A 71578-nucleotide genomic window follows, 5' to 3' on the forward strand; every position below is an offset into this window, starting at 1 on the left:
TTAGATGGCACCAGTTTAAATGAAATGTAGATTAATTAGAAATGAATAGGTACGTCTATGCAGTTGGGAGGGGATATTTTAAAACGTCTGATGTAAAACATGCACAACGTGTATTAATAAATGAAGGCAGTAACTTTTAAAAGACTAAATTCATTACACAGCTTAGGTGCCAAATAATATTACTGCTTAGTCTATTATGTTTGGGAAGAATCCCGGTGGCCTTGTTTTTTATGCGCGCAGGTGGATCGACCATTCAGCGCGTTGTTCAAACGCTGTCTGCCGATCTGTAGGACAATAAACACTATACGATCTTATGAAATAACCGATTCGTCAACGAATACCACGATCAATCTTATTGATATTATACAGACATGGCCACCGGGATTCTTCCCATACATAATAGACTAAGCAGTAATATTATTTGGCACCTAAGCTGTGTAATGAATTTAGTCTTTTAAAAGTTACTGCCTTCATTTATTAATACACGTTGTGCATGTTTTACATCAGACGTTTTAAAATATCCCCTCCCAACTGCATAGACGTACCTATTCATTTCTAATTTTGGCATGTTTGGCAACCTATAGTTCTGCAAGCGTGTAAATAAAAAAGACACGTGGATCCTGAAAACGGTTAGGCAGTGTTGCCAAGTTTTATCATCGCGCTGTGAAGCAAAACGTGTTGGAGCGCATCTGCTGCGCATTCTTTATTTGTTCGCAAAAAACACAGGAGGTTCGTTCAAGAGAGCAACTTGTTTGAGGTATGTATTTATATTAATATGATGGTCTATGAATTTGTGTGTGTTTGGGTTATTCATGCACAGTTAACAATATGTTGCAGTGTAGAAGCCTATAATTGTAGTTTCAAAAATGTCCAAAAACAAAATATCTTGGTAAAACGTTTTTGGAAAAACTAACCGACCTATAATTTTAATTTTGTCCAAGTGGCCACTGTCCTTTATTTATTAAGAAATAAGAGGATGCATGATTTAAGTCTTTTTTAAGTCTTAAGTGAGTTTACAATAAGCTCTTTTTGGAAAATTGCCTTTTTAAAACACTTTACTTTTTACTGTTTGTTGCTAGAAGCCCAAAAAGCATTTAGCAATTTTGGCAAAGCTGCCTCATTTATCTGGCAATTAAATGTTCCTTTAAGTGTAAATGATCAATGTTGACTGTCTATTGCAAAATCTTATTTGGAATCATCAGACTTATAAGAAATAGCAAAGAGAATGAATACATTAATGGTTAAACATTGGCTTTTTAGTGGTTTGTCTATATATCAGAACCTGGTTTTGTCCCAGCCTCTCATAATATCGACCCGTTAACACATGGATATTTGATTTCTGGCTGCTGATATTCATTTTACGTCAATATAAACCTGATACTCCAGAACTTCAACCTTCTGTGTTTATACAGCATATACAGTTTTCAAAATTCAGTACAACTTATCAAATTACTGATAGTAATAATTTTTTATAGAAGTTATATAAAAATCAAAAGTTTCATAAAAAAGTATATAAAAGTTACATAAATGCATTCACAATCTTTTTATGTAACTTATTTTCTAGTCCTTTTGTGTCATTTACATACTATCGCCCATATATACAGTATATGTGGCCACTTTGTAATTATAAGGTTATGTCTGCATTGAGCAGTTTTGAGATATTATGCAGCGTTGGCATTTTTCCAAATTACCAAAATGTAACAATACATTACTTTACTGGTGTCAGAAGGGTGGGGCACCACTGCCTCAAAAGGTTTTGAATCCTTTTTAAAACTTGTTTGACGACCTATATTCTGCAAGAGTGTAAACAAAAAGTCACGTGTGTCCTGAAAACGGTTGGGCAGTGTTGGTAAGTTTTATTGTTGCACTGTAAAAAAAAGTTTTGGCGCTTCTCAAGTTTCACCTGTTTCGCATCCTTTATTAGTTCACAAAAACACAGGCGGTTCGATCAGGAGAGCAACAAGTTTGGGGTATGAATTTATATAAATGTGACAGTCTATGTATTTCTCTTTGTTTGAGTTATTAATGTATAGTTTACAATACATTGTAGAGTAGAAGCCTATAATTGGAGTTTCAAGAATGTCCAAAACTAAATATTTTAGTTCAGCTTTTTTGGAAAAACTAACCAACCTATACTGTAATTTTGTCCAACTGGCCACTCTGCTTTATTTATTAAGGAATAACAGGATGCATGATTTAAGTATTTTGGAAGTCTTAAGAGAGTCATATTAAGCTCTTTGTGGAAAATTGCCATTTTAAAGCACTTGACTTTTTACTGTTTGTCGCTAGAAGCCCAAAAGCATTTTGCAACTTTGGCAATTTAGCTCCCATGTTTATCTGGCAATTAAATCTTGCTTTAAGTAGTGTTGGGTAAGCTACTTCAAAACTGTAGTTATAAGCTACAAGCTACTCATCAATGCAAGTAGTTAAGTTACCCATCTGAAAAAGTAGTTAGCTACCCTACAAGTTTCTATAAAAAAGTAGCTAGCTAAATTGAAACTACTTTTATTTTAGAGTGTCAGTGTATATTAAGAAAAATGTTTTAAGAATAACAATGTTTAAAACAATGTTATAGAATAGAGTGATTTCAGTGTCATTTTATCTTGTAAACTACACAGTACTCAAGTTAAAGTTATACAGTCAAGTTGAATACACAAATTTATCTCAAGTTAACAGTTTGCAAAATTTAGACAATGTGAATTATTAAAACAACAAAAAGAACAAATGCATGCAACTTATATATTTTGCAAAGGGCCCAAGGGCAAGTCGAAACTGTGTTTTTTATTGTGTCTGCATTTTCAATTATCTTTGTTTAACATTAATATTTAATCAACTATCAAATGGCATTCATCATTTAAAGGCTTGAACACTAGACTTAATACAATAGTCAAAATTAGGCCCACCTGTTAAGAAGTTAAATAATTAATGGCCTTTACTTTTTGATCAACACACAGTTATATTGTGATTATGTTTGTCTGTTCTGCTGTATGGCAGACGTTTTGCCAAAGTATTGGGCCTGGCACAATGTTAGGTTCATTAGAAAACTGTTGCGGGACAGATTTGAAATGGGTGGGTTGTTGTAAGGGTTGTGTGTAAAGGAAACTAAAAATTCATCATTGCAATTAAACAGACATGAAATGATCAGCACTGGTCCTTGTTTCTGATAGGCTGAGCCGTTGTAAAATACCCTGATTTATAACGGTTGACCGCATTACATATCCTAAATATCACTTAATTAACTTAACTTTATGAAACCTTGCTACACATGGAATAGCCATTTAATAAGAGCAACAAGCGGCTTCACATCAAGCCACAATGCCCTTACACCTGGGCCCCACATAATCCGTATGCGGTGCGTATAGCAACATGTATACAGTACAGATCCGTCATGCGCCATAGTGTTTCCACACATACTACGTTATGTTTGCGTGCAAGCTGTCCGCGACTTCGGAAAATGGAAAGCCAAGAAGGTCAAAAACGGGCAAATCTAACACGTCAACAACACGTTAAGTCCGTGTATTCTAGGTGTACTTTACGTGTGAAAAATGAATCTGTACTTGATTCATACGCCCAGTTTCCAGTTTAAACGGGTCAATATCATTGGCTGCCTAAGAATTGGGTCAAACCAGTTCTGCACACCTGGGGGGTCTTATAGACTCTGTGCTACCAACATTAATCATGCTATGGATACTTCTATTTATTTGACTTTTCTTGTTTTTTTATTATTGTTATGTAGATAAACTAATATGATTGCTGTTTAATGAAAAACTGTACAAAAATAAAATGACTTACTTTTACTCCACTCATGTTTTTTTTCTTAAATAAACACAGTAGTAGTCATACTAGCTTTACCATTTATCAAATTTTGGTTAGCATCAAAAAAAAAAAAATGTTTGGGAAAACGGTTACAGCAGAGGTTCTTAATTAAGACAGGTAAAGGATAAACAGCATTGTACATTTAGGAAACTAAATTGTAAAAAATTGTACTTTGTAAAACAATGTGAGCTTTTTGTGCTAACAATTATAACCTGCAGGTGGTGCTGTCTTTCTTCAGAGATTTTGCACTTAAACACATGTAAAATCATTTAAAATGAATTAAAAGACTTTCAGGATAACCATGACGCCACGTTAAAAATAAAAAATCCAAGATTTTGAGAATAAAATCGAAATGTTACGAGAATAAAGTCGAAATGTTTCGAGAATAAATTCGTAGTAATACGAGCATAAACTGATAATATTTTGAGAAAAATCACAGAATTGCTAGAAACAATGGATGTTGGAGGATTTGCTTAAATCTTACTTTAGATTAGGATTCAGCAATAAGGAAATTCTTTTGGCGCATCATTACGGATTTATAATTAGTAAAAGGACACTACAGCGGTTACGTAGGAAACTGAATTTATTCAGAAAAAAATCAGACATGAACTAAGAACCAACTTGCTGGTTCAGACGACGTGCTTAAACATAACAAACTCTTAAACTACAAATTTTACGTGAACAAAATACGTATTACGACGCGTTTATTCTAGTAACATTTCGACTTTTTTTCTCGAAAAAGGAACAACAGGAACAGAGCACTGTAGTAGAACGCTGGGACACAGCGTAGGGACAAATCCTCAATCGAGTAGTTCCAAAGAGCATGCAGGTATACAAGGAACAAGAACAAACGAGCACAGGACAGAGAATACAAGGGCATTAAATAGGGAGACGAACAAAGGATGATTAACAATAGGCAGGTGTGGGTAAGAAAACATTGAAGGGAAGCTAACGAGGAACGAGAGGGGCGGCGGGGCCATAGACGAGACACGAGAAAGCGCATTACAGCCAATATTTAAGCCATGCCATGTCCTTCTCACACAAAACCCTAGGCTATGCCATGACTCCACTGCAGGAACAAGAATAAACATGACATGATAGCGGAATCATGACATGATGGCTTTGGCACATTAAAGTGTTTTTTGATTGTTTTTATGCTTATGTGACATGAACAGTAAAAACTTAAGAAAAAAACTCATTATTTTACTTGACTCATTTTATTATCTTCAAGCAAAAACAACTTGTACTAATTTATGGTGTATTTAATAAATGTAAAGATTTACACAGGCAGCTCACAGCAGTTTTTGGTTTACTGTTCTTCAACATGCCAGTAAAATAAGCTTCTTGAACAGGTTTTGTGTATTGGAGTAATTAAATGACGTAACACAAAACTTGGGATTGCTGTAATCGAAGTAAACGTGCGCTCAATGGGAAAGGCCAAAGATAATATATTAACAAGGTGCATCACTGCCATTGCAATAAATAAGAAGAAATTCAATGCTAAATAGCTGCTCTGAGGCTAAAGAGTAAGTAGCATTAGATCATGAAAATCACATTTTATCCAGTGTGTTATGTTGCATTTATTGAAAGTAAGCAGTCGGCCAAGTTGTAATCCCGAAGGTGAATAAATAACAAAGTTATTGGCTTGTAAAAAAGGGAGTCGACTCTGAATCACGCAAACGAGACGTGAGCTAGTATTCAATTCAAGTTTATTTGTATAGTGCTGTTCACAATGTGCAGTGTTCCAAAGCAGCTTTACAGGGGAAAACAGGAAAAACAGAAAAGGTAAAACACAGCAGTGTATGGTGTTTATAGAACGAGCAAGATCATTCTAATAAATAATATCTAATTAATAAATAAATAAATGCAGTCTTCTGGTGAGCAAGCCAACACTGCCCTGCTGTGGCGAGGAACCCAAACTCCAATGATTGATTAATGGAGAAAAAAAAACTTGGGAGAAACCAGGTTCAGCCGGGAGGGCCAGATCCCCTCTGAAGTGTCATAGCAGTACTCAGTGACCCCAACCAAAAGCCACCAAGCAAATATCCACAAGGAGGAGGAAGAGCCCACCATCCACAACCCAGAAAGTCCCACTCGCCGAAAACCGTGCAGGTTCAACCCGGTCCCACTCCACGATCGTCACCAGAAAACAGAGGAACAACCAGGGAAAATGGTAATGACATGTTGTAACTTTTTTCGTCTGTTGTCCGACATCGACCACAAAACAAGACCAAACCGGACCCACACAGCCCCAGCAAGTGAATCCCCCCAACCACAACCAACGAGCCCCCAATCCCCACAAACACCCACCCAGGAACCTCTTACAGGGCCACTGAATGCAGCTATAACTTCAAACTGCTGACATGTGATGTAAGTTTAGCATTAAATACCAAGTATTGTAACTTCAGCATTAATGTGACAAGTAGTCTTTCTTTCTTTGCTCTTGGTTGAGGATGTAGTGGTCTGAGCTGGGATGGTCCGATGGTCGTAATTCTATTAAGGCCTGTTTATAGTCGAGCCTGGCTCCGCTTCGCGAGCCTCCGCTGTCCGCTCACGCAACTCCCCCAACGGATGAGACGTTTATACTTGACGTGTTCGCCGTTGAGATATTCTTTGAAACGACAGGGGGCGCACAAGCGAAATCGTTACTGAATCAGCAGGATGTAGAAGAGAAGTAGGAATTTTACCGGAAATACGTCAGATAATTCAAGATGGCGTCTCGCAAGCAGCTGCTTTATTGTTCATTATATTTTATTATGTTGCAGCTTTGATAGTTGCTGGACTATTGTTTCTTGATTTAATAAAGTTTACATCAATTTTGTTCCCTCTTTCATTTCTGTGCATAATGCAGTCACATTTCTACATATTGTTGATAAGGGACTGCTAAATGTTCTTTGCAATAGATTAACCCATTGGATGTCTTTGTTATATATATACATATATATATATATATATATATATATATATATATATATATATATAAAGAACACTTCGAAAGAGCAATGTTGATAAATATTTTTTTTAATGCTGAATACAGTATAACAGACACATTGTGAATAATAATTTAAAAACAATAAAAATTACACAAGAAAAGTTAAGTACACAATAAAACAATGTGTCCACAAAAAAAATAATGGTGTCAACAATTAAATTAGTCTAGCAGTCTTGCAGTCTTGTTTTGCTGCTGCTTATCCAGAACCTCAAAAAGAAATTGATGAAGCTTGAACTTTACACGTGCCTTCTCTTCAGGATCAACTTGAGACCTCATATCTGCAAGCAGTTTCCCGGTGTTTCACAAATTGTAACAACCAGCAAAGCTCCAACAGTATAGGTGGTACATGTTTAATAACTCCACCTGGGTCTCCACTTTTACCCTTGTCATCTCTTTTTTGCCTTCACAAACTTGTCCCGCAGATTCTTCCATACCTTCCTGCAACCACTTTCTTCCTTCCCCACTTTGCTTGCAATTTCACGCCAGGAGTTTTTTGCCATCTGGCTGTCCTTATGATCACGCATAGATGGATCATAAAGATGTCTGTACAAGCAAACCTGTTCCGCTAAAATCCCCTCGAACTTGTTCATCTTCGGTGCGGCGCCGCCAAACTAGGGGTGGGCGATCTAGAAAAAAAATTCAAATCACGATTTTTTCCAGATAGATCACGATTCACGATTTTACCGCGGTTCTTCTTCAAGTTGGTTATAAGACTATTTTGCAAATTAAAGGGGCTTCAATACAGCCAAACTAAGTCCCCATATAAAAATATACTCTTTACCATTTATATTATGAAGAATATTTTAATCAAGTTAATATTTAATGCAAGTGCAAGACCATTAATCAGCTGTTAGCAAAAAACTTTACATTTTGAATTTTGTTTTTCATCTTGTTGCGGCACTCGGAGTAAAGCTGTGGAATGGATGTGGAGGATAAATATTTTTGGCTGGGTATTTCGTAACGTGGATCTACGACTTTGAGCAGTTTTTTAAAGCCCTCATTTTCCACAGTCTTTATGGGAATCATGTCTTTGGCCAGGTTAAATGCGACCGCGTCAGTGACATCTTTCCAGCGCTTGCTCGTTCTGTCATACGGATACGTGTTTTTTTTCTCAAATGGTTCTTTCAGTAAAGTCGTTGTTTAGGCCTTTTAGTTTCTGTATGCTTGGTTGTAGCCTACCTGATTTACTCGCGTGGGATCCCTTTATAATTTGAATGTCGGCATACTCTTTCAGTCCCTTTATTTTGAGGTGGTTAAAAAGGTTCGTTGTGTTGCCTTACGACGCTCGAATCTTATCATTGCCACATTTGCAAATAACTGTTGTTTGGGCCGTGTCAGTTGGGGAAAACCCAAACCATTTCATTATTACTGATGGAGAACTTTTTTTAGGGACCAAGTCCTCCGTTTTTCCCTCCATCTTCACTGACCGCGTCACTTAATCTTACTGAATTCACAAGCAACGTATACGAGCTTGTTTACATGGCGCAATCTATCGCAAGTATGTTGACGAATTCTATAGAACAGCACTATATAGGACGATTTAACGATTTTCCCGAAAAAGTGGATCGTGCAGTCATTTTAATCGTTCGCGATCTAATATCGTCATATCGCACACCCCTACGCCAAACTGTTCGCCCGAGTCACAAAAAATGTCGTGCACGCCACTACGCAAACTCCGCGATGACGTCATATTTGGCGCGCGCACCCAGGCGAACTAGCGACTGCGTCGAGTATAACCAGCCCTTTAGGTGGTGGTGGAATTGCCTTAGACGGAGCTGGGATGGTCAGTTAGTCTGCAGCTGTAGCTGCCGTATTTCAGAGTTTAGGTGCGACGTATGAGAAAGCGCGACCCCCTTTGATGGATTTAGTTATTCTAGGTGTTATCAAAAGTCCTGAGTTTTGAGATCTTAGAGAGCGTGATGGGTTGAAATGTGATAAAAGCTCAGTTAAGTAAGAAGGGGCTAAACCGTTTAAGGCTTTGTAAGTAATTAAAATAATTTTAAAATCAATACGATACTTAATGGGTAGCCAGTGAAGTGATGATAAAACTGGGGTTATGTGATCGTATTTTCTTGACCTGGTAAGAACTCTGGCAGCTGCATTCTGAACTAACTGTAGTTTGTTTATTGATGATACAGGACAACCACTAAGTAGAGCATTACAATAGTCAAGTCTTGGTCACAAATGCATGAATAAGCTTTTCTGCGTCAGCAACACTTAAAATATTTCGTAATTTTGCCAAATTTCTAAGGTGGAATAAGGCTGTTTTTGTGATATTTGAGATGTGATCTTTATATGACAGGTTGCAGTCTTATATTACGCCTAGGTCTTTAACTGTATTTGTTGGCGTAACAGTGCAGCCTTCAATTTGCAGGTTGTAATCAGAGATATTCTTTACGTGTTTTTGGTGCTATAAGTAATATTTCTGTTTTGCTAGAGTTTTAAAGAAGGAAATTTCTAGTCATCCAATGTTTTATATCTTCGATGCACTCTGCATCATCTGTATAACAGTAGAAGCTAAATCCATGTTTTCTAATAATGTTGCCAAGGGGATAAGCGTATTTGGAGAAAAGCAGGGGTCCTTAAACCGATCCTTGAGGTAATCCATAATTTACTTGCATGAGATTTGACGATTGCTCATTTAAATGGACAGATTGATATCTGTCTGATAAGTAAGATGTGAACCATTGTTGTGCCCGTCCCTGAATACCGGTATAATGGTGTAAAAGATTCTACAGAATTGAAAGCAGCACTTAGGTCAAGCTGTCACGAAACGTGTGGTGAGAGAACCCAAATGCAAGCCGACGATGGTGAGGTAAAACAAAATACTTTTATATTTAAACAGGAAACAAAGCAAAACACAAAACAAAAACCCACAATGGGGTAAAACACAGGGATTCAGAAAGACAGCCAAACAGGAACGAAAAAGTCACGGACGGTAACAAGTTGAGACAAAAATCTTAAATCAAAACTCAGGAACAGAGTGCTGGAGCGAAACGCTGGGACAGAGCGTAGCAACAAATCCTCAAAAGAGCAAGCAGGTATAACCAGGAACTAGAACAGGTACGAGAACAAACAAGCACATGACAGAGAATACAAGAGCATTAAATAGGGAGATGAACAAAGGATAATTTACAATAGGCAGGTGTGGGTAATAAAACACTGAAGGGAAGCTAACGAGGAGACGAGAGGGGCGGGGCCATAAACGAGACACGAGAAAGCGCATGACAGCCAATGTCTAAGCCATGCCATGTCTTCCTCACACAAAACTCTAGGCTATGCCATGACTCCGCTGGAAGAACAAGAATAAACATGTCATGATAGCGGAATCATGAGACAAGCAGGACTAGAGTGAGATGTTACCTTTATCTGATGTAATAAGAAGGTCATTTGTAATTCCAACGAGCGCAGTTTCAGTGCTATGATGCGGTCTAAAGCCAGACTTTTCGTGTATGTCATTATTTTGTAAACAAACATAATAAACCGTAGCATAAAATCTAGGCCTGGTCCTCTCTCGTCGTACACTCCGGTCGCTCGTCCTTTTATGCTTCCGATCACCTCCAAAGAGATAGGATACCTGTGCAACACAGCTGACACTCATTATCATCACTCACGTCATTCCCTCAGTGCTAAAATGTCTGCCTCCTTCGTTCCGCGGATCACCTGTTGACTCCACAGGAGGAGGCGTCGGGCAAGTCGTATTAGCTGTCTTGAGCATACGCCACCCTGACGATTGATGTACGCCACGGCTGTAGTGCTGTCTAGGCGGACAAGCATGTGCTGGTCCTGCACGAGAGGCAGTAGCCTCCTCAGTGCAAGTAGCACAGCCCACAACTCTAGCCAATTGATATGCCAGCGCAGGCGGGGGCCCGTCCATCGCCCCGCTACTGCTTGCCCGTTGCACACTGCACCCCACCCCTGCAGGGAGGCGTCCGTCGTCACCACAACGTCCGGATGTGCCTCGACGGTGTCACCAAACAGCCCACCCTGCGAGATGGGTGCCTTGAGCGCAAGGTTCAGCCAGAGGTGTGTCTCTGTGTCTTCTCCTTAGCATTTATGAATTTTTATTTATAAAAATGTTATCCTTAGGTCGACAAAATATGTTGTCCTGAAGAAATCAACCACTAGGGAAAATCGGGTCGAGCCATCCAAGTCTAATTATAGCCCAGCGCAGAATCAGACGGTTACCGGAATTTTCCCAACCCTGATCTCATTAGTATAACAGTGTCAATCAAATGGATAGGTGCTAATCCAATCAGCCTGACAGTATTGCCCATACCTTCACATAATCATAGAGACAAATGCACAGCTGTGCCTTGAGCTTAGCATTCACCTTTAACTTGGGACCCTGCCCAATGGTCAGGAAGTGCATAAAGACAAAAGGGTAATGAATTGTTTCCTGAGCTGCCTGACTTGAACTTCTTAGAATGTTGTCATCTTTACCTCATAATTTGAAACACAATGTACATAACTTTCTTAGTTTATATACTGGAGACCAGAAGAAGTTAGTCATGTTGCGCTCCCTTTATACTGATTTGTCTAACATATATCAGACCTTGATAATAAATAAATCTGCAAAAAAAATATGTTTTTGTAATGTTTGTTTTCACTATTTTTACATCTCCTAGTAAACAATGAATAAATCGGAAGAGATATGCTACTTTTGTTTTTGGTAAATAAAAAGTGTGCCTGTGAGAAAACAAGCTCAATGAATGACTGACTGAATAAATGAATGGCTATGGCAGCAGTGTGGCTGGAAGAAGTTTTGTTCTACTTCCGGTCTCTGTCGCCATTTTGTGAAATAGGCATATGGCCAACCGTGCGTTTAGCTCCACCTGCAGATCGGTAGTGTTGATCGAGTTTCCGTTGCATAAATTACGTAATGTGCGATCTCTCATATGAACACATGCTCAGTTGGTTAACAATAGAGAGATGACGTGTGTATTGTGGAGAAAAGAAAAAAAGTCGATCAACACTCCTGATTTGCAGGTGGCACTAAATGAACCTTCCCCCCCATTTTCTTGCATTGGTTAAAATAGAAGTGAATGGGGGGCTTTGCTGTTCTTTTACCAATTTCTTTCAAATGATCTTCTTTTGTGTTCTGCAGAAGAAAGTCAAACAGGTTTGAAATGACCAGATGGTGTGTACATGATGACAGTATTTTCATTTTGAAGGTGAACTACTCCTTTAAGATTGAGTATTTTTTTCACCCCTAAAGATGGATCAATACCAAAGACTCTCAGACGTCAGCTCTGACAGCAGTGCCTCAGATCACAGCATTAACGTTTCTGCTGGTGTGATCAGTGAGTATACATTTCACATTGACTTTGAACAACATGAGTTTTATGCTTGCAGCGTTGAGCATCAAGTCTCTCTTACACAATCTTAATGTTAGACCAGAGTGGACTGCAGTCAGGGGTGGACTGGAATACCGCATCCAATTTTTTAAGTATTAAACTCATCAGTATATTTCAACAAATGGCTGATTCTGCCTCATTCGACTAATAGTCCATTGTGGTGTTTACATAGTCCACATTTGTATTGTTACAGAGAATCTTAATTGCATACCCTGCAGCGTCATCGCATAAGAAACTTACTAATGCAGATATTCCAGATATTAAAAAAGTGCCACGTCATTTAGATCAAATTCTAACGGGATAATTGGAGTGTGAATGAATGGTTAACTGTCGCTTATTAGCCTATTAAACTTTGCCCCTTAAACCCCACAATTTAATGAAATTTATTCTCACTCTTAATTACAGATGCGCTAAAAGAGCATGGATACACCATAAAAAAAGAACTTGGACGTGGAGGTTCAGGAATAGCGTTTCTGGTGGAAGACACAGAGGGCGACCCTTATGTGGTCAAAGAGATGAATTCCAGAGATGTAAGCATTTAGTAAATCTTATTTAAGTAGTTGAACATAGAAGTGACATCTTTTCTTTCCAATAAGAGTGTCACTAAATGTTTTCTTCCTTTAAGGTTGAGGAGCTGGATACTGTCAAAAAGGAAGTCGAGATCTTGAAAACTCTTAACTTTGGATATGTTGTTACTTATGTCGATTCATTTGAAGGTTTCTTCTTTGTACACTAATGTTTTCTTTTTTATTTCTAATGAAAAATGTGTTTTATGTTTGTTGTCATTCTGAAGTATGTAATAGAAATACTTATCACTAGGGGTGTGCGATATGACGATATTAGATCGCGAACGATTAAAATGACTGCACGATCCACTTTTTCGGGAAAATCTTTAAATCGTCCTATATAGTAGTGTTCTATAGAATTCGTCAACATACTTGCGATAGATTGCGCCATGTTAACAAGCTTGTATACGTTGCTTGTGAATTCAGTAAGATTAAGTGACGCGGTCAGTGAAGATGGAGGGAAACACGGAGGACTTGGTCCCTAAAAAAAATTCTACATCAGTAATATTGAAATGGTTTGGGTTTTCCCCAACTGACACGGCCCAAACAACAGTTATTTGCAAATGTGGCAATGATAAGATTCGAGCGTCGTAAGGCAACACAACGAACCTTTTTAACCACCTCAAAATAAAAGGGACTGAAAGAGTATGCCGACAGTCAAATTATAAAGGGATCCCACGCGAGTAAATCAGGTACAACCAAGCATACGGAAACTAAAGGGCTTAAACAACGACTTTAGCGAAAGAACCATTTGAGAAAGGAACTCCGTATCCGTATGACAGAATGAACAAGCGCTGGAAAGATGTCACTGACGCGGTCGCATTTTACCTGGCCAAAGACATGATTCCCATAAAAACTGTGGAAAATGAGGGCTTTAAAAAACTGCTCAAAGTCGTAGATCCACGTTACGAAATACCCAGCCAAAAATATTTATCCTCCACGCCCATTCCACAGCTTTACTCAGAGTTCCCCAACAAGATGAAAAACAAAATTCAAAATGTAAAGTTTTTTGCTAACAGCTGATTTATGGTCTTGCACTTGCATTAAATATTAACTTGATTAAAATATTCTTCAAAATATAAATGGTAAAGAATATGTTTTTATATGGGGACTTAGTTTGGCTGTATTGAAGCCCCTTTAATTTGCAAAATAGTCTTAAAACCAACTTGAAGAAGAACCGCGATAAAATCGTGAATCGTGATCTATCTGGAAAAAATCGTGATTTGAATTTTTTTTTAGATGGCCCACCCCTACTTATCACAAAAATAAATTATCAATTAACTAAACAAAAACATCTCTACACTCTTAAAAAGTATGTGTTAATAATGCATTGTTTGTGTTATGTTATTTAACACATTATGATGCGGTTTCTTAAATCAGGACTAGGCCAATTTAGGTTATGAAAGTTGCTTTTATGAAAGAGGCCATAACTCTTTGATAATAACTCCATTATAATAAGCACGGACGACAACGGAAGTGTTTCCGGGGACCCCAAAAACTGATGCACCTGATTGGGACGTGCTTTTAATCATTTTTTTAAACCTTTAAACGTTTTTATAGTGACACTTGTTTAAGTAAGTCAAGCAGCTACTACGTCTCATAGTTTTTTGTTAAACTGTTCAAATCGACAGGCTAATAATATCCTGGGGACATACGTTAAGAATGTTTAAATGAAGTTATAAAGCGTGGCTGACAACTCCACTAACGAATTTGAACAGTCAAAATGAAGCGCGTCCCAATCAGGTGCATCAGTTTTTGCGGTCCCCCGGAAACACTTCCGTTGTCGTCTGTGCAGCTTGCAGCGCGTTTCTGTGTTTGTTTGTGTTGGGAGAATTTGCAGCGCGTTTCTGTGTTTGTTTGTGTTGCGAGAACTTGCAGCTCGTTTCTGTGTTTGTTTGTGTTGCGAGTATATGCAGCGCGTTTCTGTGTTTGTTTGTGTTTCGAGTAATTGCAGGGCATGTGTTGCCAAACTAATGAAGATGCTTTCTGCATTTGCTTGTGTTTGCATGTGTTTTCTTCTGTTGCAGTGCATTGATACATAGCGGCCACCGTATTACACCCTTCAAATATCTGTCTTTAGTTTGATCACATTTATAAAAGCCAGATACAGCAATATGATTATTTCCGAAAACACACGACGTGTGCTGGTGGGGGGGGGGGGGGTCGTTAGGGGAAGGGCAGAACTATCTGAACTAAAGCATGTTCCCGACAAAACACAGACATATGACTCCGTTTAACTTACTTTGTACGGTTCATGTTCAGCATCTTTTAGCGCTAGGATCGACAGTTTCAAACGATCTGAAAATCCAGCGTTATATCCATCATTTATATACCGAAATGCATTGAACAAACGAACACAAACGAACACAAACGAACACACGCGAACACATCGCTCGCTCTCTTGCTCCAGATGGTTGACTTGTGCGCATTAAAGGTGGATCGACCTCAGATTTTTCTTTCACTTCATTAATACCGTGCAAATGCGCCACATTAAAATACAGATGTGGGATAGTAATTTCTAAGTCACACGAGCAGGGGTGGTAAAAGTACTCAAAAGTTATACTCGAGTAAAAGTATATAGGCCTATCCCTAAATAAAAAATGACACCAGTAAAAGTAGAAAGTCCTCCATTCAAACATCATTTGAGTAAAAGTACAAAAGTATCCGATTTAAAACGTACTTAAGTACCTAAAGTAAAAAGTGATTAATGGCTGAAATTGAAGGTTTACCATTTCTTTGAATCACGTTTTCATGTCATTATTTAAAAAAAAATTCATACATAGAATAGCAACATTCAAGCTGCATCCAAAAGCAAATATAAAAATATATAAAGTATGGTTATCTGCTGTTATTTGTGCAGTGAGATTTTTTCATAGTAGTGTGCCACGAAAGAAAAAAGTTTGGGAAACACTGAGCTAACGTTAGTGTGGCTAGCCTGACTAATCAGATTCAAGTCTACTCCCGACTGGATCAATCATGACCGATCGGCAGCATGCAGGGAGAACCAGTTGAGTTTACTAGCTTGTCTCTCTCCTGCATTCAGTTTAATCCCACACAACCCCTGACACCGTTAGCTATCAATATGCGTTACCGTTAGCTAACTTGACTAACGTTAGCTAACCGTTTACAACGCACGTTTCAATGTGAAATCACTTGGCTACAAAATTAGTAACAACATTAACGTCAACTCACCTCAATGTGTTTTCTCAGATTTGAAGGTGAAGTTTTGAATGCTGAAATTTGATTCACCCGTGGCAGGCAAAGAAGACATTTCAGCCGATAGGAATCTCCCTTGAGTTCAATGAATTCAAACATATCCTTAAGATATGGCCAAGGGTGATCCCTGTCGGCAATTTCGGGTTCATTGCTGGCAGCGCGCACTTCACCGGTTTCTGCTGCGGTCATCATCTTCCACTTCGCAATGGCGAACTGACTGCTTAGCGTATGCTGGCAATATCAAACAGCTTGCGCGCATTCTTTTTTTTTTTTTCAAAAGATAACCCAGTTTTTCATTGGTTTGGAAAGCCAGTGTAATAAATACTTGGAGCGGGCATGGGGAAATGTATCGGAGTAAAAAGTAAACTTTGTCTTTAATATTGTAGTGGAGTAAGAGTGAAAGTAGAAAGTAAAGTACAGATCCCCGAAAAAAATACTTAAGTAAAGTAACGAAGTATTTTTACTTCGTTACTTACCACCACTGCACACGAGGCCCCCAGATCATACTAATCCTGTACGAATAGGGCAAATGTGTTACCTAACGTTAAGTCTCTAACCAAATTAACTGAAGGGTCCAACTAAGTTTACTATGCAAAATGCTAGCCAATCATAGCAGTGGGCATTTACTTCCAAGTCTTCAAAGCGCCACGCCCATTAAAACCGAGCGGTTGTAGAGCCAGCCTCAAAACCTGGGTAGAAAATCGCCTTATACTTATTGGTTGTGATGTTTTTGAATGTAAAAACCATGCGAACGTCATAAGTAGACCTAATGCAACAGTATAAAACGATAAACAAGCCTAGTTCATGACACCTTTAACACATTTTGTGTGAAATAATTGTGGCCTTAACTAAATACAAAATATGTTGTTTAAACACAACCTTTTTTTAGAGTGTATAGTTTTTGGAAAACAAAGCTATTTTCATTCATTATAAAGTAAATTATGTTCTGACTGGGTGTTAATTTATTTAGATGAAGCGGGACACATTTACATTGTGATGGAGTTTTGTGAAGGAGGTGATCTTTCAAATATCATGGAAACACAGAAAAACGAATGTTTTTTTGAAGAAAAACAGGTAAGGTTCTTAAGATGACAATTAGACTGTACATTTTAATATCTATCCTTTAAACAATCTTTACATGAAACTTAAAAAAATGTTGACCTAGAAATATTTAATTTAGTATGATATGACACCTAAAATACTATCCTTGTGGGGGCATTACACGCACGCACACAGTCTCTAATATTGGGATTTATCTATGTGTAGATCCTTGACTGGCTGGTTCAGATTTGTCTGGCTCTACAGTATCTACATAAGAGGAAAGTTCTTCACAGAGATATTAAACCTCAGGTATGCACTGATAAAGCTCAATAAGTCATATCATTGAGTCACACCTGTAAGATTTTCATTATGAGTTTCTGTTGTCATTGTAGAATGTCTTTCTGACTGAAGATGGTTACATCACTCTAGGAGATTTCGGATGCTCAAAAGTTTTGGAAAGGTAAACAGAAACATTGATGGTAACAAATGGTAGATTTAAATAAATAAATAAGTCCAGGGGCCTCATTTTTCAACAGTGCTTTCGGTAATGAGTGCGTATTTCTGAAATCTGATTGGTTGATTTAAAATGTTGTCCCAGGGTCAACATGATGTTGTCCTAAGGATATCAACCACTTGGCAAAAACAGGAGAGCTGATTTGGACGTTATAAATTGCACATTATAAATTGTATGCACAGTTGATAAATGAGGCCCCTGGACTTTTATAGATTTGAGTTCACATTGAGTGTTTTTACTTTACAGAGATGCTGAATATGCTTCTTCAGTAGTGGGTGCAAAGCTCTATGTCAGCCCGGAAGTTTACGAGAAGAAACATAATTCCAAGAGGTATGCTTTTGGACAACTGAATGTATATAAAATATTGATATGTCCAGGATTATAAAATGCCTGTTAAAATGCCAAAGTTATAATTTCTTTGATAATGCATTTCATGAAGGTTGATTATTATAGGACAGTGCAATATAAAAACTGAATCATGGATCGTGTAATTTTCATTAAAAACATTAGGGTGACAAATAAAAGTAATGTGTATATTTTATTAAGGAAATTGTGGTTCAGTCTTGTATAGTAAATATTGATTTATTTTTGGAGAATTAGTTTAAAAAATGCAGTTTTGTTTAGGGATACCATTTGGGTGTGATTTTTAGATCCTTATAAGGGTTCCTTTCCTGAACCCTTATTGAATCACGCCGGTGTTATTCAACCTGCACTGGCCAATGCCGTAAATGATGGGGCGGGCCCTACTGCCACTATATAATGCCCCTTCATAGCTGAATTACCTCAGAATCTTTTCCTGAAGTAGTTGATTAGTCTCTACCGTACGGGACAAGCGCTTCCCTCGTCCCATATATACAATCTGGTAGATGAGTAACAAGAAGAGCTTAGTTAATTATGGAATTATAGGTACGCAAAGAGGAGCTACAGGTTGCAGGCAGAGCGTGCTGCTGGTGGGCCGGCTACAGAGCAAGATTTGAAGAGAATTATCTGATAGCTAGGATGCGCCCTGCATCGAGCCTCCGTAGGCGAAACAACTTGTTGGGAATACAGAAGTCTACGGGAGTGTTAAAGCAAGTGTTTTGATTATTCTTTCATATGAATGCCAATCAAATGACGACCTGCCATGTGAGGTACGTGCTCTGTCCTCCTTGTAGGTCAGTGGTTAGAGCCACACGCAAATGGGTGGAAGGCCCGGCTTTGATTCCCATCTCAGCTCTTATAGCTTGCATGTGCGCTATAGCCTGAGAATGTCATTTAAAGAGATGGGAGGGTCTGTTGTACATTTGGGCTAAAGGTTGCAAACTTCCCTTCAAGTGGCTTGCTATAAATCACTAATTGCATAGCCTCACATTTGCAGAAGGTTGTGACCGCAACGCTCTCCCTCTGTGTGTGTTTTTGTGTGTGACTTTAAACCCAGAGCTTGTTGTTATTTATGTGCGCCGCTGTATCTCATGGGTCCCAGCGTCATAATCGACTCTAGGAGACAACGCTGGGCGGTGTGCGGCCACTTGGCACACCTATTGAGGTTGACAGCGTATATTGGTGCTGTTCATTTTGTGCTTCAGACATTATGCATTATTTAAATTACCTGGTGTTCTTTGCTTCAGCTCCCGGCACGGGTGTGACCAATTACATACTTGACACACCTTGGGTTCCCCTTCAGTCGGACTCTCGACGTTGTGTTGAGAGACAGACTGGGGTTTGATCTCAGAACCTGTCATCATAAATTTAAAACGGCAATGGGCTTTGGCGAATGGCCCGCCCACGCCAGTGTCCGCCACGTACATACGGGTATAAAAGGAAGATGGCGGCGGTCATTCACTCATCCTTTGTTCTTTGGAACCTTTTCTGCATATTGTGTCGAGTTTATCTCTTCGAGATTCTCTCCTGCTGGATTTACGATGCAGAGCATCGGACTTCTCAATTCGGACCGTGGATTCCCTTTCGGCGGTGGACTTCCCCTCCAGAGTGCGGACTTCCTCTCCGGAGTGCGGACTTCACCTCCGGAGTGTGGACTTCCCCCGGGGCGTTCGGCAGCGAGCTACAAATCTAAAAGAGCAGGCGCTTTTCAGGGCCAATAATTTCTCACAGTTTCTGCTCTCATCGAGGAGGGGGGACGGACACAATGGCTGCCCCAGGTGTTGGGCTTCCAGCACGCTGGGACAGCTGTTGTGGATCAGTTCTGCCCGCACTTGGGGCGGTGTATGATTCAGACGTTGCGTCATGGGCGGCTGTGTTCCCACAGGACCCAGGGTGATGTGAGGATTAATGTGAGCGTTAATCCGTCAGTCACTGGCTCGCGGAACGTTTTCACCTCGCCTTGTCAGACCGTTCCCTAAGAGACACGGTCCGACCGTCTTGTTCCTACACCACAATTCGGAAACGATGCGTGATGATGATGAGATGTTGCAGCTGTGTTCTTGGCTATGAGTCTGACAGACCCATCCTCAAGTCTGATGGGCACGACACCTGTACTACACGTTGGGGTTCCAGCATGCAGTGGCACGGTTTGTCGTTAGGGTCTGTCACTGTTCTGCCTGGCCTCACCTCTTACTGATTTATATGCTTGTGGCTGTTTTATTCTTCTGTGTTTATATGCTACCCTGCTTAGTTAATCGAAATATCGTTCATGTGAAACTGTGATGGTATGTTTTTATTGGATCCTATAGCAGAATTTTGGTATGCAATCATCTTAGAGCCTTTGTAAGGCGAACGCCAATTGGTGGGAGTTATGCTTTGTGCTATTCCCTAGAGATATTGAGCTGAGTTGAGCTGTTCTCCGCTGTTCTCATTGCGTAATTGAACACAACTGGAACTAGCACAATGTCAGGAGACTGCTCTCGAAAAGGGAACCTCTCTGGTTACTATCATAACCTCGGTTCCCTGAGAGGTAGTAATGAGTCCTTTGCTGTGTTCACTGATCAAATCACCTGAGTATCTCAGTCAAAGATTCTGAGGTAATGCCGCTCTGACTGCACATTATAGTGCTGCGCATTTGAAGTCATACAGACTTTTAATTGAACAACATCACATTTTTCCTTTTGTACATATACTTCTTGATTTCATTGTCATGTATCGGCTGTTTTAGTGACATATGGTCATTGGGATGGTTGCTTCATGATCTCTGCATGCTCGATGTGTGGGTAAGTATTTACTTTCTTTTTCAAAAAGCACTGTATTACTGTATTACTGTATTACTGCATTACTGGATTACAGTCTAATGTTGATGATGAAATACCAAAAGTTTCAAATTAGTGTTATTAAATAACTCAAAACAGGAAATAAAAAAATCAAGCAAACGCAACGGAACAGTGTGCACAAAAACAGATCAAACTGAGTGTCACATCCCAGTAATTGTCTAGGGAAAAAACTGTAAATTCTAAACTGTATCTGTCACGGTTTACACAAGGACAGACCCAGATACTATTTGTAAGAGAAGCTTCTCTGGTTAGCCTCAGATGTTAAGTTAGAGATGATACAGAGAGACTTCTCCCCTCTGCTTTGAAGCTTAGGAGTCGTAAATATCCCACAGAGACACCAAAGGGTTATCCAAACTCTCAGTGAGATAGCATACCTAATACCAGCGCCCTGGAGCCAGATTTGGCTATGGTCTTTTGATGATGGTATCAAGAAACCAGGACAAAAGGGAGTGGAGCGGTTTTATAGCGCTTCTTTCAATGATTCCGACCATTTGGCTTATGCAAAATTCTCTACACTGGAGTAAGCAAGGGAGAGAATGAATAACAAGGTTTTTTTAAAGACACAAGACTGTGTGACGGGCAGAGTGATGACACTGACACAAAAAAAGTATGCAAGTCGGCACCGGAGGGTGATTTTATAACCTCCTATGGGTGAACATTAAAAATTGCCAGAGCAATAACTTATAAAGGGTAACCCTCTCCCCCTAACAATATTTTCTTTTATGAATCGATTAATTCAACACAAAACACAAACTGTGTCTTTATATTGCATATGAAACTGTATTTATAAAAAAACTCCAATAGACCCAATATTTACATAAAACACCCAATAAAGAAATCAAAGCAATACACTAAAAATTTAATGTCCATAAATGCATAAGCAAGATAAATGCATAAGCAAGAGAGTAGTGGCTTAGCTGATGTCCATGTGCTGTTCAACCATGAGTATGATGAAATGAAAGTCTTTGTAGCTTAAAGGAACTACTAAGGTCAATTCACAAATTCACACAGTAAGCCAAAAGTAAACGATGTAAGCCTAGTAAAATTTGTGTTTTCGAACCTTACCATAGTAAATATTGGTATTCATCTGCAGATTATCAATTTACTCTAGTTAATAATAAGAGCTGTGGCAGTTCTCTCAGTATAGCGTGTTATAAGATATTCGTCTCCATTTTCTTATAATTATGTATACACTCACCTAAAGGATTATTAGGAACACCATACTAATACTTTGCCTTCAGAACTTCCTTAATTCTACGTGGCATTGATTCAACAAGCTGCTGAAAGCATTCTTTAGAAATGTTGGCCCATATTGATAGGATAGCATCTTGCAGTTGATGGAGATTTGTGGGATACACGAAGCTTCCGTTCCACCACATCCCAAAGATGCTCTATTTGGTTGAGATCTGGTGACTGTGGGGGCCATTTTAGTACAGTGAACTCATTGTCATGTTCAAGAAACCAATTTGAAATGATTTGAGCTTTGTGACATGGTGCATTATCCTGCTGGAAGTAGCCATCAGAGGATGGGTACATGGTGGTCATAAAGGGATGGACATGGTCAGAAACAATGCTCAGGTAGGCCGTGGCATTTAAACGTTGCCCAATTGACACTAAGGTGCCTAAAGTGTGACAAGAAAACATCCCCCACACCATTACACCACCAACATAATTGCATGAATGAGAAATTGAACAGGTGTTGCTAATAATCCTTAGGGTGAGAGTATATTGCTGCCTTTTAAATGACACATAGGACTGGTTTAAAATACTGTCTTGAATATTTATTTATTGGCAAATAAAAAAGAACGGGGGCAAAAAGAACACAAGGGAGGGAACACAACGTTTCTCTTTTTGGAAAAAGTATGAAGCAAAATATAAAATTTTCAAATAAAAATGAATTGCAGCCAATTGTTGTCAAATTAATGGGTTCTCCATACAAATGCACAAAATGCACTGGATAATACAGGGCATTTCAGTAAAGCCCTCTTCATACAGAGATCCTGGAAAATATGCCGAAAATGTCTCCTGGGATGACGGGATCGGTTGATTTTCGTACACACTGCCATTGATTTTCTGGAACCTGTGTGTGCATTCACACACATGTGATGTGTAATGTACTATAAATGTAGTTAGGAACTTAGCGCTGTCATGGTGAAGGAATTTTCCTTGCAGTGATTTTCGCTTTTTTCAATACTTTTTATGTAGCCTATATATTGGTAAATGCAGAAATGTCATGAAACAGGGGGCAAAGAACCCAATTGCAGGCAGCCGTAGTACAGGGGGAACAAAAATACTTTTATTATAAAATAAACACAAAAAAATCCCACAGGGGGTAAAACAAGACACACTATCAATAACAAGAACAGGCAGACTGGAACTAGACTGACTAACACTAAACTGAGATAAACAACTTACATCTGACATACACCAAACACTTACTAGACTTGACTAAACATCCAACAAGAACAGGAACATAAACATGAACATGAAGCACACAGGTAGGCACAACAGCTTCGAGGGAGTTACAATACAATGAAAGAGCACAGGACAAGAAACGAGAAGGCATTATATTTATATTGGGAGACTAACCAAGGATAATTGACATGGGGCATGTGTGGGTAATGGAACACTCAGGGAAAGCTAACGAGGAAACGAGATGGCGGGAACAGAGACGAGGACCGGAGAGAGAGTATAGGAGACCGATAGGGCTATGCCATGACTCCACCTCAAGACCAAGAATAAACATGACATGATGGCGGAATCATGACACAGAAAACTGAATGAGACGCAAGAACCAGGGTACTAGCCCAACCAGCTGAAGCTAAATAGCCTATAAGAAAAATATGAATATATGAAAACAAAGCAAATAGTTTGGGATTGTTTGGTGCAAATTTACGGAACCTCAATAAAAATTATTACAGAACGCTGGGCAGTTTTAATAAAAAAATTGTCAGAAGTCTGATTTTAATAATTTAACTGCAATATAAAAGGCAATTTTTTTGTTTTACATGTTTTTGTTTAGAAAGAACAAGCATGCTCAGGTAGGCTCAAATCAGTCTGTTAACGAAAATAAATTCCTCCACGTCGTGTACATCAAGAGACACACAAACTTGTTTTAAAGGTTACCAAGCTATCAAGTTTATTGAAGTGCTCTACCATTGTACTTTTATGTTGATTGATAAATTAATTAAAAACTTGCTGCTTTTAGAGGCGACCTACTCTCTCTCAATTTCAGTTTAAATGCTCGGGACACATACAACACTCGAGTCCTCCGAAGATAATGCGGGTAGTTCGGTAATACAGCAGAAATGTGTATATGAACAAAACGTGTCCATTACAGGCTGCTAATGCATACGCTCACGTTCAATCACAGTGCATCAACCATTTTTTTCCTTGTTTACAGCGCTAAACATCCCAACCAATCTTCGCAGATAGCAGTCAGATACCATCAGTCATACCCATTTACTGCATTATAAGGGGAGTTCCCTTTCTGTCGGTCTCTCGACAATGTGTCGAACCGACAGATGGGGTTCGCCCTTGAGAACCTATCACTTTACTAGGCCAATGAAATTCAGCAGCCCTCAGCACTCGACGGTGAAATCGACGGTGTGTTGAGCTGCACCAGGGGCCTCCCTACGGCGAGATTTCCGCACTGCCAGCCATCGAACAACCCCCTGGGTGGACGATGAAGCAGAAGGTACCCCTAGTCCCCCTGTCACGGTCCCTGGGCGCGTGGCTCGAGCTTCTAACACCATAACGGTGGCTACGGCAAACGGTCCGTCTCGGCTACTCAATCCAATTCGCCAGACCTTCGCCCAAGTTTCGAAGCATCCTCTCAACATAGATCATAGGCAGGGATGCTTCCGCCGAGATGACATCATCATCAACAAATAAGGTGGGGGGTTGCGCCCCATCCTAGATCTGCATACCCTGAACAGGCACCTGCACAAGCTGCCTTTCAGGATGCTCACGCAGAAGCGCATCCTGGCGTCTATCAGATGTCAGGATTGGTTCATGGTAATTCACTTCAAGAACGCTTACTTTCATGTCTCGATTCTACCTCGTCATCGCTAGTTCCTATGGTTCGCTTTTGAGGGTCAGGCATATCAGTACAGAGTCCTTCCTTTCGGTCTGTCCCTGTCCCCATGCATCTTTACGAAGATCGTGGATGCCGCCCTCACTCCCCTCAGGGACAGAGGTGTGCGGGTACTAAACTATCTCGATGACTGGCTTATCTTGTCACACTCTCGAGATCTGTTATGTACACACGGGGACCTTGTGCTCCGGCACCTAGATCGATTGGGACTACAGGTCAACCAAGAAAAGAGCAAGCTTTCCCCCGTGCAAAGCACCCTCTTTCTCGGTATGGAACTCAACTATGTCTCCATGACAACACGCCTGTGCACAGAACTCTTTGTTGAACTGCCTGAAAATTTCAAGCAGACAGCGGTATAATATAAATAATTTCAGAGGCTCCTGGGCATGGTATCCTCGACGGTAGTGATACCCCTCGTTTGATGCACATGAGACCACTGTACCACTGGCAACAGAGTCGAGTTCCCTGGAGAGCGTGGGACACCGGCAGCAGGAGTGTGTTCATTATGGCTCTCTGCCAACGCACCCTAACCCCCTGGTCTTCATTGACCTTTTTACGGAAAGGGGTCCCTCTCAGGCAGGCATGAGGCTCGTGGTGGTGATGACCGACACCTTCCTGCAGGGCCCCCGCCTGCACTGGCATATCAAATGCCTAGAGTTGTTGGCTGTGCTACTTGTACTAAAGGGGCTACAACTTCTCGTGCAGGACAAGCACGTGCTAGACGTAGCGTACATCAATCAGGGTGGCATGCGCTCACGGCAACTAACACGTTTCGCCCGACGCCTCCTCCTGTGGAGTCACCAGGTGATCCGCTCCCTGAGAGCCACATATATCCCAGGCGACCTGAACCAGACAGCCGACACGCTCTCTCGTCAGTCGACGCCTCGCGAAGAGTGGCGACTCCACCCCTGCGCAGTCCAGCTCATTTGGGTGCAGTTCGGGCAGGCTCAGGTAGACCTGTTCGCCTCCCTGGACACCACCGGGTCCACTGCTGCGGGACAAGCGGAAGTATGCCTTCCCCCCAGTGAGCCTCATTGCACGGACCCTGGACAGCAGGAGAGGCGTAACCCGACCTCTTGGGACTTTGAGATCCTGGTGGGCCTTAAGTGGACCCCCTTCGAGACCCTCTGAGACGCCGCTCTTCCTCACTTAACGATGAAGACCGTTCTCCTGATGGCACTTACTTCCAACAAGAGGGTAGGGGACCTACAAGCATTCTCTGTGTCCCCTTGATTGCATAGAATTCCGGTCTGACGATTCTCACGTGATCCTGAGACCCCGGCTTGGATACGTGTCCAAAGTTCCCACCTTTCAATTTCGGGACAAGGTGGTAAACTTTCAGACGCTCCCCACCTGGGAGGAAGATCCAACCACATCCGTGTTGTGTTCAGTACTCGCACTGCGCCTCTACTTGGACTGCACGCAGAGCTACAGGAGCTCTGATCAGCTCTTTGGTCTGTTTTCGAGGTCAGCAGAAGGGGAGGGCTGTCTCCAAACAGAGAGTAGCGCACTGGATTGTGGACGCCGTCACGACGACATACCAATCCCAGGATCGCCCGTGCCCACTATCAGTGAGAGCTCTCTCCGCCAGGGTATAGCTTCATGGGTACTGGTGCATGGCGCCTCTCTGGCAGACATCTGCAGAGCTGCGGGTTGGGCTACGCCTTCGCAAGGTTTTACAACCTCCGCTTAAAACCGGTGTCAACCCGCGTCTTGCATGGCAACCGGCTTCCCACCTTTTCTAAAAGCTCTGTGACCCATTGCCTACCTATCCATAGGGAGATTACAATTTCAAGTGCTCACGTCTGTAATGCCCAGGCCAGTCAGCATCGCTTCGCTAGAGATTGTGATACGGCACAGCATTGTGGCGTTTTCAATAGGAACCCCATCTATCGATTCGACACAATGTCGAGAGACCGACAGAATGGGAACGTCTGGTTATGGATGAGGGAACGAGACGTTATGTCCTTCTTGCCCCAAACACATGCCGACCGCTGCAGTAGTCGTGAAAGGCTCTCAGGCTCCTCAGAACTAGGGTGGATGAATGCAGCATGCCGTCTCCCTTTTATACCCGGGATAAAAGTACAATGTTCTTTAATTTTTCTCTTTTTCAGGATTTTTTCCAGCACAGCACAGGCACATATAAGGATAAGAATAGCATCTACTGTATATATACATGCGTGACCTTAGGCCCGGTTGATGATTTATGTAGGAGAATACTGTTGAATTGCCGGTTATGACTAGAACATGATGGCCTCTGAGGACTGGGAGGAAGTACTTCATTGCTCGCAGCACAGCTAACATCTCCAGGCAATTTATGTGCCAATGGTGATGCTTCTCTCTCCATTGCCCACTGGCTGAGCGACCTTCCACTATTGCCCCCCAACCTGTGAGGGACGCATCCATCGTCACTGTCTTCCTGTGACAATGCACCCCCGATTTCAGACCTTGATTGATTCAACACGTGCTGGAGACAACTGTGCCTGCATCGTTTCCGAATCCCACACTACCCCAAGAAATCCAATGCTCTGTTGAGGAGTTAAGTTGCTCTATTTGGCATTGAGCCGTAACCCCAGACTTTTCATATGGTCGAGATCTCAATGTCGAACCGCCATCTCGTGAGCCTGTGCTGATATTAGCCAGTTGTCTATGTAATTTAGTGTGCGGATCCCTTGAAGTCTCAATGGAGCAAGGGCTGATTCCATACATTTTGTGAAGGTGCGTGGGGAGAGAGCTAAATGTTTTTTTACAGAAAACTATAACATCCCTAATATATATTTATTATTTAAAATATAAAACTATTATTCTAAGATGAAACGTGCATTTTTTCATTTTGTCTTATAGAGAAAGAAGGAAAGAAAGATACTATGCTATTTATGCGTACGTGTGCTTTCAACTGTTCTCTTATATTTAGAATAAATTTTAGGACGAATGTTTCTGTGAATCATGATTTGTTCGTGAAAGCATCGGTATGCAGCTTTCACACACAAATTTGTGTGAATGCATGCTAAGTGAATGAGACCCATTGTCTGTGTTGAATCGTGACGGGTGGTCACCCTAGATGTAAAGCATTGATCTAATTGAACAGCACATTTCATCGCAGGGACTCAACACTATTTGAAAAAAATCCTTGCTTTCTCGCAGCACAAACGATCGTGCGCAGTGTGAAGGGCTTCATAGGGATCTATTGTTTTTATTCCAGCGCGTCAACACGTCTCACATTTACGTCAACCCATCTCACGAAGTGACATATTGTTTGGGGTTGTTGTTTACTTTACTGCGCCCATTGTGCAAAGACTTGGCACTAATCAGATTTTTATTTTATGTTTTTTCTCCTCAGACAAATAACAAGCAGCGTCACATACTTCATGCTTTGAGTATGATGGGAAACATCCCTCACATCACAGAGAGATACTCAGAGGAACTACGAGAATTAATCAGACAAATGCTAAGCTGTGACCCTAAGAACAGACCTTCAGCTGAAGAGATATTAGCAAAATCATTCCTGAGTGATGCAGTAGGCAGAAACAGAAGTACTCCAGAGGCATTGCTAAAGAGTTTCATGAGGTCTATCAACGCCTTTGATAAGGCCTACGACAAGCACTATAAAGACATGGAGGTTTTAGTTAGTGAGTGGGGAAGAATCACAGATTCAATGGAGTCTACACATTACAGCGCCACAGCAGGGAGTCTGTCAGGTTCAGTGATTGGAGCAGCTGGGGGAATCACTGCATTAGTTGGTGTCATTTTGTCACCTTTCACTCTTGGAGCATCTTTGATTGTAGCTGGTGTTGGTATTGGTGTTGGAGTTGCAGGTGGAGTAACAGGAGCTGCTTCCACCATTACGAATACTGTACAACAAAAAGCCCTTAGAGCGAGTCTTGAACAAATTCAGCTGAAGTATAAATCTGTAAGCGAACCAATTCTCACACCGCTAAATACATTGAGAAAGGTACTGAGAAAAATCCAAAAGTTCAGTGCTTTTTTTGGCAACGCTGTTGACAACGTACAAATATCGTGCAATTTAAACAAAGGTAGTGTTTTGTGTGCCACACAACTCATGAATTTGGGTCTGTTAGCAAATATAAGCAGAATTGCTACTCAGACTGCAAGAGTAGGCCGAGTTGTAGCAGAAGCAGTCTCAGGTGTGTTAAGTGGACTGTTAGTCATACTCGATGTTGCCTTCATAGTGTTGGATTCTGTGGACATACACCAGATGAGACAGGGAAAAGTAGATGATCCAGAAAAGGTCAAATCCAGTGTACTCAAATCCATTGCAGAGATGAGGAAAACACATAAGGAACTTTGCAAGGTTCGGAAGGAAATACAAAAAACAAGAGAGGAACTAAAAGACTACATAGAAATGGCCAGGGTGGCAGTGGAATAGACAAAGGTTTAAACTGTTTAAACATATAGCTATTTTTTTAGTCTGAAAATTGGGCAACAATTGGGCACTTTTATATGTTTTTTTTTTCAGGACTGATTTTTTCGGTCCAGTTATACAATTTGTTCATTTCATCTACACTGCAGCTCTGGAGAAAAGTGACTTTATTGTCCAGCTCATACAATAGTGTTGATTCAATCAGATAAAAAAAAATGGGTGTCCCCAACTATGCAAGCCCTAGATTGACTAGAACCCAAACTACATTAAGTGACGGAATGGAGGAAAAACGATATAACCATTATACACAAGTGTTTTCTTTGATTATGAGTAGCATTTATGGATTAGAGTTTTGGGGTATGTTTTATAATCGTTTAAGTGATTTGTGGGTAAATAAATGAGAGCTAAACATGTAAATTATTCCAAGGTAATATTCTGATATCCACAAAATATGAGAATATTCTTCTTCAGATTAATGTTTTATTAATACACTTTACTAACATAATCATTTCTATAATACGCAACTGTAATCTTAGTTGTTTTCGTGTTAACCAAGACACACTGATTATGTTTTACAAATAATTTTTCACTTATAATTTGCGATTTCTCTGAACTTTAATGTAAAATGAAAATTTACTAATAAACAAAGTAAAAAAAATCCATTTTGTGTAATCTTTATTAGTGTTGTGCTAATGGAGAGACACCATGCGTCAAACATGGAAAACAAACTGCAAGTAAAGAAAACGAAGATGCTGGGGCGGATTGTTCCTGTTCTAGGGACATGCAATATACACAGACTCTCCACTCTCTAGCACCTTCAAATGCATAGAGGAAAATATGTGACACACCCTCAACCAGATGTGTACTGTAGAATTTCCTTTGTTTAGCTGACCACAAAGTTTTGAAATAAAACATTTTGTCACCTAATGTCAATATAGAATTCCTAAAATGGTGAAGCTCCATTTACATCTTTTACAATATTTGTATTGTTTTACAGTATTTACATCTATTACAATAAAGTTACTCAATAGTTACTAGAATTTTCAGTCATATCTATGAAGTATTTCAAACAATAGTGCTAAAATGTAAAAATTGTGTTTAAAGTCCCTGTGAACCGGAAGTTGCGATCTATTTGTAGATCTACTTCCGTATTCTGAAACATTTCCTAGTGAATAGGAATTTCAAAGGAACTCTAGTGTAGATTTGTACTATGATTTAGCCTGCGCTTTTTACTATCAATTGATTTGATGTGTAAAAACAGCTGTTGCAGGGATTTTGACATGAAACTGACAGCAGAATGATAGTTGAAGGGGAGGAGTTAACGGGTGCTCCGGCCAAGCCGTCTTAATTAATCATTTGAGAAAAATAGTCATTTCAGGGGACGAAAGTACATTTTCAGATTTTATTTTAAGATTATCAGGGTACATGAATTTTAAAAAGAAAATTACCCACATTGGTTAGCTATTTACTATAGACCCTTTAATAATTCATGAATAAATAAAAATTGTGACTTTAAAGGGAGTCTTGAAAAATAGCACTTGAAGAAAAGTTAATCACCAGCCTTTTGAGGGCGGTTTATACTAGAATTCATGACATATCAGTGAATGATGAGGAGCTTCTGGAATTCTTAAAATTCAAGTGCTGGATATGACTTAACTGTTTTGTTGTTTTTGTCACATGGTGTAAAGGAGCATTACCCATGTTCATATTGTAATGAATGATGAAAATAGGGTTCAGGGTGTAGTAAATCATTTAATTTATACCAATTAATATAGAGAATCACAATGTAAATAAGAATTTGAATGTAATTGCACATAAGACATATTATGAATATAAGACACTGTAAATCTGGGTGTATGTAGGCATCAAAGATTCCAATTAGTTTGGGAATAATAACACAATGTTTAGAGTCTTGTACTGCAGAGAAACATCTCATGTCAACTCAGACTCTGTTGAGCTTGGTCACAATAAGGACACGCACAGACTGGTCAAATGAAGAACAAACACAAAGTCCCTGTTTGTCGGGACTCCAGTCAAGACTAGAAATGGGTTGTGTAGACACTGTGACATTCTGCAGGAGATTCACAGTCCCAGCGACGCCCATGTCTACATCCTCTGCATCCTTTTTACTTCTTTGAGCTGGATACTCACTAGAAGACATAAGAACAACAAAAATATAATAAATATAAATAATAAATATAATAATATATTTTATTATAATTAAATATAATAATAATAACTCACTCTTTTATCAAACAATTAATAACCAGGTATTCATGATTAAAGGTTAAGGCATTTTAAACATTACTTAGTTTGCATGATTATATTTGTCCTGTTTAACCTTAGTGTACATGTGAAAAATCACTTACTATTTCCATAAATGTAGATTACCCGCTCCACCAGTTGTCATAAAGATGTCACGATTCTGAGGTAAATGTCTCACCTGCCATATTGTAGACTTATGAGCCTGAAATACAGAAAGCAGATGCGTAAAACACACAAATGTTTACATGAGTACACAACTCAAGAACAACACTTTTACAGAGTACAGATACAGGCTGTTCACACATAGTGTATTCATTTCCTTTGAAGCATACAAAACAAAGTAAAATAAAGTATACCCAGCTGTGTAAGAGACAGGAAATAAAACATTTTTAAATAAATCCTCCAATGAAATAGTGATATTATTCACACATGTTCCAACAATGTTAAAAGATAAACTCAGTAGCAGGTTGAAATACCTTTTCAGACACTGAAGCAAAACCTATGGTGGGGTGCTGAGTCCTCATGTCAAATACATGAAATCTTCCCTCTAAAGATGTTGCCACTAGTTTGTTCATGTTTATGTCTTTTCTGTCAAATTCAACACAGCATACCTGTTACAGAAAAGAATTTGGTCATTTGGAAGCCGCACTGTGTCTGTGTGTACACGAGGCATTGCACCACAACAGCTTGAGTTTGGGTATACTGCTTGTCGTCTCTGCATGTTTTTCTTATAATCATATTAACTTGGCCAGGATTGTTTTCTGATGATGATGAGTTGGAAAATGTAAATTTGTGAAGCTATTCAGTGAATAAAATTTGAAATGAAAGCAAGCTATGGAAGGGAATCTTCACTGACCGTATTGGAGTAGATTCCATTTTAACAGGTGTATGTGCCACACGTTTAGTGCAGTCACAGTGTCATTCAGCATTTGTTAATGAACACCAAAAATTTATGGAAGAAACATGTAAAAATCAAAACAAGCCCTAGTCAAAAAGCGTTTCCCACTTACTCCATTTTTTATATTCGTCTCCCATCGTAAAGACATATTTCTAAGATCAAAGATTTTGATGTCACCGTTGTCATATCCAGCACATACACAGCGGTCTTGGTCATTGAAAGCATGACCTTGAAATAAAACAAGACAGTTAGTCAGATTTTCCTTTTTACAAATAGTTAACAATTTCCCATGCGAATACACTCATTTCAATAAATTGAAGTAAAATGTAAAAATTAACTAGTTCAAAGTTTGACCTTCAATATGAAAGCCAAATACACACCAAAGGCAACAGTCCAACAATCTCTCTTTGTTTCTCCCTCCCCTGGCTCCATGTTTGCCACAGGTGTTTCTTTTTGTCTGGGGTCCCAAACCTTAACTGTACCTGTTGGCCAGCATGACACAAAATCAGGATTAACTATAAATTGAAACCAAACAATCTAAGTTTCAGTACACTAGTTACCGTCTCTACTGCCAGTAACAATTTCTGGGGCCCCGTCCCCAATGCCCAGCCCTCCCACTCCATCAATGCTGTTTATGATCTCCTTGTGTGCTTTCACTGAGTATACAGGACAGTCAGGAACTTCAAGATTCCTGGAAAGCAAAGAGTGACATTACTTTTACTTTCTCTGCCTGGATGGTGAAAAAGACCAAGGGTAGGAACAAAAACCAACCAAACGTTAAGACTGCCATCAAAGTCTCCCGTGGCCAGATGCCTCTGCTGGAGAGATGTGGCCCCAAATGTTCCACATTTGATTGGCTTGGCCTTTTCTATCTGGAATATACAAGTATTGTACAGGTTTGCAATATTACTCATAGTCATGGTATAATTAAAAACTCTGCCAGCTTTGCCAGAAGGGACAAGAATAAATGAGATAGTGGTCTAGTGGGTTAAACCACTGAACTGGTAAATCAAAGGTTGCTGGTTCGATCCCAGCATCCACCACCAGTGTGTCCTTGAGCAAGACACTTTACTCCATGTTGCTCCAGGGGGATTGTCCCTGTAATAAGTGCACTGTAAGTCGCTTTGGATAAAAGCGTCTGCCAAATGTCTAAATGTAAGTGACTTCAGTTTGGCTTTAGAAGATAAGCAAAATACAGAAGGTGACATATTTTGTTATGGTGTATCAGATGGCTCTTTTTATTTAGCTGACAGCAGGGCTGCATGATATATAAGAGCAGACTGACAGTAACATATTAAAATGATGATAAGTGTGATACAATAATGCTTAAAGTCTGTCAAATCAGTGTAAACTACATTAACATATTTAAAAACTGAAAACAATGTAACAAACATACTATTATACTGTTAACTAAAACTTTGAATGTAACTTTTTGAAATATTAATATCATTCAGTTATTGCAAACCATTGCATTATGCATACTGCAATATTCTTATATGTGTTGTATGAAGAAAGGCAGCATTGAGATTTCTCGAAACTTTTGTGTTCTTATTAATGAACTTTTAGCTTTTTGCAGGTTCTTGAAAGGCTACACAAAAATTAGGATGTTTCATCTCTATATAAAAACGATTATTGATCATGTTAAATATCAAATACATCAGTGTTTAAATTAAAGGAAAAAAAATCTAAAAGGCGAGCTCGAGGTAACCACGCACCGCTCCACTGTTGCCATGACAACCAGATGTTTGGAGTTTTCTAGAAACTATACAAACAGAATCAAATCTAACTCTACGAATAGACAGGCAGATAAGTGTTTATTTGTCTAATGTGAAGTTAAACAGCTCAAACCTCTTTGACAAGCTGCAGTTCCCCGTGTTGTATTTCATAGATCTGAATTACTCCTGTTCCTCTGGCCAAGTTTCCCATACAAACAAACTTTGCGCTGCAGGGAATCCATTTACTCTCAAAAACAGTGTAGTTTAAACTTTTCTGGATGTGCGCTATGATTTGCGGTTTCTCCAGTGATGTTGACATGTTTTTGGATTTAATTAAAACGAGAAATAAGTGAAAGTTAAATGGCTTGAATTGTTTTGACTGATCTAATGTTACCTCTGCACAGTGCGCTCGTGCGTTTCCTTCATTCAGGACCCACCCTTCCACAATACATAGCTGCCCTACTAGTAGCCTGATCTAAAAGAACTACAACGTCAAATTTGTAAACACAAGTAAGGAGGGTAAATTTGTTTATTTGTACAAAAGGGAAATTAACTAAAGAGTCACTGTTAACAACTAAAGGGCAGTATATGATTATTTCAACAGCACATGGCACAACTCGGACAGCAATACGGTCCTTTCGCCAACATGGAGGACGCCACATGTTCATAACAAACTTCTCCGTTGAACTGCAGTTTTTATAATAACATATTTCGATGGAGTCGATAACTAACACAGCAGCTGATGTATCTGTAAGTATGGACAGTGAAGGTAATCCAGACGGATTTGAGAAGGTGAAATCAAAAAAGAGTCAGAAACGCAAGCGGGATGCTGGAGAAGTGGACATGGACACGGTAGCAATCAAGAGACCGAGCTTCCCACCCATATCAGGAGATCAACTGAGGGTATTGGACCATATCAAACATTATATACATGTCGTCTGGTATTACATTAAAAGAGACCATGAATTATATTGGTAAAGGAACTAGTGATCAAATCAAAGTTTCCACTCGTTCTCTATGTGCGCACGCGCTATGCCTTCTTTAATGGTTATTACATCACTTAATAATGTCATAATTTTATTCAGACCCACACATGTGTGTATTATATTTATAGTTAACACTTTACAATAAAAAGGAAAAGAACCATATTTAAAGACTGAAGGGTAAATGACATCTGCTTTGTCAGATGTGTGGGACCATTGATTCTCAGTGTATGACATATTTATTATCGTTTTTTATAGGGAGGTGTGGATGAGATGCGTAAAGTTCCTGTTCCTGCTCACCGTTACACACCTCTAAAAGAAAACTGGTTGAAAATTTTCACCCCCATTGTTGAAAATCTGCAGCTTCAAGTCCGGTTTAATCTCAAAACAAGAAATGTGGAGATTAAAGTAAGCATTAGCAAAGTCAATATGGCTGTGTCTGAAAAATGCATCATATTATTTGTTCAATTTAATAAATTGTTCTCTTATTTAACAGACATGCAAAGAAACTCAAGAGATTAGTGCTCTCACCAAAGCTGCAGATTTTGTGAAGGCCTTTGTTTTAGGATTTCAGGTGGAGGTGAGTTAATCGGAGCAAACACGAAGTGTATGAGATGCCTATATTGAATATCACCAAATATCATCATCTGAAACACAGAGAGATTTTTTTAGCTCTGTAGTCCAGCCATACTTTCAGTAATTTATTATTAAGTTTGGAATTTGTAGTGATGTGTTACAATGTCCATTCACAGGACGCACTGGCACTGATCAGATTAGATGAACTGTTTTTGGAGTCATTTGATGTCACAGATGGTAAGTTGTCATTAACCTGAACCAGGTCATTTTGTCGGATTGTTTTGTCTAATTTTGTTTGTGTTTTTGCAGTTAAACCACTGAAAGGAGACCATTTATCCAGAGCTATCGGTAGGATAGCTGGGAAAGGAGGCAAGACAAAATTCACTATTGAGAATGTGACGAAAACAAGGATTGTGCTTGCAGACACGTAAGTTATGGGAACACTTTGTTAAAGAAATAAATATAAATTGCGCTTTAATTATCAAATTTCGTGATCTGAATTGTTTGACACTAGGAGGATTGAATGACCAAGAGTGAAAGTATAGAGCATTTGTTTAACTACACCTCCATTTAACTTTTTTCGAATTAATACAATTATTATTGGCATAGCGATGTAAATAAGAAAATTCACACGTTAGTGTGAAAATTGCATTTTCGAAGATGTTTCGTTGCATTTTCTATGACAACAGTTCATGGTGTGCACATCTGTTAAAATGCACCATAAAGTAGTCCTGAGAAATCTGACTTAAACTTAAGTCATCATAGAAGACTTGGAGCATAGTTATTTGTTTGGAATAGAGATGCTTCTAGCTGGTTGCTTTAAGTTGATTCTGTTTTTTTTTTTCTTCTCTCTACAGTAAGATTCATTTACTGGGATCTTTTCAGAATATCAAAATGGCACGGACAGCAATATGCAACCTCATTCTTGGTTAGTTATCGTGAAAGTCTTAACTTGTGTTTTTGACCAAATGTTAATGTATACTAATGATTGCCTTTCGTTGAACTCTTAACAGGGAGTCCTCCTTCAAAGGTGTACGGCAACATTCGGGCTGTGGCAAGCCGTGCTGCCGAGAGGTTCTAATGTGTCATCTACTCATTTTCGTATTACACAGCTCATGGACTGAATTATTATCGCTGATTCCATTTGTTTTATGTCTGCCACACTGCCTTGAAAAGTATCAAACTGAGCATCAATGGACTGCTGTTATTTGACAGATTCTTTTAGCCAATGGATATTCACTGATCCTTTGAATAAATAAAAACAACAAAGAAAATGAAGTACGCTGTGAATCCAATAAGTTGTCCAGTTTTATATTTTTATTGTTTTCATACAGAATCAAGTAGTCCATATCCCATATGATGCAGCATGCAGAATAGACATCCCAAAACTGACTTTAAATGATGTGGTACCCATTGCATTTAGCAAAAAAGCATGAATACCGTTAAAGATATCTATTTACAAAACAAAGGGGTAAATTACCACCTAAATTTAGTATGTGATTTGAATAAGATTTTGTGACCTGTGTAAATCTCAAAAATGAATGTTTTTATGTATATTTCACATCAATTTCACACTAAAGTGTAAACAATTGGAATCATTTAAAAATAAGACATGCAGAAAGGAACTAGTTTCTAGCAAGCAGAACAGAAGCTTTATGTTTGTCAAAGAGACCCAGTGATATGATCAGAGTATAGTTGATATGCTATAATTCATAAACCATGAATTTGGTTAAGCTGCTCCACTCATGCATGTAAACATTCAGAGTAACATTCAAACTGTATTTTTTTTGTTAGCTGTTTTCTCTATTGTAGGTGCTTTATATTGTAAAGTATTTCACTTGCAGAATGAGTTTACTGCATAATTGACCAAAGCACAAGGATATCCTGCTTCGTATACATTTGGGTACAAAAAGAATATGTAGGTGAAATCCATATGGTTATTCTAAAACCAAATACACAGTGGTCCCAAATAGTCAGACAGTTATGCCACATTAGATAAAAAAATATCAAAGCAAATGTCATGTATGCATGAATCAGAATGTTAGATTCAAAATCATGACTTGTTAATTTATCCCTGTGGTTACTCTGCGAAGATACATGCAAGCTCAAGGGTAATGCCTTCGTAAATCCATCAAAATCACCATTTCAAAATACATTATTTGTTGGCAGATGCCACAGGTTGGATATTTTGTTATCTAATGCAATGACATTCATGTTTTCATTCATTTCTTAAGCATTCAAATGAGGATATTGTGCTGCTGCTGGGATTGTCTGGAGATTGTTGAGTATTGAAGTAATCCAAATCATTGTGTCTTGTTACCTGTTTCTACTGGACTGTCTCAATTCAGCCAAGAAAAATGCACTTTCCAACAATATTACCATTTAAACAAAAACATATCACGATTAATACAAAAACATGGTTAGATGATAGAAATCAGAAAGAGGGAAAACTTGGATTATTTCATCATGCGATCAAACAGTTCTCCCTCAAAAGGATGGCGGTAGATTCTTATTTCCACCAGGATTTCTATTGGTGTGTTCTGCTTGGCACGTCATACCCTACTTACACTTATTTATATCTTAGTTATTTAAAAAAAAAAAAGATGAAAACAAAATAAATATTAAAAAAGAAGCATTAAAAACAAAATAAATATGATCAAGCCAATGCCCTTTCCTCTTTAACTGAGATGCTCTTTCAACGTCCGTACGCCCAGAAGTGCTACACCAGGTTATTGAGCAGATCAGTTCAATAACACTTACATGCTGGCTTCACATAGCTTCTATTTAGAAAAAGTGGCTTGATAAATACTTCCATTGAAATACACAGAGAGCATTTGCTGGATATCTTGAGCAGATAGTCAGAGATGAAGAGGGACAGCGGATTGTGTGGAGACGAGACCTGCTTACACGTCCACGACCATCTTCTTGTGTATATCAAGACCTCCAACAACCTGTGGAAACAAGTGGTAAACGCATGGTTAAATGTGTATTAATGTGTATTAATGGCACGTTATAAAACCTCAACCATCGCACGTTATATATATTCATTAATTCTTATGTTAGGAAATATGATTTTTTAACAGATTCAAAGAGGTTTTATTTTGAAATATTTCAATTAGACAATATTGCTTCCAATAAAAAAGTATACTTATTACATAAACACAGATTAATTAACTATTAAAACGTTTTTTTTTTGTGATTATTATAAAAGTAATAACCATTTTTTTAGGTTGAAGAGAAGGACAATTCTGTCATCATTTACTCACCCTCAGCTTGTTCAAAACCTGTATAAATGTCTTTGTTCTTCTAAACACAAAAGACGATATTTAGAAGAATGTCAGTAACCGAGCAGATCTCATCCCACATTCACTGTCATAGTAGAGAAAATAAATACTGTGGGGTTGAGATCTGCTCGGTTACTGACATGTTCCAAATATCTTCCTTGTGTTCATCAGAACAAAGAAATGTATAAAGGTTTGGAATAAACTGAAGGGGAGTAAATGATGACAGAATTTTCATCTTTGGGTGAACTAGCCCTTCAAGGTTAAGGGTCAGCTGTGCCCTTCCGAAAGACTGCTTGCATCCTAAAATCCTCCCGAAGCTGTTCATTTTCAGCAGAGATCTATAAAACCTTTTGTTTAGTTATTTGTCTTACAGCGCAGAACTCCTCGAAAGATATTCTTCCATCTCCATCCTTGTCTGCATTGATGATGGTTTTATCCACTATCTGCTGCAGCTGAGTGTCCTTCAAGTTATTGCCCACCATCATCTTCAACACCTGGAAGAGCTCTCCGTTGGAAATATAGCCGTCCTTGTCCATATCATAGATTCTAAAAGCGACTGAAGAATATCCATAAAAACAGCAGATTAAAACCAAAGGGGTCCGTCAGCAGGTTGATATAAAAATAAAGTGCAGAGGTATTGTTATCTACTCACAGCGGAGCTTCTGTTCTTTATCACCCTTCACACTGAACTGTGACACACCTTCTATGAACTCTAAAGAGAACATATCATATACATTGAACATTTGGCATTACAAGAGAATTCTCACATTTAAAAAACTACCATAAGTAGATGTCATTTACTTAGAAAACAAAGCTTTTTTGATAACATCCAAGGAAGATTTGGCTTTGACAACATTCTATGGTGGAAATGAAATCAGAATTTAAAGATATAATCTTTTTACTAACATTTAAATCTTTTAAATGTTCATTTTTGTTTTGCCAAATTTGAAGAAATCAAAGCTTGCCTGGATATGAGACACAATAAAATATTCTGTCTTTAAAATATATTCATACACAATTAATGCTTAACAATGAACTGATTTTTAAAGTATGATCAAAGTGACATATTTATCCATTTGGTAACAAATACACTATTAAACCTGCAGTTGCAAAGTTGCTGGTCATAGTGGAAAAAAACAGAAGAACAACATTTGAAGAAAATCATATACACTATGTTTGCACAAAATAAACATTTATTTTGTTTGTTTGTTATTTATTTCATTTAGATGATTAAATTTTTTGAAGATATAAGGAAATGTACAAAACAGGGCTGCCTAATCCTGTTCTTGGGGATCTACAGATCTAATGTCGTGAAGAGATGTTCATCTATTTAAAGAAACACCCAGAAACAGAAAAAATGTGAAAGAAATCAAACATTCTTCGGATAGATTAAAGAACTTATTCTCAGGAAAACAAAAGATCTTTTCAAATTGTGATGCAATAGGTCTCTGACAAATAAGCTTAAAGTTTCCTAAAGTATTTAATGGTGTTTGAGGACATGCTGCATTGCACCCAGAAAAACTATTAAAACAGATGCAATGCATTTTATTAAATGTCTTCAGGGGTAATTTTGTCATAAAACCTGTCAAAAAAAACCCAATTGTATTTTTCATGGAAAAATGAAAATGAATTCTCATATCATAAACATAACATAAAAAACCCTATTGTTAATACCGTTATGTGTGTCATAACACTGTAAATTATATGGCGTTGAAATGTTGATTCATATTTAAATTATTTATAAAAGATTCACAGTTTACTCCTTGTGAATGGGTCATTGGTTCATGTATGTTTGAGCAACATATTGTTTGGTCTCACCTTTGAAGTCCACCTCGCCGTTGCCATCTGTATCGAATATTTCAATGACTCTCTGCACCAGCGGATTCTGCTGCAACTCAGGCAAAGACATGAACTCCTCCACACTGAGAGATCCTGAATTATCTAGGTCGAGTTTCTTAAATCTCTTTCCCAGCCTTTTAATCTCATCAGAATCGACTAGAGTAGAGACAGGGGACAGGTGAGACAATGAGAAAGAGACCAAATAAAAAAATGAATGTACAGGCTAACAACTTCACCAAACAATCCATCATGTGCCTGAAACATTCACCGTCAGAAAAAGGTTTAATCGTCTAAAAGACTCTAAACAGTCAAACATTGTATGTATATATATATATATATATATATATATATATATAATCAAACAATGGTACGGTGAATAAAGTAAAAGTGATACACTTACATCCTGAAGAATGACCTTTAGTTACAGCTGGCATTATATTGGTCAATGTACTATACCTCTGAGCCATACTGATCCCACGTGTCCCAGTGAGTGTGTATAATACCACAGGAACGCTTTGGAATATCATACTTGAGTAGTACTAACCGTAAGCTCATTCAGACTGTCACATGACCCTTCAAATGGACACCCCCACCCCACTACTGTTACTCATGGCAACATGCATGTGGGGGAACAATTATGTGTATACAGACATGCACCATATATCTGGAAGAACAACCTATTTAAGAAATAAATAAAATCGCTAAATGATTTAAACTTATTTCATACAGTGCTCATTTAGAAATGTCCTACATAAATGTTGAAAAGACAAAATATAACTTGTATGACTAAAAACATTTTTTTAAAATGTACATAAACTTGAATGCCTTAAAATCGTATAACTGTATAAAATCAAGAAATTTACCAACACAGTACATTATAATTAAAATATAGTGCAATTTTGTATTAATAAATCGGAATAATATTCTTCCCCACAGGATGGCACGGTCTCAGATATTTGCTGTAAAATGTGCAACACATTTCAAACTGAAAAGCATCATCACATCATTCTCATGTGCGTTTGAGTAGGAGTTCAGGAGTGTTATGAGGGCACTTTCACATTTTAAGAGTTTAGACCAGTGTATTTCCACTAACTGGTGATGACTAATGCAAAGCTAGAGGTGGATGCATAACCTCTGTTTTTATTCATCTTAATGACACCTTTTAAAAAGCTCCATTCAAGCTCCATGCTAAGGAAAATACAATATATATACTGCATATGATGCATTTGTAAAAAGAAGATATATTTTGATGTAATAAGTTTTAATATTTTTGAAAAACAAGGTTTCTATTAATGGTAACCACATTTGTAATCCTGCCTTTAAAATGTTTTGTGATATCCTGTTTTCCATAAAACATTTTCTTTTACTCAGTATATCACAGAATGTTCTTTACATTATAAAGTAATTTGGATGATTGAAATCATAGTGAAATTAATGATTGGGTCACATTTAATTTAGTTTTCAATAGAATTTATTCTGAAATAATATGGTGGCCAAAAGCTAGTTGCTACATGTTTAGTCACCTACAGTTTCTCATAAACTATTTGCAATGCACTGATAATCTCAGCTCGACAAGATATCTGCCCTTTTGTTAAATGTTTAATGGAAAATATCTCTATTTAAAGACCATAATTTCGCATGTACAAAATAAGCAGTAACCAAAGGCTAGCCTTCTAATAAATCCATCTTATTCTGAACAAATCAGCACATTTTGATATTTGCTTTTAATCACTTTTCACAATGAATTTTTACATATCACTAAATTAATTAGCCTCATCTCTTTCATACGTCATCTCAAATAATCGTACATTTTATAGAAAATTGCATCTTTAACATTTTCTCGACTTGAATAAAGAGACAAATTTTGTTAGATTAGATTACTGTACAAATTACTCTCTACAAAATGTATTTAATTACTTATTACTAACTATTTTCTATATCCTACTGTACATCAACCTTGGATAGTTTAGCAACTCAAGGATAGACATGAAACGGCTCTTTTAATTCATTCAAATAAATAATATAAAACTACACAAAGTATTCTTATTAACTGACCAAAGAATTACAAATGTGATAATTATAAATTAAAGGACAGATTTTAAAGTTACACTTTGAATTTTGATGTCAATTCCAATATTGCACACACATATATTACACACGGTATTTAGTTGAATTAATTCAGAAGTAACTGTAATTAAATAAAAAAAAAGTAATAAGAGTAATAAACAGTAAACCCTTACTTTACTTTTGAAAGTTGGAAGTCATTTAATTACAGTAACGAATTACTTAGTAACTAGTTACACCCAACACTGCCTGTAATTCGCACTCCTAGCATCTTATATTGCAGCATAAAGCACCAGTGACTCGGTGGATATAGATTCTAATAATTGTAATACAGCATTTTTAACACAGTTTACAAGCTGCCTTACAGGAACATATGGGGAACAAAAAGTACAGGTCTACTTTACTCCAACATTAACTTAATTTATATTAAAATTACAAAGATAACAATAGCACATAAAATGCTTATCTAGATCTCTTAACTCTGTGCACATTCATTAACTCTAATGTCCATATAGTGAGATTTGTGGCGATGAGTCATAAATATTACCCCAATCGACCACCATGAACAGTAAATACAAGCACTGAGATGGTTTTGAGGACTCTCTCAAAAGTGTGATAATTGTATAAGGTCATAATATCTCATCCATTAGTATAATGATCTTCTCTGAGCAGCTGATGTACAAAGCCAAACATGCCTTTAGTTGTACACTGGTTTTCTGTGATACTGAACTGTTTTTGTCAAAAGATACATTAGGATTTTTGATGTTGTGTCTTAGCTTAAAGCCGGTATAAGAAATGTTTTATGTGCTAATAAAATATTTCAAATCATAACGTGTCGATACATTTTTATGTGGTATGTATTACAGGGTTTTTCCTGCATAGAAAAATTGGAGGCGTCTAATTTTGTGCCGCCTCAGACTCTCGCTGAAATTATGGTGGGTATCTTCCCAAAAACACTGCGTGTATTCTGTCAACAGACTGTCATTTGTAACTGCAGTTGAGGCATTACGCCGCAGAAGAGGCACGCTGTCGTTAGCAGCCCTGTGAGGCGGCAGAGTTGCAGAATAGTGATGGGAAGTCCGGCTGTTTTCTGCGAACCGGGTCTTTCGGATAGTTCGTTTCAATGAACCGGTTCAAAAAACCAGTTGAACAATTCTTTTACGCCCTGACGTAATGACCTGACTCACCCTGGCGCAGCAGTCAGCACAACATTTAAAAAAAAGAATCATAACTTCTGTCAGTTATCAAATCATCATCATGATCTGACACGTTTCTTATAGTTTTGCAACTAAATCACCCAAATGCTGGCAAAGTGATGTGCAGGAAACTATATGCTATTTTAAGTCTTAAAGACATAAAGTACATAACTAATCTTTATCAGGGTTTTACAGAAACTATATGATCCATGCACAATCCAATACAATTTATTTGTTATTATATAAACTTTTTTTTCAGATTGCTCCATAATATTTGAGTGGTCGGTTCACATGAGCTCGTAGCATTAGAACAGCATCAGTTGTCCACACTGTTCGGTGCTTCTCATACCGGGACTGCGAGGTGCTAGCAACGTCATTGGCATCATTGTTTTAGTATTTGTACAGTGATTCGATTGCAAATGTACTTGCAGGTTTGTCGGATTTTCCCCCCTTATTTCAACCCCAGAAATCTTCTCTTGCACAAAGACCACCATTTGCTTTTTCCAGTTTCAGACGAAAACTAGAAATAGCCCAAAACAAGGCTCTGACGTTTTTGACCAGCCATCTATAGGCAGGCATCCTACTGTCTCATTCTTTACGCAAATGACCATAACACATTATCTATAGTATTGAACAGCTGCTGCTACAGTCAAGGCAGAATTAGCCACAATGGGAAAAGACCTCATTATTTATGAAAACGTATTTATTTTCAATAATTGTATTTTATTTTGTTTTTAAACAACTGTGGTTAGTTTAGTTTCCTTTCAGTTGTTTATTTATTTACTTTTTTTATTTTATTTCAGTTTGGGAAATACTTTTTTCATCAATCGTTTTATCTTAGCTTTAAGTTATGAAAATAACACTGGTTTGAAGGAAACTGTTCTCGGTTCTGTGTCCTGCTGAATCGAAAGCTGTTGCAACCGTTTCTTGACACGAGAACCGCTCTAGCAGTGGTAGGAACAAAAACGGTAATGCAGAACGTTGGACATACAGTGATAATCCAGTAATAGTCTTGTCTGATATTTCCAATTTGTTATATAGTATCACACCTCTGATGTTTGTTGAAATAAAATACTAAAAGCTTCTTATACGCTTTAGAAATTACACGTATGCGCAGTATCATTGGTTCTCAACCGTAAGTGTCCGAAGGAAACGGCTCTCGGTTCAGTGTATATAGCTCAGTATCAGCTGCTCGTGCTCATTAGTTCCCTCTTCACCCACTTCAGTTCAGTACTGTGACTAACTGAATATTAAAATGGTTTATTTCCAGTCAGAGGGACTGTCAGACATGCCAGTAAAAGGAGTAATTCAAGTAATTTGTCATAAAGTGCTTATTGGAGACGCCAACTGTTTAGAACGGTTCAGTCCGATTTGGTGAACCGGATTACCGGTTCACTGGAAAGAACCGGCTGAAAAGAACGATTCGTTTGCGAATCGGCCGTCACTATTGCAGAACAAGAGCTAATAGGAGCTGTATTAGCTGTGTTTCACGCCTGTTCAGGTGAATATTGTTTGTTTTGCGTGAAAGTACGTTCAATTTCATAAAGTGTTTGTTAAAGGCGTACATCATTGTAATTTTAAAACTGTGCAGTTGGCTCTCTGAATCAGCGTTATACATCTGCCAGTATCAACGCAAATTGCAATCAGAACGACTCATATGAACCGATCCGTTTGAACTGTTGAAGCTTTTCAGTCACTAGCGAACATTAAAACTCAGTGAATCATTCATAGATCATTGGACCACAAGAGAATGCAGGATGTGAATGAGCTTTGTAATACTGGTTAATTTAGTAATACTGGTTAATTTAATTGGCTGTTTTGGGAAAAAACCTTTATTTGATTTAAAACATTTCTGTTTGGTTGAATAAAAGTAATGTTTTCTATAACTCAATAATCGTTGTTTTCATCAAAATTCATCAAAATGTTTTAATATGTAAAGTGTTTGGTTAAGCCACTTAAAGATACAGTAGGCCTCATCAGTTCAGTTGTCACAGTTTGCTTCCTTCACAAACAACTTCAAACAGAGAGCTCTCTATGCACGTACACTGCGCTATTATTTTAAAGATTTTGAATTTCTGAGGAAAGTTTCTGGACTGCAGACGTAGCACAATGTTGAAAGTGCAGTACAATACAGAATGCGTTTAAGATACACACAGTCACAACTTGTGTAAATGTTGTCACATTTTAACAATCTACAATTATGCATGTCTCAGGCATTCATATTTTTAGCTATGAGGTCATACGAACCCCTATTAAGTGCCCCAATGGGAACCCCCAGCAACAAGGGAGCCCAGCGAGCAAGCTTGAGTTTATTTTGAGCGTTTATAGATAGCTTGGGATACTTTTGGGCTGTACCACATGCCTGTATGAGCCACATTATTCAACATATGGTTTTGTAAGTAGGTCATTTGCATGAGCAAGCTACCAGCTCTCAATCATTAACTCTCGCTCAGAACTATATCATGTATAGTGACATTGTTTCAAATGTTGCAATGTCTTATTACGCATCGTTTCTGGTCCATTTTAAGCCTCTTCGACGTGAGCAATGTTATATCAGGTGCTTAGTGAGGCACAGAAGCAAATTATATTTGGGTGTTTTGATTTTATTTAAATAGCAAGCACAACTATCATTGAAATAAGCATCATTAATCTAGTTCTCACTTTGAAATGCAGAGCACTTAAACTCAGAAAAGTCATTTAAGCATATAGAGTGGCTTACAAAGTAATGCTTTTTCCTTTGGCTCAGTGGTTAGAGAATGGTGCTAGCAATGCCAAGGTCATTGGTTCGATCCCAAGGATTGCACATTAAAACAATCCCTGTATATAATGCAATGTAAGGCGCTTTGGAAAGAAGCGTCTGCCAAATGCATAAATGGAAATGTAAACATAGATGGCGACAGAGGGCCAAAAGTTACAAAGTGCAGCTTCAATTTATGCTGGTTTAAAAATGCATCACCACACAAAATGACTGTATTGCATTAATAAATATATAACCGCATTGACCAATGTCTGCATGCAAAATGTGTTCAAAAAAAAGAAAAGGGCATAATTGATGAGAGTGAATTGCGATCATTTGTGACATTTAACAATCAACCAGATGAAATTAACCAGAAGCTCCAAATATGGAAGTAGTATATGTGCAAGTCTGTTTACGCTACAGAAACAGAAAAGCATCTGTCTTTGTTGATATACAGAACAGCTTTCCTATATGTCTGTGGATAGTGGGAGGGGTTGACGGTCAACTGTATGTGTCAGACCAATGAAGTCACCGTACCTGTTCCGGCTCAGGGTCATTTTAACAGTCCTGTCATGCAAGTTTTATACTGGCAGAGTTTTTTTAGAAGGTAAGGTGGTACAGAGAACATGTGCTGATGTTGGGTCAAGCCCCTAGGGTCCCAGAGCCTCACAGCTCATTAAAAGCTGTGCTGGAGGCCCATAACACTTCACAATGTTGGCTTAAAAAAATTCTATTTCACTCTGTTCCACTTTATAAGTGATCTGGGGCTTGAATTCCATGTGTTATATATCGGAGTTATGTGATTGGTTAGATTTAACAAAGATTAACGGATGAGCAAGGGACAAGAATTCCCTGGAGGCTGTCATCTTCTCTGTTAGTTTTGCATGTGTCAAATGTTTGCCTACATCATAGAGAAGCGAAACTAATTTAAAAAAGTTTCAGATATAAAAATAAGCCTGACCACCTCTGGAGAACAGCTCTACTTGACATCATTTTTAGCTCACCACTAGCAATAATATTTCACATCAATGCATTTGGCAGATGCTGTTATCCAAAGCAATTTACAGCACATTGGAGGTATATTTATGTGTGGTCCCTGGGCTTCAAACCCAAAACTTTTGTGCTGCTAAGAAAAGCTATACCAACTGAACTAGAGGGTCATTTTGAAACAACTAAACAAATGATTTTGAATCATTTGTGTGTAAATTAGGTACAATCTTTATAGTACTTACAATGTGTGCACATTTCCAGGGGATAACTTGCTTCATTTCCCTATAAAAGAGAAAACACCAATATTAAATCTGCAGAATTGATACAAAAAATGTCCTTAGGATGCATGCACGTGAGGTATTTTTACTTCAGTTTTTAACACAAACAAGACTTATTCATTCACGGTTCAGAAACCCCCAAAACACACAATGTTCCTACTATAAGATCTATAATAGGTGTTTCAGATAATAAAAACATATCCAAAATACGTAGTGTAAGAGTGGTTCTCCAGGAAGAGGGTTGAGAACCACCAGACCGTTTTTTGTGGTCACTATCAAAATACAGTATCAGAATAAGGGCTGGGATGATATATTGTGTCATTTTTATGCTTGGTTTCTCAATTAATTATGGTTAAATGCCACCACAACTGAAAGCCAGAGGGCGCTCTCTAGTAGGTCTATTCGGGCGCAACATTGGTATACGCATGTCTGAATCTCACGAGAAATTGTCCGCCACACGGATATTTCTCACCTATTGACAAATCGGACATACTATTCTTTACCCTACTGCTTTTTGCCTACTATACAGCAAGGAAGTATGGCATTTCGAACGCAGCCGTAGTGATTTTAGACTGAGCAGTACTTCCTACTGATGAAAGAGCCATAGTTCACGAAAGCTGTAAATAAAACAAAATCGAAGCCTTTGGTTAGGTATACCTTTGAACAGGTATAATTAGTTTGAATCGAGATATATATCTTCATGGGCCTATCAAAATAAATAAATACTGTCCCACTCATACTTTCGTGTTGATCACATACAGATTTAGAGAACCAGAGAGCAGAAGATGACAATTCTAGATTCTTTGGCTTTTGCTACTGTGTTCTAGGACATGAAATACTAAACGGCTCCATCCTCTGTATCTCCATCTGCTTTGATCTATTATTTATAAAGTTCCATTCAGTTCACAGGCTCAAAGGGCCATATTCAACATAATATGACTGGTATCACAGCCCCAGCAATGCGCACAGATGTCTGTCTATACACTCTGCAATATAATGATAATCTGATTCATAGCTTCCAAACACTATTTCACAAAACACTCCGGCAACAGCTACTTTAGTAGTGAAGCAATTCCAGGAGATCTCCTTATTTTCCTTTTGTTAATGCAAGTCTGAATGCCTGGTGTTATGCAGTGTGGGCTTTGTGGACGGTATCATCTGATCTGCAGTAAGAGGTTGATGCGCTGCATAGCCTATTCTGATGCCCACTTTCTTAATTTCAGATACACAAGTCCCTTTTTCTTACGGAGAAAGACAAAGAAACTGGGTGAATCTTCTTAAACACATGTATATAGTATGTGGAGAATGCACTACAGATCCGAAGTACTTTTCAAACGTAAAATAAAAAAATATATACATTTTTGCATCTGTCATTTTAGTGTAAAATGTGACATGTTTTTACCACCTGTTTTACTTTTCAGACTTTGTGTAAATGAGTTCTTCCCAAGTATCCTATTATTTCAATGTTTAAAAGAGCTCTGCAATTGTAATGATTCTTTGTAACTGGTCTTAGTAACAGATGCAGATCCTTAGAAACATGCTGATGAAATAATCATACAAAACAGTGCACTAAACAGATGTAACAATATATGCAGAGGTAGAGCTCCAGTAAAATGGCATCTGAAGAGGATTTGAATATTAGCCCACTGTTATTAATATCTCTCTTAGATGAAAATAAACTAGAATTGAAACAATGATAATTCACAGTAAACCTACTATCCATGATAACAGAAAATTATGCCTTGAGGCACAAATGAAAAAATAAAAACAGCCAGCTATATGGTTTTAAATTAATTCCTGAATCATTAGTGGGCTCTTCTGAGATGTAAATGATGAATTTAGTGGAGTGAGTATTGTCTGTGAGCAAAATGCTCAGAAGAGTTCATAAATAATGCATTGGCCATTCAGAGTCAATTAGACTGCACAAAACACACCTTGTGCAATGAGCGGATCGGATACCCTTGCCATCACAGCATAAAAATAAAGAAATATACACAAACCCCCACAAACAAGGTGAATGAAAGATTATAAATCATCATCCTCACTTGATGTTGCTCAAGCAAATTACATTTAGGCAATAAGCATTAACAGCTGTGCTATATTGTTAACATACTTCAAGTTATGTTATGAATCCATATGATCTACATAGGCAACTAATTTCAAAAGGATTTATTATTTAAAAAAGTTGCTTATATAATGACACAATACTTTAAAAAGCATTAAAACACAAAAAACTAAACTCATACTAAACTAGGTGAAATTGACAGCACATCTATCTATCTTTAAATCCATTTTTTATAAAACTAAAATCCATTTAAAATCCACTTAATTAACAGTGATTCCATAAGTGAAATGTCAACAATCTAGGATCAAAAGAAAAGTATATTTTTGACAAAAAAGAATGCAAAAAATTATACTAATGTGAATATAATGTGTTACAGGAGTTGGATGTTACTTGTCCATAATATTCTTCTTTTGCATTTATATTCTGAATACAATTCTTCTGTTTTGTGTATGTTCTTGAGAGATTCACCCAGCTGCATAAAGTTGCATCTGATTTCAAATAATGTGCATTTGCTACAGTAACTGAATTTTTTTTAATTGAAGCCTTTAACATTATAGTAATTTTACTCCATCCTAAAGAGAGCACAGCACAAATGGCTTGTTTTTGACAAAGCATCATATCCTGGCAAAACAAATCCTGGGTACCATAGCACAGGGTTTTTCTGCATAGAGAAATTGGAGGTGGCTGCCTCTGTCAATAGTCAATGCGGCCTCAGACTCTCCCCAAAATTATGTCCGGTGTCTTCACAAGAAAAGCTGCGTGGATTTACTGTGCCAAACTTTCATTTGTAACTGCAGATGCAGCATTACTCCACAGTAGTGGTGCTGTTTCGTTATCAGCACACTGAGGCGGAAAAAAGAGTTGCAGAACGAGAGCTAGCTGTGTTTCACGGCTGTTTGTTTTGCAATGCATCCATGTTTATTTAATTTCTTGACATTTCTTAAATTAACATGACGTGCATGTGCAGTTTGATCGTTGAATCAGCGTATACTGTACACAGCGAGTTCGCCAGTGATATGTCAATGTCACTTTGGTTAGCCCACTTAAAGGAATGGTAGGCCTACGTGTGTGTGCAAGATCAGAATGGCACCACGTCCACTCATTTTAAGCCAGGAAAAACCCTGAGTGACACATTCATTATAAGACCACTCCTATGAAAAAATCCAGAACTTTCTTAACTCATAGGAGGAATTCTATTAATTTTCTTTTTCAGTATATCAAACAGTATATTTAGCGATACTACTATTAAATAAAATGGTCTTTGGGTGTGCAATCCTTACGTTTTGGGAGACCTAATTGACTTTCAAGGGGACATCTGATTGAATTTCTCTTCTTTAAATTTATTTAGTGAATAGTATAGCTGTTTGAGAATAAACAACATCTGCCAAGTCGCAACACTCAAAGTTCACAGAAAGGGAAGATATGTTAAAGAGTACATAACATAAGATCATGAAAATCAAGTTTCCATGTTTGTGGGTAAGCAGTCAGCCAAGTAGTAAATCCGAAGGTGAATTCGCGAACTGCCGCGGATTTACGTCACTACATAAAGTCCCAGCCTACGTTTTGCTAGGACTGCCCGCGAAATCTTCACTCCTCTCCCCCAAACACTGTAGCTCGTGAGCCTCATTCACGGTAGACCAATCAAAGCAGACTGGACCATCCGACCAATCACATAAGACTAGGCTAGCGGAAAGGAGGGGATAAGACGGATGAATCGCGCAACGAACCATTTGCATGGCTCCAGACTGCGACAAAATGGTCGCATTTTGCGACCAGTTTTCAAGACAGCGCAAGCATTTTTTACAAGTACTCACGCATGTGCGACCTGCAAATTTGTCATTTCTTCTAGTTTTTATTTCATGTGGAAAGACAAGAAGAAACACAAGCCCGCCATGAGTGCAGGCTGTGTGTGATAGTCAACTGTGCCTCAGTGCGTGGGTTACTCACATGTCACTGATGTTTCCAGCAGACGCGCACAATCCAGATCCTCATTGACAGGTTTACACACACACACACAACGTGAGCGCATTACTATGAGTTGCTGTTTGCTGTTACCGATTTCTTGAGCCCGCGGACGAACAATTTGATATAGGAGACTTTTACAACGAAACTTACAGCGGAGGAGTTCAGGAAAAGTCATTTATCTGTGGATTACTTGAGAGATATGGCTGAATCATTTCAAATCCTTTTACAGTAAGAACAAATGACAGGCGAAAGTTTTATTTGACGTTACGTGTTGTGAAAAGTGTCCTTAATACACAATAAAATCATCGTAAGAACATAACACAAAGCCTTCCATTTTGCTTTAATGTAACTGTAAATTAAATTACATACTTTTGAATAAGCACAATTTCTGTAGGTTCAAATAAAATCAGATTACGGTCTCTCTTTATAACAGCTACGTCGACGCGAAGCGGAGTGCCTAAAACCCCATAGCTGTTATAGCCACTGCTTCGCGGGGCTTATTGCTTTTATAAAACGGTTACTCCATATGATTAGCAAGGTTTAATAAAATAAAGTAAATACAATTATATTTAGGCTATGTGGTGCGGACAGCCGTTTTATATCCCGGTATTTTATAACAAATTTGAACTCCGCTCAGGCAATCAGAACCAAGGACCAGAACGTATATCTTTTTTCTTCTCTGTACATAAACTTGTTGTTGGACACTCCATATACCAAAGTAGATCCTTAAAAATCCCTAGTTATGTACTCTTTAAACACTAAGATGAATGGCTCCTTGGGACTACAACAAACCTTTTCCTGGGTTAGTGACACCATGAATCCCAAAATTTACATTGACCCTGTCCCCTGTAACACGGATAGGGTAATGGGCAGGACATTCTCAACTCACAGTCTTAAGCAGTAGACCAGTCACAAAAGTCTGGTTCAGTATGATCAATCAGAGAGTATTGGAAGGAGATACTTCAAACCGTAGACTTGTGTCCTTGCAAGATCGGCCTTGGCACTTTCAGACTCAAGAGTTTGAAGTCATGAGGATGCAGACGGGTTATATTAGAAATGGAACCGTAGAGTACATGAAACACTTTCCTGTAGCTCAGTGGTAAGAGCATTGCATTAACAACGCAAGGTAGTGGGTTCGATCCCAGGGGATTGCAAATACCTATGTAAAATGTATAGGATAAGCAATGTAAGTCGCTTTGGATAAAAGCGTCTGCCAAATGCCTAAATGTGAAATGTGATGCTACTACAAAGACATCAGAGCCAGCCGTGAGATTCAGAAACACTTGCCGAGAGGTGAGGCTGTGTTTAGCGTGCACATGAGTGCTGAAGCCCAGTGAATTTTAAAATAGACACGATCTTTATTAACCAACTGCAGATTTGAACGTTAAACTCATACATTCTCGCATGGACAACTCTTAAAACGCTGTGTTTACTTTTTAACGGTAATATTCTGAACATTTAGACATATTACTGTTCCAGTACAGTTGCTGCGCAATGCCTGTCGGGAAATATAGCGTCACAAGTCTCCTCCAAATGCATCCTCGATAAAAGGGGCGGACCAAGGACACACCCAGGGATTTTATCCGTTCTTGCCTAGATGTGAACTTTGAATTGGAATAGTACTTGGGATGCAAGTACAGACAACAACGCATTTTGAGAAACGGCCCTTGTTGTCTGAGAATCGAGATGACGCTATAAATCACAGGTGAAATATGTAATATATAAAGCATTGTTTGAAAATCTAAACATCGAACACCTGTTTTCCCTGGCAGTTCCTCTTTCTAAATATTGGGTGTAAAATTACTATTTTTTTTTTAGAATCCAGAACATTTCATTCATGTTGCTGCAACATTACAAATATCATCAATAAGAGATGTACCAGGGCAAGGGTTCAAAAATCTTTTGGTTCGACAGGTATATTCTCTGTCAAGACCCACCAATTTCTTTTTTAAATGTGAATTATTTGCTGTGTGTATACCAGCCTGACGCCATAATTATGTTAATATCATCTTTTAATGTATTATTATTATGGATGTTCGGTATGTCTCAAAATACACAAGGTGACCAAGAATGTTATGACATTATCTTTATTTCTTTAGATTTGGCATCTTTAGGTTCAGTTTAAAAAATGCCAGTGTAAACACTAAGCAAACGAGGACGAACTGTATCATTCTCTTTAATGGTAAAGACCACAAAACATAGACAACCGACCACAGGTGGTCTAAATCACTGCAAGTAACAAAGTATCTAAACACAGCAAGCAAAAAATGTTTCTAGTGAACAATGGACATTACCAACTCTGGTTGTAGCTAATTTAGAAAGAGATATTGTGGAAATCCTACAAAAACAAACGAGCAAATCGACTAAATACACAGCGTTGGGATTTATTTTCAGAGGAAAACTGGCTGTCCATGATCCTTTTCACTTCACACTTGGAGTTTTCCTTCCTTGCCATAGTAGCATTTGGCCGGCACTCTTGGGGGTTTACAGGCATACAGTATATATTAATGCACAAACTATCTAAATAAATCTTTAAGGTGATGTGCTTAATGCAGATTTTACATCATAATTATGCAATGCTATTTTCTGTGAACCTTCATTAAAACCGTGTACATTGTGAAAAGTGTAATATAAATAAAGCTGACTTGATGTGACACTCTGCACTTCTATATAGCTACATATAGACCAATATATGAGTCACCGTTTCAGCTAATTTATCTCAATCTCAGAGGTGGCATGAGAAACTAACGTTTGGGTTTAAAATGACGTGTATTCACAAAGAAAACACATGACAAATGGGGCGGTCTCTTGTCAAATTCATGGATCAAGCTCTTCCTTAATACCATAAAAAATTATAATGCATGGTCTCTAGTAATTGTGTAATGCTAATGCTAATAATAATATCAATTATTTGGCTTTAACATTACACATCAAACAACATCACATGCCACCAGCCTCCGCTAACACTGATCTTTCATATCCGCGATGCCTTTTCAACCACGTCGTGTGAAACTGATATACAGCCCTGTCAGATGCACGTAAAGACATGCATAAAGCTTTTTAGTACCACAGTTTAGCCATAACGTTAAACTGTCACCCAGTCCCTGCAGGATCCATTTACAATCTCTAGCATTCATAAACAGTTGCTTTTCCTTACCATTTTGCGACGGAATTGCCCCTCGGAAACGAACAACAATAAATGACAGCACAGATAAAAGAAGAAAATGCTGTTGTTTTGTGAAGAAATGGCTTGTTTTGACCAAGCAGTAGAAGCAGTAACGAGCTGTTTTGCGTCTGTTTCCGTCGCCTTCACTGCAGCAGCGACGCGAGGAAGAGCCGCAGGGCGGGGACAAGGGGAGGGGCGAAAATGACGCTCTGCTATTGGACGAGAGACCAAATAGGAGGGCCATGCAAGACTTGATGAGCGGTCCTTTGCTACACTACATACGGGAACTTTTAGCCCCACCCACTGCCTTCTCCCACGCACAGTCACACAGATATTTGCATAGCAGCTCAGAGATGAGACCTCTTGGCTTTTCTGTAGGTGTGTCGTTCCTACAATGCAGTACATTTTCATGCCCTAATATGTGTTAACAACGCTATTGTTTCATAATTTTGCATTTATAAATTAACAGGTTTAGATGATATTCATATTTGTTTGATATTTTAAGAAACATTGGAAAGGCGGCAATGGATTAAGAAATATCTCAATTTATTTCGTTTTAATCTCCATTTTTGATATTGTTTAAAACAAACTCGTTATTTTGTCTTTATCTTTTTATTTGTCAATAAATGTAAGTTTTTTCCAGTCTTTAAAGCCTTTGCAATATCCTCATTAACAAAAGTCACGTTTACATGTCTTACTGTGGTGTAAATAATACAATTACAATGAATATCTGAACTTGACCAACGTATTTTAAGAATGGTGACCTTCCTCGCTAGCATATTACATTTTGAAATAGGCCTACTACAGAAATAGAAAGGCGATACATGATTGTGATTATTTTGTAACCTAGTTTTCTGAGTACTATTCAGCAGTTTACCATTGTTAATATGCATGTCATGTGTGTGGATCTTTGAAGTGTTTACTCATATTTTTGGTCTCTTTTAATGTTCAAAGCTATACAATTTGAGATTTCAGAGCACTTTAAGACTATAAAGTTTTGAAATGTTTTCAGCCCAATTTTCCAGATATAAACTGAGTCTCGAGGTCTATATTGTGAAAGTCTTCATTGTGTGTTTAAGAGCCTCCTGCTGGTAACTTTTATTAGTTGCTTTAACATGATGATGGCACACATATACAATCAAGGATTGTATGTACATCTCTTACTATGGCCACCATGCCTACTGTGTATGAATACTTGTTTAATGCTTGTTGTGTCTTGGTGGTGAAATAAATTAATCAGATGTAACAAACAAGACTTCTAAGTTTATTCGACTTAAATGGATACCTCTCATGCTTAATGTTATAACGAATGTCATTCTTGGAATGTTTTTTTGCTTTTATTGATCAAATAAACAATATATAATAGTATATACAATTCTGGAAAATAAAAATACAATCGGAAAATACATCTAACTTATCGCACACATATCACAATCCATTGTTGTACTTCATTATAAAAGAGTGAAAATATTTTTTTCATTTTTGGTCACTTTTCCTTGATCCTATAATTAACACCTTGTATTATTAAGCTTCTGTAATAAAAAGTGTAAAAGTAAACATCATCTTCACAGGGTTTTTAGAGGTAGACATCTGGTAAACACAAACAACAGACAACACTACAACAAGGTAAAGTGCGACCATGTTGCATCAGTTATTCTTTTTCCTGCAGCACCAAGACAGTTTCAACAAAACCCCCACATTCTGTACACAATTTAAACATGAATGGGTACAACCTTACACTACCAGGAACCACTGATTCATTTAAAAAACGATTAGGGTTAGGGTTAAAGATTTCTGTAATTCAGCATTTTGGTTTCTGTCTCAGAACCTTTTTATAATTTGTCTTGCACTGTTTCATACACAAAAAATCCATCATGATTGAGACATGCTTGCTTACTGTGAAACAAATTTCACACATGTGTCGACACACAGTGTTCTGGAGAAGTTCCTCTGAGGTGAAAGTTGTTAGATGTGTAAGTTGTCACAAATGCAGTTAATTTTGGAACCAGCCCACAACCTTTACGTCTTTAGAGAAACAGTTCTTTATTGATCCACATAAGTGTGCGTGTGTCATTTGGTTTGCACTCGTACTCGATGCTGTTAAAGCTGTTTCCCCACTGGCAGTGGTCTCTTTTGTTGTAGTTGTAGAACTCGACCTGCCAGACGGTCTCAAAAAGTCCTTCCTTAGAAAACTGTTAGGTGGAGAAATGACACTTCAGGATCACCTCTTGTTTTAACAGTCACTTATGTTCATTTTCAGGATTTCATGTATATGGGACATTCTACCCGAAACGTACATTATCTGTCCTTGAACTGTTGCAGTGAATATTTTATAAAAATAAATGTCTAAAACGGACTGATGCTGTATATATGAGAGTTTTTCTGTGAAGGAATGTGTCATTCATTAGGTTCTCAGATGTTTTTTTCTTTATTAAAAACACTTCACAAATCACAAATTCCTTCCATTCGACCTATAAAGCTTTCACAGTTTTGTTATGCTAAACAAACATATTTAGAAAGTAACTCAATCAATATCGCAATTTTAAGTTGTTATCATTAATATCAATTGATTAAAAACATTAAATTATACAATAATTCTACAAATTCAGTAAATACTATTTAAACTGTCTGTGTTTTTGGTCTGTCCTGTAACGTTTACATGAAACTCAACATAAAATCTGTGTAATACGCCTTTGGTTTGACATCATTTGACAAGGGTAAAGCTAACACTGACCAAGGGTGAGCTCTGTCATTGAAATATCTGATTTTAAGATTGTTTTTGAATTTTTTTTGAGAAGGAGTGTCAGGCGGTCATGGCAAATGTAAGATTCTGGTAGAATGTCCCAGAATGTTTATGCCCTAAAATTCTGCCTATAAGTAGATTCATAATCTGATCAAAATACATTGAGTTTGGAAATAAACTCCCAAACTGAAATAACTGGTCAGCATTTGTAAAAATCCACAATATTGTCTAACCTGTATATTGACTTGAACAGGCTGTCTCTCCCCACTTTTGGTGTGTGCTACTCCCTCGGTGTGATAATTTCCAGTGTATACTACAGACTGAGGATCTTTAGACTGCTGCTCCAAAGGAGAAGTCATCCCACCAACAGTCATAGATCTACGAAATGAGACGTGTCGATGTGAAAGAGTAAGAGAGATAGGAGATACAATAATATAAAAATAAATAGGGAAACTTTAAGTCATTTTTGTTAAAAATTATCGAGCAGAGTAGACCAAACAACAAGAATTTTGTCTTGGACCCCATGAGTTTCAGTAATGAACATTTTTTGCAACTAAAAAACATGTATCATCATGTGTAACAGAATACTATGAAAACAAGACACAATTGTCTATGCAGCTGGTCAAACATGGTTGAAGTCTTAATCGTTTGGGGTTTTTACTGCCAAGAGAGGCAAGGTTATGTTCTGTTTTTCCTTCTCTCTTTTTTTGTAAAGTAATGCTTTTATTTTATGCTTTGAAATCATTATATAGCCCATGAATCACTGACAGCATAATACATCCGTTGTGCTACTGTACATCTAATGAAAATTTCCAATAATACCATTTACATTAATCCTTTTCATAATGTTCCATAATTTATTTTTCCATTTATACTAGCCTATGTTTTTTTTCTTACATTTCTACTCTTTGTCCTAAAGGTTGTTTTCTGGTTCAAAACCAAGCAAAAATGGAAATATGCCATATAGGCAATATGAATGAATTGCTATTTCATATAATCTCTGTCCTACTGTAGATTACCGCTACTTGCTTTGTTATATTACATAATACCATCTATTGACAGGGAATATTTACAAATACCAAACCCTGTATATAAATTGCAAGAATAAACACATCGCATTCTGAATAAATGATGACAATGATGCTGATGATGATGGACACTCACGTCGCTTGTACGGCTTCCGGTTTAACGACCACATCAATCTTGTATTTGGTTCCGGTCAATAATTTGATGGTTCTGCTCTGCCCGAATCTCGTCCCGTCAGACTTGAAGTAAACGGGTCCATTATTCGGAGTCGTTTTCAATGAAATACCTATTTTGATCAGCTGTGGTATGTTGTCGGCCATAATACAGGCGAAATAATGCGGAGAGGTGGAGACTGAGGGTCGAAATATCCGACTGAACTAAAGCAGTGATGTGCATTCAAAACGTATGAACTGTTTCCGTCCATAATCCTCTACACACAAACAGTAATCCCATGAGATCAAGAGAGAAGAGGTGTCACACTGAAGATTAATCAGCGCGTTTGCATATTAAACAGCAGTTTGTCTCATTACCCAGTCCCCTAACCCAACCCTAAACCTAACATTATTATTTTAATTATTTCAGTGTTTCAGTGAGTGTGTGTGCCCTGCGATGGGTTGGCACTCCATCCAGGGTGTATCCTGCCTTGATTCCCGATGACTCCTGAGATAGGCGCAGGCTCCCCGTGACCCGAGGTAGTTCGGATAAGCGGTAGAAAATGGAATGGAATTTCAGTGTTTCCTCTTCATGTATGTTTTAAAATGGCTACTCTCCACCCAGGTACAAGCAAACATTGGCGTATCATATGCACGCAAAATCGCTTGACGATAATACAACAGCGTGTTATTTATACGCAATTGGGTGCGACCAGGTTGCAATGCAGCATGTATGTGTGTATTTACTTTTTATTTACAGTAGTTACATCAGGGATTCAGGGAAAGACAACTAACAACGAATTGTTACATTTTATTGACAACATTGTTCCAGAAATGTACAATCAGAATGTTCAAGTTTGTGCAGCGCATTTTACCGAAGATTATTTCCCAAACCTGGGAGAGATCAAGACCGGCTATGCACGAAATTTTTGGTTAAAAAGTGGGGCCATTCCAACCATTAAAACCTCTAAATGACAGTCTGGCGCTTGTAAATAAATTTCCAATCTAAAAGAGTTTGCTACGGGCGGGTTGAGCTTGTTGTGTTTGTGATCTTCAAATGCAGACACGTGCGTAACCTGAAAAAGACAACATAAGTCCTAATGTGTATCGGATCGGATCCCAGATCTTAGAATGTTCAACCTTTTCGGCTACGGGGAGCTCTAGCTCCCGACCTCGTAGTCATTTGAAATGGCCTGGCGGAGACCTGTCCAATGAGTCCTGGCAAGTTTCTCTTTCTGGACCGGAGATACGGACCAGTGAATGTTGGTTTGTCGATCCGAAAAAAGTAAATTCTTCCCGAATGTTAAGTCGTCATCGTCCTGCCTGCAACTTTCAATCGTTAATAACTCCGGCCCCTGAGGTCACAGCGGGAGAAAACCCGTACTGGTTGGAAAGGTCTCCTCCCGGCCTCCTTTTATGTTGCATTTAACATCCAACAACAGCACACATTTGTTGTTTCATAGACATGTTTGTAGCTGGCTAGTAGCTACATCTGCTCTTGCCTTAAAATGGCTGAAATTGCGTCTCTGGCAGAAGGTGGAACTATGCGCTCATAAGGCGGAGTCTGTGAGTCTTGTGTTTTTGGGGTGTTTAACAATGGATGTTCATGTTTGTAGTTTCAAAAAACCCTTTATATTTCACATGTTTCAAGTCTATCGTCCACCGCTGTCTCTCTTCTCACGAAACGACTGTATTTCTGCCGATTTCTTCAAAGTCCCGCCTTCCAAAACGCTGTGATTAGTAAAGCTGATCAGGTCTGTCGTGATTGGTTCCCGCTTAGAGTGTGTGTATGAAGATGTCCCACCCATACCATATCAGTGAGTTCCGCTCCTCAAGGTGTTGTGATTGGTCGGTTCCCCTCTCAGTGCATGTGAATTCATAAGCTTTGGCCTTAAGCAATAAACAGTAACTGGCGTTAACTTCATTTCATCAATTAAAAACATTCAGATCGATTGAAGTGTAACGGAGGTCTGCTAGTGCATACACAAATGTCAATCTTTGTTAGAGATCACGTTTTTTCTACAATGTTGAGGAAATCACACCAGACCGCATAGTCGGTTATCACAACGTTAGTTTTGCCTTTTTGTATTGGACCCGAGTTGGATAATAAAACAATCAGATTGACTAGGAGACTGCAAGCAGGGCTTCAGAGGACATTTTATAGAAGTGTTTTAGACAGGGGTATGCGCACACACATACAATATCAGTGTATTACACAGAACAGCTTTCACAGCCGATGTTGAAGTCATGGAAGCTGTTATTTGACCGTTAGATATTTTAGAATGTGTGTAGCGGAATTCTTATCACCAGTTGTAGGACTGTGATGAAAGAAAAGGTACTTCAGTGCGTAGCTCAGTCAAATGTTTCGAATCTCTGATAACTGAACACTACTCCAGCGGGTCTTCCTCTTCTTTGAGGAAGGCCTTGACCCTTTTTTGGTGTATTCCTTTGGGCGGAGATTATTTAAAGCACTCGGAATACTGACATCATGTTCCCGTGAAGTAGAGGGATGTGGTCAATTCCAGCCATTCTCTGTAGTCCTTGAAAAGTGAATTCTGGGAAAGACAAAATCTTGATTGGCATTTAACTTTGAGCTTTATCCTTTTGCAGGTATTATTTATGCTATAAGAGCAAAATTACATAATATCTAAAGTTATTTCTATAACACGCCATTTCATGTGTTTTTTCGCTTGGAAAGAATCATTCAATAAGATGACAAAGACTCTGTCTTATAACTTCAGGTAACTTTTTACTGGTTTCAGTCGCCATTACAACACTTCAACATTACACTCAAGTCAACTTTATTTATATAGGGCTTTTTATAATTTTCATTGTTACAAAGCAGCTGTACATGAGACACATTGACTACAAGTAAAACAACTAAAGTCAAACACCTGTAAAAACAAAAAAAGGTGAAAACACAAAAGACAGACATACAAATGCTCCATACACACAATATGCATACATACTTACACACATCGACATAGACGCACACATGCAAACACACTCGCACACACGCACAGTGAAAGCACACATTTGAGATAAAGCAGAGAACTACAGTTCAAATATTAAACGGAATATAAATTCCTATATGCAATATTAATTATGTAAAACTTCTGAATTCTAAAGCAGCCCCCCCGGCAAGAAAAATATTGCAAAACAGCATGCAAATGGTGGCGAGGAACCCAAAACCTATCGAGAAAAAAAACTCAGGAGAACCCAGGCACAACCAGGGGATTCCAGTTCCCCTCTGGCAAAAGCTGCTGCCTCTGCACAAGCTCAACAGTGCTTGCACAACAAGGCTACATAAAAAAAAAAAAAAACTTACTAATAAGGTAAATTATAGATTTAAGATTATCATAAACAATCTAATAACATTGAAATTTTGTAGTGAAATTGTGTCAAGTCGCCGCGTCCTTTATCCACCTCTATCATCTCAGCTCTTGTCAGGTCACCGCTTCCCATTCTCAGCTCTAGCATCAGGTCTGGGCATGAACTGCATCCTGCGGTAACCTTGGAACAAAGCGACAAGACTGGCTGAGAGTAGAGTACTGTTCTGCACTCTTTGATGCAACAAGTACATCATTTGATGTTGGATGTGTTCCTGGTTCCGGTTGATCTAAATAAGCGGTTCTGAATCCTGGTCCTCGCACCCCCCTGCTCTGCATATTTTGTATGCTTCTCCTACCGCTTCGGAGGTTTGTTCAATACGCCCGCAAGAGCCCTGCGAAGTAAACATCACTAGATAATCTGCTATAATTCCAGTTCGAAATGGGCATTATGTTGCGCAAATCTCAAGATTACGGTTAAATAACCCTTCAATCTTCAGTAATAGGTTTTGTCTGTGTGAAGTGCTGCAGGAAGTAGTGTTGCGCAATTTCGTGTTCTTAAATTAGCGTCAACCGATTTCCTGTGTGCAGGGATTAGAGAGCAATGAACACAGTTCAGGGAACATGTCAATCGGAACGCAGTTCATTAATTGAGCTCTCTTCTAATGAGCTAGAGATTTAAATCAGGTGTGTTAAACAAGAGAGATACAAAAAACATGTAGAGCGGTGGGGCGCGAGGACCAGGGTTGAGAACCGCTGATCTAAATAATGCAGCCTAAATCCTTTGAGGATTAATATTATGGAAGTGTAGTGTATGCAAGATTGAAAAAATGCGTCTTAAGTCTAGATTTAAACTGACAGAGTGTGTCTAGACAAGAAAAGGATCTACCACCTGCACTTGATTTTGAAATTCTAGGTATTACCAACTGACAGGACGCCTGAGAGCGTAATGCACGTGGAGGACTGTAATACAATAGAAGTTCAATCAAATACTGCAGAGCTAAACCATGTAGGGGTTTAGAGGTAATAAGCAAGATCTTAAAGTTAATGCGATGCTTTATAGGTAACTAGTGCAAGGTTGACAGAATCGGGATTAAATGCTCATACTTTTTTGTACGTGTAAGAACTCGAGCTGCCGCGTTTTGAACCACGCACTCGGAAACTGGGCGTGGCGAAGATGAGATGTCTATCGCAGCATCGGAGGGAGAGTTGCTGGCATCCGACCCTGAAGATTCCGAGCTTCCACCTCCGGGGGACCGAGCTCAGGAGGCAGCAGAGGTTGAGATGTCGGCCATGCTAACCCGGGCTGCCGCGAGCATTGGGCTGCCGCGAGCATTGGGCTGCAGTGTACGCCACTGCCTCTTCCCCAACGCTCGCGGTTGGACACATGGTTTCTGGGGTCGGAACGCGGTGTAAAGCCGCGCCCACCCCCGGTTCCATTTTTCCCGGAGGTGCATGAGGAGCTGTGTCGGACCTGGAGCGCCCCACTCACGGCTCATTCCTCTCAGACCAGCTGCGCCTCCCTCACCTCCCTCAATGGTGGGGCAGCCAGGGGCTATGTCGACGTCCCCCAGGTGGAGCGTGGGGTTGCGGTGCACCTGTGCCCGCAGACGGCTGCCACCTGGAGGTCCCGACCTCGCCTTCCGTCCAAAGCCTGTAAGACTTCAACATACCCTCAACGAGCACCTTCACAAGCTGCTGTTCAGGATGCTCACCCAGAGGCGCATCCTGACATCTATCAGGTGTCAGGATTGGTTTGTGGCAATCGACCTGAAGGACGCTTACTTTCATGTCTCGATTCTTCCTCGACACCGGCCGTTCCTACGGTTCGCTTTCGGGGTTCAGGCATATCAGTACAGAGTCCTCCCTTTCGGTCTGTCCCTGTCTCCACGAGTCTTTACGAAGATCGTGGAAGCCGCCCTTTCTCCTCTATCTCGACGACTGGCTTATCTTGGCGCACTCGCGAGATCTGTTGTGTACACAGAGGGACCTGGTGCTCCGGCATCTAAATCGACTGGGCTTTCAGGTCAACCGAGAAAAGAGCAAACTCTCCCCAGTGCAGAGCATCCTCTTTCTCGGTATGGAACTCAACTCTGTCACCATGACAGCACAGCTGTCCGCTGCACGCGCCCAGTCAGTGTTGAACTGCCTGGAACACTTCAGGCAATCGGTGGTCCCCCTGAAACAATTTCAGAGGCTCCTGGGACACATGGCGTCTTCCGCAGGGGTAATACCCCTCGGGTTGATGCACATGAGACAGCTTCAGCACTGGCTACAGAGTTGAGTTCCGAGGACGGCGCCCCTCGGGCAGGCTACGAGCCACGTTGTGGTGACGACAGATGCCTCGCTGCAGGGTTTGGTTGCAGTGTGCAACGGGCACGCAGTAGCGGGACGCTGGATGGGCCCCCGCCTGCGCTGGCATATCAATTGCCTAGAGTTGTGGGCTGTGCTGCTTGCGCTGAGAAGGCTCCGGCCTCTAGTGCAGGGCCAGCACCTACTGGTCCGCCTGGACAGTACAACAGCTATGGCGTATATCAACCGCCAGGGTGGCCTTCCCCTCACGGCAGCTAACACAACTTGCCCGACGCCTCCTCCTGTGGAGTCAGCAGGTGATCCGCTCCCTGCGGGCCACGCACATCCCAGGCGTACTGAACCAGACAGCCGACGCGCTCTCTCGTCAGTACACTCCCTGCGGAGAGTGGCGACTCCACCCCCGCGCAGTTCAGCTCATTTAGGTGCGGTTCGGACAGGCACAGATAGACCTCTTTTTTTGTTGTGTCCAGTACATGCACTGCGCCTCTAGACCGCACACAGAGCTTCCTCAGCTCTGATCAGCTCTTTGTCTGTTTTGAAAGGCCAGCAGAAGGGGAAGGCTATCTCCAAGCAGAGATTAGTGCACTGTATCGTGGATGCCGTTACGACGGCATGCGGTCGCAGAATCTCCCATGTCCATTGGCGGTTACGGCTCACTCCACCCGGGGTATAGCATCCTCATGGGCACTGGCCAGAGGCGCGTCTCTAGCAGACATTTGTAGAGCTGCGGGTTGGGCTACGCCCACCACCTGCGCAAGGTTTTACAGCCTTCGCGTTAACCTGGTGTCAGCCCACGTCCTACGTGGCGACATGTAGGACTGGCATCCGGGAGGGCGTTGGCCTGCGAAAGCACCTTCCCACCCTCTAAGAGGTTGGGTCAGTGTGCTATATACCTTTTCTTCTTACCCAAACACATGGCTAAGAAAATTGGTACCTCACCAACCTTCCTTCTTACCCAGACACTGGTTAAGAACAGGCATTCCATCCATCACCAAGCAAGCACCCCCTGGGGTAGGTTGGGCAGGGCAGCCTTCCCCTTAGGCCGGGATACCATATGACCAATCACAGATAGTTCTATCCGGACCTGGTGCTATCAGACACAGCAACAACCCCACCATGGGCTGTTCCGTCTGCCATACCCTCATGACAATGGTTCCCACACATGGTAACCCATGAGCTTCCCCAGGTGGACCTCAACCTTGCGGTTAACTACCCAGTCCGCACGTTCCCTGCGTTCTCCTCCAAGGATGAGACCATACTTGTATCCACCAGATTCCTCCCCACGGGTAGGAGGTGGCCTCAGCAGCGCTTCTCTGATTAAGAGTCGCACTCACCCGGTGTAAACTGAGCCGGACGGCCTCTCGCCTGTAGAGAGCTAAGGCCCGTCTGTGAAAGTTACCGGTCAGGGCTGTACCCATCTTTCAAGAAAGCTCTGGATCCCCCCGACCACCACACTGGAAGGTTACAGTTTCACGAAAGCTTTGAGCCGACACGCCCAGGCTTGTTACCGTCGCTTCGCTGAGACTGTGACTTCGGCATCTCTGGTGGCCGCACGCAGTTCGAAGGGGAAAACCCCCTCCTCGTCAGCAACCTTCCAGGAAGAAGCGGCCCTGACGGGAAGATCCCGGAGGAAACAACATCTGGCCCGACCCTCACAGCACCATCTCTGACCGGTCGGTATGGGAAGACACCTGCCTCGTCTCCAAAGCCGGGCCCTTTTCAGGGCCTGGCACCCACTTACTCACAAAGAGGGTTGTTTTCCCCAGGGCGTTCATTCCAGCCGATCGCACACTCCAGCGGACTGTGCTCGGCAAACCGACCTCACACCCTGGCGACACACACGACAGCTGTCACCACTCTCAGACCGACAGTACGTGCCGTTGTCCCGCCAGGCAGGCAAAAAGGCGGAGCCAACCTTCCCTCTGGGGAAACCCCCGCGACATACGGTTGGCCCCACCTGCCAGCAAACCACCCTCCGTGGGAATGGTGAAGCAGGCCGTCCCCTTGGTCCCCCTGTCACAGTCCCTGGGAGCTTGGCAAAAGCTGCCCACACTGTCTCGGTGGCTAATGCGGACGGTCCGTCTCGGCTACTCGATTCAGTTCACCAGGTCCCCTCCCAAGTTTCGGGGCATCGTCTCTCCCTCTCTCAGATGCAGGGACGCCTCCGCACTTCGGGCAGAGGTCTCCACCCTCCTGGCGAAACAAGCAATCGAGTCCGTCCCCCAGGCCGAGATGTACAGCGGGTTTTACAGCCCGTACTTCCAAAGAAAGTTTTACAGCCCGTACTTCCAAAGAAAGACGGAGGGTTGGGCCAAATTCTGGACTTACATACCCTCAGACACTGGTTAAGAACAGGCATTCCATCCATCACCAAGCAAGCACCCCCTGGGGTAGGTTGGGCAGGGCAGCCTTCCCCTTAGGCCGGGATACCATATGACCAATCACAGATAGTTCTATCCGGACCTGGTGCTATCAGACACAGCAACAACCCCACCATGGGCTGTTCCGTCTGCCATACCCTCATGACAATGGTTCCCACACATGGTAACCCATGAGCTTCCCCAGGTGGACCTCAACCTCGCGGTTAACTACCCAGTCCGCACGTTCCCTGCGTTCTCCTCCAAGGACGAGACCATACTTGTATCCACCAGATTCCTCCCCACGGGTAGGAGGTGGCCTCAGCAGCGCTTCTCTGATTAAGAGTCGCACACACCCGGTGTAAACTGAGCCGGACGGCCTCTCGCCTGTAGAGAGCTAAGGCCCCGTCTGTGAAAGTTACCGGTCAGGGCTGTACCCATCTTTCAAGAAAGCTCTGGATCCCCCCGACCACCACACTGGAAGGTTACAGTTTCACGAAAGCTTTGAGCCGACACGCCCAGGCTTGTTACCGTCGCTTCGCTGAGACTGTGACGTGATACAGCGTTGTGCCATTTTCCATAGGTAACCCCATCTGTCGTTCTCGACACAACGTCGAGAGACCGATAGAAAGGGAACGTCTTGGTTACGTATGTAACCTGAATTCCCTGATGGAGGGAACGAGATGTTGTGTCCCTTATGCCACAAACACATATCGTATTCTGCTGCAGTTGTGAGAGGATCTCAGGCTCTTCAGAACAAGAGGTAAATGAATGATGCACGCCGGCTTCCTTTTATACCGGATATCCGGGGGCGGACCCTGGCATGCAAATTTCATTCACCAAATTTCATTGGCCTTTTCTATAGTGGTCAGAGTTGATTGGTTCTCAAGGGCGAACCCCATCTGTCGTTCTCGACACAACGTCTCGTTCCCTCCATCAGGGAACTGAGGTTACATACGTATTCTTGGTTGTTACGTATGGCAGTTTTTGCTCCAGTAAGTAAAACTTCTGTTTTGTCCGAGTTCAGTAGTAAAAAATTGTTACTCATCCAGTTTTTTATATCGACTATGCATTCCATTATTCAAGAGAACTGCTGTGTTTCATGAGGCTGCGAGGAAATATAAAGTTGAGTATCATCAGCATAACCGTGAAAGCTAATTCCGTGTCACTTTATTATATCTCCAAGAGGTAGCATGTACTGTATAATGTGAAGAGCAGAGGCCTTAAGACTGAGCCCTGTGGTACACCGAACTGGATTTGCGATTTGCGCGACACCTTATTGTTTAGTGCTACAAATTGAAAACGGTCAGATAAATAAGACTTAAACCATTTCAATGCTATTCCATTAATGCCAACGTAATTTTCGAGTCTATGTAGGAGTATGCTGTGGTCAATGGTGTCAAATGCAGCACTAAGGTCTAGCAGCACCAATAACGAAATTCAGCCACGGTCAGACGCAAAAAGCAGATCATTTGTAACTCTGATCAAAGCAGTCTATGTACTTTGACATGCTTGAAATCCAGACTGGAATTCTTCATTAATGTCATTCCTTTGGAGGAAGGAGCACAATTGTGTTGAAACTACTTTTTCCAGAACTTTACGGTAGAAAATAATTGCAATTTCTCCTTGGGGGTGCTGTAGTTAGTTTGTTCAGCGGGTTTCACTTCTGTTTGCATTGTTATAATTATTTCTCTAATATCTGTGACTTTACTAGTGAAATAAATTCATCACTGTTATGCTGATAATCGGAATCTTAAATCGCTGACGACTTATTTTCTGTTAATTTAGCCACTGAGTTAAATAAAAACCTAGGATTGTGATGGTTTTCTTCTATTAGTGATGAAAAGTAGGCGGATGTAGAAGTTTTAATGGCATTCCTGTATTTTCGAGTACTATCCTTCAATGCTTTACGAAATACCTTTAATTTAGTTTTCTTAAAGTTCCACTCCATTTTCCAGGTCACTTTCTTTATAGCCTGAGTGTGTTCATTTTACCACGGTGTTGGGCTGCCATTTTTAAATCCTCTTTAAACGCAGAGGAGCAACTGTGTGTAATGTTTCCGAGAAGGTGGAGTTAAAATTTTCAATAGTAATCTCAAGATCTTCAACGTTTTTACTTCTGCTAGAGAATTGAGACAATTCAGGCAGATTATCGAGAAACGCATCTTTGGTAATCGTAATCATCCTACCATATTTGTAACAAGGAATTTGATTTGCAGCCGTAGGCCAGTGAAGCAAACATAATATCAGATAATAATCCGAAATGTCTTCACTCTGCTGAAGGATTTTAACATCGTCCACATTTATACTGTAAGATAGTACTAAATCTAAGGTATGATGACGAAGGTGAGTGGGTCCTGACACATGTTGACTAACGCCCATGGAGTTAAGAGTGTCTTTGAAAGCCATTCCCAAGGCATCTGTATCGTCATCTACATGGATGTTAAAGTCACCAACGACAAGGACTCTATCTGCAGCCAGTTCTAGTTCTGATAAGAACCCACCAAATTCTTTAATAAAATCTGTGGTGTGGTGCCCTGGAGGCCTATAAACAATAGCTAGAATAAATTTTAAAAATGTTTTGTACTTAGTATTAGGTGTTGATACGTGAATTACCATGACTTCAAAAGAATTGAATTTAAAATTAGACTTCTCAGAGATGCTAATAGGAATTATTGTGAAGTGCAGCGACACCTCCCCCTCTACATTTTAGACAAGGCTCGTGTTTATAGTAATAATCTTGGGGAACGGATTCATTTAGAGTAATATAATCATCTGGCTTTAGCCATGTTTCTGTCAAACAGAGAAAGTCTATTTTATGATCGGTTATCATATTGTTAACAAAAAGTGCTTTATTTGAGAGAGATCTAATTTTAAGCAATCCGAGTCGTAATAGTTGATTATCTGTATTTTGTTCATGTTTGATTTGTTTAACGTTTATTAAATTACTTTCAAGAGGTTTACGCATTATTTTATGTTTGCTGATCCGGAGGACAGACACAGTCTCTATTTTATGATGTTTGTGATAAGGGAGTATTACATGTTGTATATTTTGTGTATTCTGCTACGCGAGATGGAAAGCATACAGTTGGTTAAGCCATTCTGTCTCCTTCCTGACCTGGGCCCCAGGTAGTCAGCCTTTAGCATTATTAAGACTGTCTGCCAAATTTCTAGAGAGTAGGGAAACCCCATCCCAGGAGGGATGGAGACCATCTCGTTTCAACAGGCCTGGTCTGCCCTCAAAACTCTTCCAGTTATTTATAAAATCTATATTATTCTGCAGGCACCACTCACACAACCAGCCATTTAGTGATGATAATCTGCTATAAATCTCATCACCACGGTAAGCAGTAAGGGGGCCAGAGAATATTAGAGTGTCTGACATCTTGGTTGCAAGCTCACACACCTCTTTAATGTTATCTTTAGTGATCTCCGATTGATGGAGTCTAACATCATTTGTGCCGATGTGAATAACAATCTTACTGAATTTACGATTAGCCTTAGCCAGCACATTTAAATTTGACTTGATGTCTGGCTCCCGGTAAACATTTGACTATGGTGGCTGGTGCCTCTATGTTAACGTTCCGGACAATAGAATCACCGATCACTACGGCACTTTCAGCAGGTTTCTCAGTTGTTGCGTCACTGAGCGGGGCAATCCTGTTTGAGACTTTAATCGGAACGGTTGAGTTATGTTCTGTCTTGCCGTCTCACAGTCACAAAGTTTCCCAGCTAGAGGGGATTTTCAACCGCAACCGAGCTGTTTGCTTCTTGTGACAGATGGCCAGTCTCTTCACAGCGATAACAAGTTATTTTGATGTCTTGCTTCATTTTTCTCCCTGTCGACTTTGTGGACTTGTGTAGAAGTATTTAACTCTTGCGCCTCACTTGCAGCCATTATGGTGGTTTTTCTATTATAGTATTACGTTTTCTTATATAAAATGATACATTTAGTTAGTTATAGGTTTCATGTATTCTTATGAAACAATATTGGGCCTCATGTATAAGTATGAGCACTTGAACACCTGCATGATCAACAAACATCTTAGGTTTGTCGCATAGAGTCAACGACGCTGGTATCTCTAAACAGTGAGCTCATTTTAACAAAGCTAATGTTATGAGTCTGAACACTTGAACATCTGCACACACACCAAATATCTTTTAAAACCAAGACGAACTCCCCACACACTTTTGTAGAGAAGTTTTATTAAATCGCATACACCTAAGGACACTGGGTAGCTCATTATCGCTAAACCATGAGCTCATTTTTGATAAAAACAAGTGTAAATCATGTATCGTCCGAATCCCCCGGAAAAGTGTCAAGATAAAGGGGCTAAATTAAATTAAGCTAAATAAAGAGGATAAATTAAATCCTAATATGGTAGGCCGGAACTATGCACGTATAGGGACGGCCTAATGAAAAAGTGATGTCATATGAAACCTGATTGGAAGAAGACGA

General features: G+C 39.5%; 5 protein-coding genes across 7 annotated transcripts; 2 read left to right on the forward strand and 3 right to left on the reverse strand.

The window, feature by feature from the left end:
- The first annotated feature begins 626 nt into the window (after window positions 1-626).
- Window positions 627-29810, forward strand: LOC130432091 (uncharacterized). Of its 3 annotated transcripts, none has more exons than XM_056761328.1 (10): window positions 627-757; window positions 12027-12111; window positions 12571-12695; window positions 12791-12881; window positions 16918-17021; window positions 17214-17297; window positions 17381-17448; window positions 17749-17832; window positions 20591-20645; window positions 28139-29808. In XM_056761328.1, exons 2-10 carry the CDS (start codon window positions 12027-12029, stop codon window positions 29183-29185), a joined length of 1743 nt encoding a protein of 580 aa, XP_056617306.1. In that variant the 5' UTR covers window positions 627-757; the 3' UTR covers window positions 29186-29808. The 3 variants fall into 3 exon arrangements, with proteins under 3 accessions (XP_056617306.1, XP_056617308.1, XP_056617307.1); XM_056761329.1 differs by lacking the exon at window positions 627-757 and adding an exon at window positions 1883-1970 and having other exon boundaries at window positions 28139-29810; XM_056761330.1 differs by lacking the exons at window positions 12027-12111; window positions 12571-12695; window positions 12791-12881 and having other exon boundaries at window positions 685-757.
- A 1101-nt stretch (window positions 29811-30911) lies between these two features.
- dnaaf10 (dynein axonemal assembly factor 10) lies at window positions 30912-34482 on the reverse strand. Its single transcript, XM_056760932.1, has 8 exons — window positions 34191-34482; window positions 33114-33214; window positions 32903-33033; window positions 32723-32824; window positions 32455-32570; window positions 31921-32055; window positions 31549-31646; window positions 30912-31329 (listed from the first exon to the last, which is right to left on the reverse strand). Exons 1-8 carry the CDS (start codon window positions 34374-34376, stop codon window positions 31122-31124), a joined length of 1077 nt encoding a protein of 358 aa, XP_056616910.1. The 5' UTR covers window positions 34377-34482; the 3' UTR covers window positions 30912-31121.
- A 193-nt stretch (window positions 34483-34675) lies between these two features.
- pno1 (partner of NOB1 homolog) lies at window positions 34676-36894 on the forward strand. Its single transcript, XM_056760671.1, has 7 exons — window positions 34676-34960; window positions 35299-35448; window positions 35537-35620; window positions 35793-35853; window positions 35926-36043; window positions 36474-36544; window positions 36630-36894. The coding sequence occupies exons 1-7, from the start codon at window positions 34772-34774 to the stop codon at window positions 36695-36697; spliced, it is 741 nt and encodes a 246-aa protein (XP_056616649.1). The 5' UTR covers window positions 34676-34771; the 3' UTR covers window positions 36698-36894.
- A 17-nt stretch (window positions 36895-36911) lies between these two features.
- Window positions 36912-55366, reverse strand: ppp3r1a (protein phosphatase 3, regulatory subunit B, alpha a). The gene is made up of 6 exons (XM_056760673.1): window positions 55192-55366; window positions 47969-48008; window positions 40719-40895; window positions 39553-39612; window positions 39272-39456; window positions 36912-38567 (listed from the first exon to the last, which is right to left on the reverse strand). Exons 1-6 carry the CDS (start codon window positions 55192-55194, stop codon window positions 38520-38522), a joined length of 513 nt encoding a protein of 170 aa, XP_056616651.1. The 5' UTR covers window positions 55195-55366; the 3' UTR covers window positions 36912-38519.
- Window positions 55367-57180: 1814 nt separating this feature from the next.
- Window positions 57181-59289, reverse strand: cnrip1b (cannabinoid receptor interacting protein 1b). The gene is made up of 3 exons (XM_056761346.1): window positions 59108-59289; window positions 58177-58321; window positions 57181-57392 (listed from the first exon to the last, which is right to left on the reverse strand). The coding sequence occupies exons 1-3, from the start codon at window positions 59287-59289 to the stop codon at window positions 57228-57230; spliced, it is 492 nt and encodes a 163-aa protein (XP_056617324.1). The 3' UTR covers window positions 57181-57227.
- Between the last annotated feature and the right edge of the window lie 12289 nt (window positions 59290-71578).

Source organism: Triplophysa dalaica, chromosome 11, assembly GCF_015846415.1.
Source record: "Triplophysa dalaica isolate WHDGS20190420 chromosome 11, ASM1584641v1, whole genome shotgun sequence".
NCBI classification, from domain to species: domain Eukaryota; kingdom Metazoa; phylum Chordata; class Actinopteri; order Cypriniformes; family Nemacheilidae; genus Triplophysa; species Triplophysa dalaica.

Excerpts from the sequence above, each read along its gene's own strand:
- LOC130432091 (XM_056761328.1), top strand. The coding sequence starts at position 12,027 with ATGGATCAATACCAAAGACTCTCAGACGTCAGCTCTGACAGCAGTGCC. Across the intron at positions 17,298-17,380 it reads ACAGAGATATTAAACCTCAG|AATGTCTTTCTGACTGAAGA; the intron begins GTATGCACTGAT and ends TTGTCATTGTAG. Across the intron at positions 20,646-28,138 it reads TCTGCATGCTCGATGTGTGG|ACAAATAACAAGCAGCGTCA; the intron begins GTAAGTATTTAC and ends TTTTCTCCTCAG.
- dnaaf10 (XM_056760932.1), bottom strand. The coding sequence starts at position 34,376 with ATGTCAACATCACTGGAGAAACCGCAAATCATAGCGCACATCCAGAAA. Across the intron at positions 33,215-34,190 it reads AACTGCAGCTTGTCAAAGAG|ATAGAAAAGGCCAAGCCAAT; the intron begins GTTTGAGCTGTT and ends TGTATATTCCAG. Across the intron at positions 32,056-32,454 it reads AGACGAATATAAAAAATGGA|GTATGCTGTGTTGAATTTGA; the intron begins GTAAGTGGGAAA and ends TTTCTGTAACAG.
- pno1 (XM_056760671.1), top strand. The coding sequence starts at position 34,772 with ATGGAGTCGATAACTAACACAGCAGCTGATGTATCTGTAAGTATGGAC. Across the intron at positions 35,854-35,925 it reads GTCATTTGATGTCACAGATG|TTAAACCACTGAAAGGAGAC; the intron begins GTAAGTTGTCAT and ends GTGTTTTTGCAG. Across the intron at positions 36,044-36,473 it reads AGGATTGTGCTTGCAGACAC|TAAGATTCATTTACTGGGAT; the intron begins GTAAGTTATGGG and ends TTCTCTCTACAG.
- ppp3r1a (XM_056760673.1), bottom strand. Across the intron at positions 39,613-40,718 it reads CGGCGAGGTGGACTTCAAAG|AGTTCATAGAAGGTGTGTCA; the intron begins GTGAGACCAAAC and ends TGTTCTCTTTAG. Across the intron at positions 38,568-39,271 it reads CTTTCGAGGAGTTCTGCGCT|GTTGTTGGAGGTCTTGATAT; the intron begins GTAAGACAAATA and ends TTGTTTCCACAG.
- cnrip1b (XM_056761346.1), bottom strand. The coding sequence starts at position 59,289 with ATGGCCGACAACATACCACAGCTGATCAAAATAGGTATTTCATTGAAA. Across the intron at positions 58,322-59,107 it reads CCGGAAGCCGTACAAGCGAC|ATCTATGACTGTTGGTGGGA; the intron begins GTGAGTGTCCAT and ends CTCATTTCGTAG. Across the intron at positions 57,393-58,176 it reads CTGTTCAAGTCAATATACAG|TTTTCTAAGGAAGGACTTTT; the intron begins GTTAGACAATAT and ends TCCACCTAACAG.